We start from the raw sequence: 72,089 nt of genomic DNA, 5'->3' as shown, positions 1-72,089 counted from the left end.
TAGAATGAACTTTTGTATATTCCGCAGTATTGATCTTTCCCTTATCCATTTCTATGTGAAAGTATTGTATGGATCCATAAGTTTTCTTATGTTGAACAATTCCAATTAAATTAATCATTAAGGTTCTCTTGTGGTTAATTTATTTGAGTTTTCTGGATACAAATTCATGCTTCATGTGATTTGTTAATGTCCAAAGAAATCATTCTTTTCTCGTAAAAGTAAGGTCGCTCTTGTTGTTCTTTCGGGAATGACATTTTATGGGGGAGAGTTCTTAATTGAACTTGTGCTTAATTGCCAAATCTTTGTGGGGAGTGTGGTTGTGGAATATTGTAGGAGTTATCTTATATCTTTATAAACTCCTTGATGAATACACTAAGTTTCGAATATGTGAAATCATCGAAACAAAGTTGATATGTTCTCTTTTAGTCATGAAGTGTATCTATGAGAATTTCATTATGATCCCATTAATTTTCGTACCTTTGCCAATTTATATTGACAAAAGAGGGAGGATTGTTTTGTAGTCCACACTACATACATATGGTTTACAGATCATTATGTAAGGGGGAGTGGTTTTCATTGTGAGATGAAGTATTGACTAAGGGAGAGTGATACATATCACCGTAGTATTATTGTCAAAGTTGTGACATAATTGAAATTTGGTGTTGTGTAATAATACCATGACACTGTATAACAATAATTGAGAACGTATGTGAAAAGACGATGGTACCCAAATACACCACAATCTTTAAATTATCCACCTATAAGTCCTCTTACCGAAAGTGATTGTATATGTACAGAGTCGATACAATACGAAAAATCATTATTTACACTTTGTGTGATTGTCTATGGATACGAGATCGAGACAATACAACAATCAAAGTGTGATTACTTGATAATAGGTGCGGACTTAACCAAACTCTATAGGATCATTATCAAGTACTACGAAGTTAACGTTTGTGTATTTTACTTTTAATTATAATAAACAATTATAATTACGGAAATAGAAAAGTAAAAGACACACCAAGGTTTTGTTAACAAGGAAACTGCAAATGCAGAAAAACCCCGCGACCAAGTCCAGAATTGAATACTCTCAGAATTAAGTCACTATACAAATCTAAATCAAAACTTCGTATAGTTGAGACCAAGAAACTAAACCTAGTTCACTTAGTTTCTTTTGTATCCATGCGCTTCCAACATTCAATAAGTGCACGCACTGGAACAATTCATCTGGATTGTATTCCAAACAGTAAAGGAACAACAAATCTGTTTGGTAACAACTCTCTTGATTCTTTCAGATGAAGATATCTCAAGTCATATGCAAAGGCTCTTCCGTTTAAACTAATAAACTCCTTTGCCTGGATAGATCAATCTATCCAACAACTACCGAAGTAGCAGAGTTTAGATTTTCAATCAATCAATATAGAACCCAACAAGGAACTATAAAGCGATGCCGATCTCACACAACTAATCAATCGAATAAATCCGATACTAGTTGGATCCCAGCCGATCAAGGTTTGTGTTATACAAAGATATGAAAAACCAATCAGAAATCTTTTTCGTCTTCAAATCTTCTTTAATCTTTAGTTAAACCTGCACAACACCACTTGAATATCTTGTGATCAATCACGCACAGAACCGAGTCTGTTAACAATGGATTATCACAAGATGTCTTTAAATATACAAACAGTTCTAAAGATCTCGTCGACAGTTCGATCTAGTTTGATTGAATCTTATATCAGAAAAGAAGATTCTCAAGAATAAACAAACTAGGTGCAATCAAAGTTTAACAACCGTTAATAAATCAAATCAATCGAAAACTAATAAACTGCAATTATCTAGTTTCCCACCAACGGTACTCGTAGAGCTTCTTGATCCCAAAAAATTCTTTAAACGAGCGGTCGTAAGAGATTTCTCCTAATTAGGGTACTTTCCTCTTCGGATAGACGGCTCCACCATAAACAACAAAAAGATGAAGTTAGCCTGGCTCTTAGGATAGTTTGCTAGAAATGCAAACTTAGGTATTTATAGACCAAGGATGTCTGGACACCAACGAATTTCCAAAATCGAATATTCTCAAGATATGCAATAAATGCCCAAAATCTGTTTTCATAATTCTTGGAAATGCTTTGTACAATATTTTCCGAAATCTCGCAATAGAAAATCTCCAATCAGTAAATGCACATTACTAATTTTTATTCTCTAGAGATATGCGTTTAATTGTTGGTAATTAAAGTATATAAAACTAACAACCTTAATTAAAAGATTCTTAATTTATTTTAGACCGGGATCTCCTTGAGTAATTAAGGAATAACTTTGAACAATAAAAGATAAGAGTTATTGTTCGTGTTCAAAGTATGTTGATATCTTTTCTTTGTAAATCCTCTTTCATATTTACAATCTTGGAATTGATTATACCACACTTCCAAACAAGTTTAGAATTGGTTCATCTGTATTCCAAGACAACTATGTGATTGATCAATTATCAAATAACAATCATGGGTTCAATCGGTTCTACCAATCACAAGGATCGGTTCTACCTTAATATGAATTACTTATGATCGAACACACAAGTCACCAGGACCGGTTACATCAATTACCAGGATCGGTTACGTCAATTACCATGACCGGTTACCATATACACATGGTATTGGTTGTGATCGATTACACAAGTCACTAGGATCGGTTACACCAATTATCGGGATCGGTTACACCAATTACCAGGATCGTTACACCAATTACTAGGACCGGTTACACCAATTACAAGGATCGATTACACAATTCTTTTGTGATCGGTCGCACCAATTACTAGGATCGGTCACACCAATTATAAATATCGAGCATACCATCTCAGGTGATTAATTAGAATCGGTTACACTAATTAATAAAAACCAGTCATACCAAATCATAAGTCAGTCACTGTGATTGGTTGTACCAAGATACATAACAAGTTATGATCGGTTCTACTAACTCACACATATTGGTAATCCAAAGATATGCAATGAATAACAATACCAATAAGCCTAGCGATTTCGTTTTCGATTCATAAACAAGTTCATGAATGTACTTCCTTTAAACAAATGTAAACATTGTTTCCTAGGACGAAATCTTCACCTTTACCCATACACATAATCACAATAGGATTCATACGATTATGTCGATGTCATATATACGAAGTTCAAAAGATAAGCGTTATACTTCGTATTCTAATTCCTTAACACTATGATCATGTGATCATGTCTCACTACTAGAGTATAATTATTCGCAGCTTCACAGTTATGTTTTCAATATAGCACCTTGAAAGATACGTTAGGAATGAAACAGTTCAAGTCAATATTACTAACCTCAAGAGGAAGGATGATGTCGTCGTTATAGCATGTTACTTCGGTCTTCGAATAATACTTGTATGTCTCATAATCCTAGACTTTCTACTCTAACCTATACGAAGTTTTCTTTAGTACATAATCAAGCGACTCTTAGATGAGTTTTGATTCACTAAAATATGACAACTAAACTTGAAATACCAACGCTTGGTGGGTTCAACTGAGCTATGCTCTAACAATCTCCCCCTTTGTCAATTTTAGTGACAAAACTCTTAATACATATGGATAAACAAATTCTAAGAATTCATTAAACATACACTTGGTTCCAAGTTTCAACAACACAATAACCTGCATATATTCAATTAATAAATATCGTTGGTTACATTTGAATAACAAAGTGAATACTCCCCCTAAAGGTAAGATAGGTAGATTTTCAATCCGAACATTTATTCCCCTTTTATAGTCCAAATAACTACAATAGCAATACGATATGTTGCTCCCCCTTAGTCAATGCTTTACTCTTTCGTTAAATATAATGTTTAAGCACAATTTTCCTTTCCTTAGTGATTAAAAATCACTTGTTTACTCCATATATTTCTCCCCCTTTTTGTCAGAAAATGACAAAGTTTCGAGCAAATAAAGGTCAAACCGAAAGGATCTTACAAATCTAAAAGACTTGTACAACTTATAAGAGTTAAGCACGAAGATTTCACATACCACTTTTGATAACCAATATCAAAACTGAAACTACAAGTTGAAAATGCGGGTGTCTAACAACCACACCCAACAATTCATTTGGCAATCTGAGAGGACTTTTTTTAATATACTTTCAAGAGAATCAACTAGACATTCAGACTCAATCTATAGGAAAGTATATCAACTAGCTATATCTCTATTTCAACACAATCAGAGTTAAACAGAAACAAGTCTGTAAACCTAATTTTAGTGTGAAGCTCTTGAACCAAAATATTTTGTGTTAATCACGACCCATTCAATATCCACCGTGTATAAACCTCTTTAAGATATAATCACTAAAGGAGTATTTCATCACAATTTCCACTTGAAACAGGGTTAGTCCGGGATGGTCTAATAATGTGAAAATAACAAAATAAATTGTTCAAGATCAATCAAGTCTTATCCAACAAACAAGGTCAGATTTAACAACTATGATTGATTAACGTACAACCTGTATTATTTCAATTATATAAATAAAATATAATGCGGAAAAGAAATAACACAGACACCAGAAATTTTGTTAACGAGGAAGGCGCAAAAGCAGAAAAACCCCGGGACCTAGTCCAGAATAAACACACACTGATTATAAGCTGTTACACCAAATTCCTACTACCTATTTGGACTAGATGTAATACCTGCTTCAGCACTAATAAAACTCATAGCACAACACTGATTGTCTTTAGGAATTCTTCTAGTAAATCTTCTAGCAGAGCCCAAGGATCTCTTTAGAAGATACAATAACACGGTTGATATTTTTCGATCTTTTGTTTTCACAAAAAAAAAACACCGATTTGATTTCCTTTTAGATGTAAATCAAGGTTTTGGAAATCTTGTGTTTGTTTCGAACAACTACCAAATAAAAGTAGAGATACCGAAACAAACTTGTAGATTAGGGTTTTACTTACAATCAGTATGCGTACACATAAGGAGTCTGTGAACCTGATTTTTGTAAGTGAACTTGGGCGATTCCAAAGATCAATTTCCAAGTTAAGAAAACCCTAATAATTCTACAACAAGAACAACTAGAATAAATCTAGAGATATTTTGTTTAAAGCTTCTAAAGGATTTTTACGAGATACCTTAGTCGAAGTTTTCTTTCTAGCTTCCGATTTCGACTAACAAGTGTTGGTATACGATCGGAAACTGAAATCTATCAAAACCTAGGGTTTATGATCAACAACTCTTGAATGGTTTTATATCAGAAGAGAAAACCTTAGAATAGACAAGTAGTGAAAAACCTAGATTACAATTTGTATAATCAATCACGAAGATTAAACCTAACTTGGCTATGTGATCCCCAATACAAAGACTTTTATATCACTCTTGTTCACGAAGAACAAAAGACATGGAAAACAACCTTATGATCTTACACCAATTTTCCAAAGGGGATAAAAAAACGTGTAGCCTCACGAACCCTTTATTTATAGTGAAAGGTAGCTTGAAAGCTAAGCAAAGCTATTTTTCCTTTTCAAGACTCTCCTAATTTTGGGAGTATTTCCTAAGTTACAACTGTTGCCAAAATAATTAAATAAATAATTAATTTAGCAAATATTGTATTTATGTGAATAAATCACAAAATAAATTAGGAAAGAATCACAAACACTTTAATATAGTAAATAAAGATGTTTGGAGTAATAGCTAACTTGCCTAGATAAGGAAACATCACCAACTTGACTAAAAAGACTTCTAGTCACATAATTGGGCTCAAGTCTGTGAACCGTTACAAACAGTCCATGGATAGTTTCCTACTGACGAACTGTAACAGTTTCAGCAACACTTAAAACTGTTACTTTAATAAATTACTCATAACTTCATCGTTATAACTCGGAATTGAGTGATTCTTGGCTCATTGAATTCGTAAGATCATTCACTATAACTTTAGAACCTTTCCAGGGATAAAGGTTATTGACACAAGAGTCGTGGAACAAATAACCTCGAGTATATATACATAAATGTACATTAACCGTCATAGGAATTGTTCCATAGAGTGAGCATTTATTTCGATAGATTGGAAAGGTAGATTGAACAAGAATCCAAATGAAATCAATCACCACATACCTTTGTTGATGAAGTCCTTGTTGATGTATTCTTGTAATCTTCAGTCTTCATCCTTCAAGAATAGCTCTTCTTAGACCTAATCTAGTCTGAAACTATCTTTAGTATACTAAATCAAGAAGGCAACTAAAATTGACAACTAACTTGACATACCAACGCTAGTGGATTCAACCTATAAATGCTCTAAAAATCTCCCCTTTGCAAATTTTAGTGACAAAACCATTTTACATATGGATTGTACTTGTTAAAAGCATTACAGCTCCAAAATCCGACAATGCTTGATTTACTTGGTTCTTCAACTATGCGTGTGCTCATCTTGTACTTGTTGAAGATCCATCATAGTATTATTACACAACATCAAAGTTCAATTGTATCACAACTTTGACAATAATACTACGGTGATATGTATCACTCCCCCTTAGCCAATATTTCATCTCACAATGAAAACCACTCCCCCTTACATAATGATTCGTAAACCATATGTATATGTAGTGTGAACTACAAAATAATTCTACCCCTTTTTGTCAATATAAATTGGCAAATGTACGAAAACTAGTGGGATCCTAATTAAATTTTTATAGAGAAACTTCTTGACCAAAATAAAACTTATCAACTTTACTTTAGATGATATCACAGAGGAAACTTAGTGACTCCATCAAGGAGTTTATTAAGATACAAGTTAACCCTTACATGTTCCACAACCGCTTCTCCCCACAAAGATTTGGCAATTAAGCACAAGTTCAAAATGAACTCTCCCCCATATAATGTCATTCTCTAAATAACAACAATATGACCTTACTCTAGAGAGACCTAAGGACCAATCAATGAAAGTTTCTCATGAGATCGTGTTACCAAAAAAAAAATTTATCTCATGGTAAACAATACACAATATATAATCATGAAGATCAAGTATTGTGATCATCTTTTCTAAGATACAAACTTGTATAAACAAGAATTGATATGCTTAGAAGGAAGAATAACTTTTTCCACAAGGATTTACACCAAGAATGGTTACCATAAGTGTATGAAAAAGTTTCTTTGTCAATAAAAACCAACATCCAATAGCTTTGATTATTGCTTCTAACCTGTTATATTTAAGAATTCAAGTTGTGTAATTAAGAATTATACACGTGGTATTTAGCCATATTCATCTTAACCATAACTAGTTCAAATGACTCAAATGAAACTAGTTAAAGAGTTGTTCAATTGATATATTCTCATAGAATTATACAAGAACACAATTGAAGCAAAATCGGTTTGATTCACTTGAATCAATCATGAACATATAGCCACGGTTTGCAAAGATTGCATTCCATATAATTTAAATGTTTAAGTTCATGAACTGAACGATTTAGTAAAGTAACCGGCTTAAGTATGCATACTTAAGCAACCAGATTTGAGATGGTTTAGTTTCCAAACTCAGCAGAAATTTTCGGTTCGAAAACTTCCGCCAGTATGCGTACAGGTACGCATACTTAAGATGACTAGTTAAGAGCTTGTTAATTCCCAAACTCAGCAGAATTTTTCGGTTGGAAAACTTCCACCAGTATGCGTACGGGTACACATATGTTATAGCACTGCTCGGTCGAACTCGCAAGCGTTGCTATCTCAAGATTGTTGTCAAGTTTGGTTGCCAAAACTATAAGTCTTGATTTCTAGTATACTCATAGCTAAGTCTCAGACTAGGATAGAAAGTGTAGTTGAGTTCTAGACTCCATGGCGATCATCGTACAAAGACGAAGAACTACTCAAGGAACTGGTGAAACTTCATCGACTAAAAGGTATGTTTAAACTTGAACTTATCTATCACTCAAAAGTTTATCTACTTTATTTCCTATCTTGAGACAAAAGTCATATTGCTATATAGACTATGATTATAAACATTTGCTATTTCGAGCCGAGTTTATCTCGCCTATCTATTTCTCGAAATATGTGTTGGTAAGCTTTCTGTTTTCACCCAGAAATATTTTCAGGCACTAAAACATGATGATTCTGGTGATGATGAGGAAAACAGGGTTAAAAACATGAAATGAGCATGAAGAAAAGAGAAACAGGTTTTACGTGGTTCGGCATGGTTTTCCTACATCATGGGTGAATCCCCTTGGGGAGTGATATTTTATTGATATCAGAATTACAATAGAATTTTTATATTTTTTTGCACCCCCCATCAGAATTACATTTCCCTCTATTTATATAATTGTGAATCGAGGTCTCCCCCTAACGATGAATATTTAATGCTTTGTTACCAAGGTAACTTAGATTGCAAACCCTTATTTGAAAGACTATATAAAGGAGAACTCTAGCAACTGGGAAACCTAATCCCCACACCTTCTGTGTGATACTAGTTGTATTAGCTAGAGTCGATTCTCCTTTAACCTTAGGTTTCTATCGAGACCATGTAGGCTAATGACTTGAAGACTTCATTGGGATTGTGAAGCCAGACCCAACTATTTTCTATGTAGTTACATGATCCAATCTTGCTGTTTTCTATCGTGATTGAGTACAATCGTAAAATTTGGCTTGAGATTTATATCTCCGATAGGCAAGATTAAAAAGAAGTCAGAAACATCTTCGTCTCATCGTTTGTGATTCCTTAATATATTTTTTCACTAGTCGATTAAGATTATTGTGAGGTGATTGATAATTCTAGGCTGTTCTTCGGGAATATAAGTCCGGGTTCTCAATTGGTTCCTGTTCATCTTGATTTATCAAAAGACAGAACAAAAACTTGTAGGTATTTCTGTGGGATACAGATTTATCTATTACCGTATACTTTTCTGTGTGATACAGATTTGTTTATTAAAGTCTTCGACTTTGGGTCGTAGCAACTCTTAGTTGTGGGTGAGATCAGCTAAGGGAATCAAGTGCATTGTATCCTGCTGGGATCAGAGACGTAAGGAGTGCAACTGTACCTTGGATCAGTGTGAGATTGATTGGGGTTCAACTATAGTCCAGACCGAAGTTAGTTTGCAGTAAGCTAGTGTCTGTAGCGGATTAATATAGTGTGTGTTCAATCTGGACTAGGTCCCGGGGTTTTTCTGCATTTGCGGTTTCCTCGTTAACAAAACTTATGGTGTCTGTGTTATTTCTTTTCCGCATTATATTTGGTCATATAATTGAAATATCACAGGTTGTGCGTTGAATCGATCAATTGGGAAATCCAACCTTTGGTTGTTGATTGATCCTTGAACATTGGTCTTTGGTACCGTTCAAGTGATTTCTCTTGTATTCAATTAGACTCGCAGATTTCTATTTGCTTGAGTGAGTACTGAATCGAGAAAGTGAGGTATAACTCTTTGATATACTTTCATTAAGATTGAGTCTGACTGTCTAGTTGATTCTTTTAAAAGTATATTGGAGTTTGTCCATATATATTTCTAAGCGAAATATTGGGTGTGGTTGTTAGACCCCCGCTTTTTCAATTGGTATCAGAGCAGGCAAACACGTTTAAAGACCTTATAAGTCTGTGTTTGTAGCGATCTGACTCTATGGACAGTAATTCTATCTCCACAAACGTGCCACCAGTCTTCAATGGCTCAAACTACTTATGGTGGAAAATCGCTATGTGTGCTTTACTTCAAGTCTCGTAATTTTCAAACATGGGTACGTGTTGTTAATGGATATGATCCTCCGGTTAATACAGAAGGAGGTGTATCTATACCTAAGTATATTGGTAGATATAGTCCGGAAGAAATCCTTACTGCAAAGCAAAATTCTGACGGCTTAAATACTATCATACATGCCATTACCCCAGATCTTCAACACCACGTGTCTACGTGCACAAAGTCTAAAGAAGCTTGGGATATCTTAGAAACAGTATTTGAAGGGAATACCAGTGAGAAAGAAGCTAGGCTTCAAAACCTAAATTCATAGTGGGAAAACCTTCGTGTGGCAGATGAAGAAACATTTGATGAGTTTAATCACAAATTGTCTGAAATTGTTAATGCATCTTTTGCATTGGGTAAGAATATTCCTGAAAAGGACATCGTGATGAAAATTATCAGATCGCTGCCATCTAAATACAATTCTAAGAAGCATGCCATCGTTGAAGGAAATAATCTCGCAACGCTTTCCAGAAATACTCTGGTTGGGAAGTTAAAGATCTTTGATCATGAGCATACGTCCAAGTCTAGTAAGAATGTTGCTTTCAAAGCACTAAAGAACACTAAATTACCTGATAAAAGTAAAAGTGTTTGCATCTCTGAAGATGATCTTTCTGAGGCTGATTCATCAGATGAATATCTTGACAAATCAGTCTCGTTAATCACAAGACAGTTTAGGGATCTTCTTCTAAAGAGAAGTAAACGGTTCTCCAGAGATAAATCCAGGTCATCGAATAAACCCCACAATCGTGTTCTTCCTAAAAATAGGGATAATAATGAAAATGATGACGAGGATATGCCTCAGTGCTTTAAGTATAATGGTTTTGGTCATTTTGCAAATGGGTGTCCAAATCGAAAGAAATACACTGGGAACAAAGGTCTTGCTGCAACTCTTGATGAAATGTCTGACAACTATGATTCTAATGAAGACGAAAAATCAAGTGTTGCACTTCTTTGTGAAAATATTGATTTTGATAATTGTAGCAATACATACATCAATCTTGATATTCTTTCATAAGAAAACTCAGCCAATTTGGAAGATAAAATTGACCCTCCTATTGGAAACTCTTTGTGTAATGTTTCAGGTTCCACTATGTGTCTAGCAGCTTGCACATCTTAGATGCCTGAATTATATGAAAGATTGATGTGCTCATATTTGTCACTCAAAGGTCATGAACTATCAAAGTTTTACAAGTATAAACACAAATTGAGGCATGTCAACAAACTTCAACGAAGAGCAAATCGATTAGCAAACAAGCTCAAACTTGCTCAAAAGATCGCTGAGGTATGTAAGATTTTATCTTCGTCTAAGAAGTTAGTTTCCAAGGACAAAATAAGACCATGGGAAAGAAATTTGTGGTCTAATAACTATAAGAAACATGGTTCTATGCATTCCAATCAAAATGGATATGATGGAAAAATTATTGTTCATCCCAGCACAACTTAAATTGTGTTGGTAAGTGCATCTTGTCTCTTCTGCCTGATTAAGAAGAGACAAGATCTTGCACACCTCAGGCTTTAAGAAAAGAAAATTCTTTAGTTGTTTTGATATTTTTCTTTTGTTTAAACAAAGTCTGGAATTCACGTTTCTTTTCACATATAATTGATTTTGGAAAGAACTTCCCTGTTTAGTGTTCCTTTTATAGGGTTGAGAGTTGTATGTTCACAAACCTGTGTGTATAAAGATTTTGCAACCCTACATATCTTTTTCCTTCCCTAAAAACTTATTTTATCTTAAGACTGCTTGTTGAGTTAAATTTTTTATTTCCTCTCACAAACCCGTACACTCATGGATACTCCAAGCATCATGTCTTCTGATGGAAACGATGTTAATATGATTGTTAAGCCATCAATCATGAAGGAAAAAGATAAATCTCCGATATCTCCGACCTTGAAAATAAAAGGAAGGAATGTGAGGAAACCAAGAGATTTTCCTTCAAATTCTCCAAAGTTTTTTGATGTTCTTGAAGTGTTGAGGGAGACACGAAAGGAGATTCAACAGATAAAGGCTTTTGTGCTTAAGACATATGAGATTCAAAAGGACCTAGTTCGGCATCAATCAAGAAGGTTTATTGATATTAACTCCTATCTTCATGAACCTTATGTCCCAATGGCTGTTGACGACAAGGAGTTTGGGGATGATAAATAATTCTTCAAAGGTATTAACATCTAGTAAATCTTCTGATGAGAATTTTATTTCTTGTGTTTTTTAAGAAGAATAACTAGAGTTTGGAATATCCATTATTGTGATTACACATAGCTATGTCCAACGTTTTCATCTTCATTGTTTTTAGGTTTATTTGTTTAAATTCTAAAGTTGTTTGGAAGATGCTTTTTGCAGTATTAATCTTTATGGTTTTATATATTGCAATGTGTTATGGGATATGTTTGTTTGCATCCCTGAACTATGATTGTCCCATACTTTGTCAAAAGTTAAGTCTTTCACATGTCGATATGCAAGTATTGATAAAAGAATGAATGAACTTTTGACATTACAAAAGTTAAGCCTATTGTATGTCATTATGCAAATATTTATGGAAGATAGGATGAACTTTTGTTTACGAGGATTATGTCTATTGTATATCATTGTGCTAATAGTGATGGAAAATAGAATGAGTCATTGTCTATTCCGCAGTATTGATCTTTCCTGATCCATATTTTTATGTATATATTGTGCGGCTCCATAAGTTCTCTTATGTTGAGCATTTCCGAGTAAATTAATCATGGGTTTTCTTGTGGTTAATTTAATTGAGTATTTTAGATTTAAATTCATATTCGTATGTGATTTGTTATGTCCAAATAAATCCTTCCTTTCTTGTGAAAGTAAGGTCGCTCTTGTTGTTATTTCGGGAATGATATTTTATGGGGGAGAGTTCTTAATTGAACTTGTGCTTAATTTCCAAATCTTTGAGGGGAGTACGGCTGTGGAATATTATAGGGGTTATCTTGTATCTTTATAAACTCCTTGATGAATGCGTTTAGCTTCTGCTATATGATGGCATCTAAAAATTTGATATGTGCTTTCTTTTGGTCATGAAATGTCTCTATGGAAATTTCATTAGGATCCCACTAGTTTTCGTACCTTTGCCAATTTCATTGACAAAAAGGGGGAGAATTAATGTTTAGTTCACACTACAAATACATATGGTTTTCAGATCATTATGTAAGGGGGAGTGGTTTTCATGTGAGATGGAGTATTGACTAAGGGGGAGTGATACATATCACCATAGTATTGTTGTCAAAGTTGTGATACAATTGAACTTTGATACTATGTAAATACTATGACACTGTGTAACAATGATTGAGAACTCTTGTTTTCTTTCTCATTGTTATAGCTACGGATTTTCAACAACGATGATGTTAAACTTACAACCTTTCGAATCATTGGAGTACTTGGAAGTGACGAAGATTTTGAGTAACGTTTAAGAACCAAGGATATCATGCATGTCGAAGAAAAGCTACAAAAGTTTATTTATTTATTTTGTATTCCATATGTATTGATAGTTTTGTCACCAAAATTGACAAGGGGGAGATTGTTAGAGCACTGCTCGGTCGAACACGCAAGCGTTGCTATCTCAAGCTTGTTGTCAAGTTTAGTTGCTAAAACTATAAGTATTGATTTCTAGTCTACTCATATCTAAGTTTCGAACTAGGATATAAAGTGTAGTTGAGCTCTAGACTCCATGGAGATCATCATACAAAGACGGAGAACTACTCAAGGAACTGGTGGAACTTCATCGACTAAAAGATGTGTGGAGATTTGAACTTATCTATCACTCAAAAGTCTATCTACTCTATATCCTATCTTGAGACAAAAGTCGTATTGCTATATAGACTATGATTATACACATTTGCTATTTTGAGCCGAGTTTATCTCGCCTATCTATTTCTCAAAATATGTGTTGGTAAGCTTTCACTTTGGCCAAGTTCATCTTTACTAGTGACGAAAGTCATATTAGTTTCAATTTCTTGAAAATCGCTTTGACGAAAAATAGCTTGTGAACAACAACTATATAACATCCTATAAGAATTTTTCAATGACTTAAATGAGAGTTTAGAATATAACCTTGAAAGGATATAAACATTGTGTGATAACTCATATGTGTGTAAGTCCTTATTCCTTGAACCAAAGTATGTGTACTTTGCTGCTCATGAAAACCGGAACTCAAGTCCGCGTACCAGTATGCGCACTGTCGGAAGTTCACATCCCGTGAATTTCTGCTGGAGTTTGTGAACTAAAAACAAACTTATTACGGGTACTTAAGTCCGCGTACCAGTTCGCGCACTTAAGTGGGTTATTTTCTAAAAACGATTATTCGTGAACTTAAACGTTTATAAACTAAGGAATGCATACTTGCAAACCGTGGCTATAAAGTTCATGAATTGATTCCAGTGAATCAAATCATTTTTGCTTCAATTGTGTCTTATATACTTCTATGATATCTAAGCAATTGAACAACTATCTAACTAGTTCTCTTGAGTCATTTGAACTAGTTATGGTTAAGATGAATATGGTTGATATGAAAGTGCTCACATGGATAACCATTTTGTTAAATACTGTTGAACCAACTAAGTGTACATGTTTGAGTACGATTACACGAACCTAAATAAACGTGCATTTCATTTGTGTGTAACAAGCTAAGCTCGATCTAACGGTTGAAATATATTAGCTGGAATCTAATCAGGTTTTCATCTAATGGTGAATATTGAATGCTTTGTTACCAAGGTAACTTAGATTGCAAACCCTGATTTGAAAGACTATATAAAGGAGAACTCTAGCAACTGGGAAACCTAATCCCTACACCTTCCATGTGATACTAGTTGTATTAGCTAGAGTCGATTCTTCTTTAACCTTAGGTTTCTATCGAGACCCTGAAGGTTAACGACTTGAAGACTTCATTGGGATTGTGAAGCCAGACCCAACTATTTTCTCTGTAGTTGCATGATCTGATCTTGTTGTTTCTATCGTATTAAGTACAATTGTAAGTTTGGCTTGAGATTGATTTCTCCAATAGGCAAGATATAAAAGAAGTCACAAACATCTTCGTCTCATCTTTTGTGATTCCACAATATCTTCTTTCACTAGTCGATTAAGATTATTATGAGGTGATTGATAATTATAGGATGTTCTTCGGGAATATAAGTCCGGGTTATCAATTAGTTCCTGTTCACCTTGATTTATCAAAAGATGGAACAAAAACTTGTCGGTATTTCTGTGGAGACATATTTATCTATTATCGTAGACTTTTCTGTGTGATACAAATTTGTTTATTAAAGTCTTCGACTTTGGGTCGTAGCAACTCTTAGCTTTGGGTGAGATCAACTAAGGGAATCAAGTGTGTAGTATCCTGTTGGGATCAGAGACGTAAGTAGCGCAACTGTACCTTGGATAAGTGTGAGATTGATTGGGGTTCAACTACAGTCCTGAACGAAGTTAGTTTGTAGTAGGCTAGTGTGTGTAGCGGCTTAATACAGTGTGTGTTCAATCTGGACTGGGTCCCGGGGTTTTTCTGCATTTGCGGTTTCCTCGTTAAAAAAACTTCTGGTGTATGTTCTTTACCTCATTGTATTTGGTTATATAATTGAAATATCACAAGTTGTGCGTTGAATTGATCAATTAGGAAATCCAACCTTTGGTTGTTGATTGAAATTGATTAATCCTTGAACATTGGTCTTTGGTACCGTTCAAGTGATTTCTCTTGTATTCAATTAGACTCGCATATTTCTATTTTCTTGAGTAAGTATTGAATCGATAAAGTGAGGTATAACTCTTTGATATAATTTCATTATGATTGAATCTGACTGTCTAGTTGATTCTCTTAAAAGTATATTGGAGTTTTTCCATACAGATTGCTAAGCGAAATATTGGGTGTGGTTGTTTTGTTTTTTTTGAATCACATTTTATTAATTTGCAAAAAGAAGGGTTTTGAAAGATTACAAGAAAGAAATTAATATAAAAAACAGCCAACTACATAGGCTTTTTACAGGACAAACTTAACAGATTCTATAATATTCCACATTTGGTTGCTCTACTCTTGCTAGAAAATTATGTCTTCCAATAATAGACTTGTCTTTGCCCTGCTGCCAATCTAGCACCTTTCTTTGCTGTTGTTTCTGCTGCAAAGTTTTTTTCCCTATAGCTGTGTAAGAATATGATAGATTGAATGTGTCTTATTGCCTTCTGCCATCTCATTTTCATAAACCAGGGCATCTGATTGTTTTCAAATTCAGTTATGACTGTTTTGGAATCTGAATTTAAGTATTACATTATGCACCTCCCATTCAACTTCCAGCTCCACTGCACTTATGACTACATACACTTCTGTTAAGTAATTTGTAGCAATACCAATTCCACCAGTTATAACTCTCAATACTTGACTCAAATGATCTCTAATCACTACACCGAGACCATCAAGGCCTGGGTTCCCAATTGAAGCACCATCACAACAGAACATGATAAACCCAAGACAAGGTAGACTCCAGAAACAGGTTTTAATGTTTTGAAATTTGATTTTTCTTGGTTCAAGTTTAAAGTACAGGATTACCTGATTATCAATGTCAGAATTCCACTTAATGCTTTTCATTCTGGGGCTCCCTTCATAAATTGTTTTTTTGATTCTTTCCTTAAAGCTTGGAATATTTGGCTTTATCTGTTCAAACCACAACTTGTTTTTCTGGAACCATGGGTGTGGTTGTTAGACCCCCGCTTTTTCAGTATACTTAACCTGTCTCCTTCACCAATTTCGCATACACATATATGCATACTCTTAGTTCCCGGTTTATGGATTTATACACTAATGTAAGAACACACTATATATGCTTATATCCACAGATGGTTACATAATTTCAACTCTTCATTTCAATCATTGAAACATTCTTCTATAATGATAATAGCCGTTTTCACACACTATTATCATCAAAGCCATTTTCAAGATATTGAAATAATCATATTATGACTTTCATCATAAGTAAAGATGAACTTGGATAAATCAAAAAGCTTACACATATAAGAAAATACCTAACATAATATGTGTGCCCCAATTCTTTTGCAATCCTCACCGCATTTAAGGGCTTCTTGGTGAGGATGCACTTCCAATACAATCAGGTTGTGTTGAGATGAACAAAATCTTGCTCACCACGGGTATTCACAACAAAATTATGCGTGGACTCTAGGAATTTAACAACTTCCTTGAAACCTTTAATAATTGTTCCATACCTTTTTAAGATGTTATCCCTTGTCGAACTCTTTTCTGGGAGATCTTTCTTTATAGTACTCGTTGTTTTATTGATCTTCTTTGGTACCCATTTCTGAGTAGCTTTTGGAGCAACGTATTTATTTTTCTCCCCAATATAATTATGAAATTTTTTAGAGGGAATACTAGAAGAACTGATATTATGAGACTCAGTTTTTCTCCAGTTTGGAACATCAGATCTTGTCATCTTAACAGAATCAGATCTGGTTGTATCTCGTCTAAGATATCTGCAATTCCTTTGCAAGTGACCTGGTTTTCCACAATAAAAGAAATGTTTAGTATAATGGAAAAATTTATGTTTAGTGTTACTTGAATATGTATGTGCTTGCTTTGGAGCTTGACAGAATTTCCTCTTTTCGTCATTGGCAGTTGGTATAGATACTTTACTTTTGTCAACCTTGGAAGGTTTTGGTTGAGAAGAAACTTTAGTTCTGACAAATTTTACCTCTTTGTAAATACCAGGAGCGTCTATTCCTTCATAGCCCAATCCTCGTGTATCAAGATGAATTCTACATGCTCTCAATATTGAGATTAATTTATCTGAGCTGCTATTTCTAAATAAACTTTCTTTTAAGCTCGAGTTTTCTTCTTCCAACCTTTTGACCTTTTCAAGCGCAATTACTAGATCATTCTTGGATGATTCATATTGAAATTTGAGATCTTATCGTTCCGAATCAAATAACAAGTTGATTTCAATGTTCTTCAAGTTATCTAGCTTTGCTTGAAGAGTAATTTCCCGATCTCGACCTCCGGCAATTTCTTCTTTAAGTTTTCGTATTTCGTTGAGATAATCTCTTGCACCACTATAATCTTGCAAGTCTTTATTCTGACAACGAAGTCTGTCATATTTAAATTTCTCACTGAGTATGGTTCTTTCAGCTTTCGAGAGTTTTTGATGACATTCCTTAAGAAGATTATTAGCAACTGGATCTTTATGGAACACTTCTTCGACGGAATCAGAATCAGTATCCGAAAGAATTTTTTTCAGAATCTAATGCAACCTCGCCTGCGTACTCTTGGTGATCATTATATTCGGGTCCATCATCAAGAGTAGGCAAAGCTGCTGCATATGCCGATTGTCTACGGCTCCAGCTAGGACATACTGAAGAAAGGTGCCCGAAACCACCACGACAGTTAAAGGTGCCCGAAACCACCACGACAGTTAAATCATTGTACATCATCATTAGGAAATGTTGCACCTTTAGAAAAACTCTTTTTCCTGTCTCTCAAGATTTTTCTAAATTTTCGTGGAGTAACATCCTTAGTATCTGGTGAACCATATTTATCCTTAGAGGATTCAGAATTGTTTGCATCTTTAATGGAAATCACCTCTTTTCTAGATGTGTGTTCATTATCAAAGATCTTTGACTTTCCAACAAGAATATTTCTGGAGAGTGTAGAAAGATCGTTTGCTTCTTCAATGGCATGTTTCTTACACTCGTATCTTGATGGTAGAGACCTGAGAATTTTGCACACAATAACTTTCTCCGGAATAGTTCTTCCTAATGAATATGAGGAGTTAACTATTTGAGAAAGTATTTGGTTAAACTCATCAAAGGTTTCATCATCAGACATGCGAAGGTTTTCCCAGTCAGAAGCTAGATTTTGAAGCCTTGCTTCTTTCTCTGCGGTATTCCCTTCGAATACGGTTTCAAAGATATACCAAGCATCTTTAGACTTTGTGCAAGCAGTCACATGATCCTGGAGATCTGGAGTAATGGCATGGATGATAGCATTTTATCCTTCAGAATTTTTCTTTGCAGCAAGAATCTCAAGATCATCATAATCATTAATATCCTTTGCAACAGTTACACAGTCTACTGTAACTGATGGAGGATTATAGCCATTAACAATACAAACCGATGATTGAAAATCTCGCGCTTGAATAAAAGCACGCATAGAAATTTTCCACCATGAAAAGACGAGGGTACCCAAATATACCTCAATCTAAAAAAAATCTACCTATAAGTCCTTTCTCCGAAAGTGATTGTCTATGGACTGAGTCGAGACAATACAACTAATCCGTTCACACTTGGTGTGATCGTCTATGGATATGAGATCGAGATAATACAACAACGAAGTATGTTTACTTGATAAGAGGTTTGGACTTAACCAAACAAAATAGGATTACTATCAAGTAAATAGGAATTAATGTTTGTGTACTTTACTTTTAGTTATAATTAAAACAATTATAATTGCGGAAATAGAAAAGTAAAAGACACAACAAGATTTTGTTAACGAGGAAACCGCAAGTGCAGAAAAACCTCGGGACCTTGTCCAGAATTGAATACTCTCAGGATTAAGCCGTTATACAAAATCAAACCAACTTCGTATAGTTGAGACCAAGCAACTAATCCTATAGTTCGCCTAGTTCCATCTGTATTCCCACGCCTCCAACTTGTAATAAGTCACATACTTGGAACAATTCTTTTGGTTCGTGTTCCAAACAGTAAAAGAACAACAAATCTGTTTGGTACCAACTCTTTTCAACCAAGTGATGTGAGTTCGACAAAAGGCTCTTATGTTTATCCCAATAAACTCCTTTGTCAGGTCCTTATATCTATCTACTAACAATTACCGAAGTAATCGTCTAGATTTTGCAATCAATACCTTGAATCAAAAAGAAACGTATTGATGCCGCTATCTACTCAACCAATCAATCCAATCTACCACAAGGATAAACTGGTTATAGTTGGATCCTCTTTAACCGAAAAAGTATTGTGCACACCAAAGATTATGAACTCAAATAAGAAATCTTCAAATTCTTCTTTGTCTTCAAATCTTCTTAGATCATCAATAAACACCTGCACACAATCAACTTGAATCTCTTGTGATCAATCACACAAAGAATGGAGTCTGTTAACAATGGATTATCACAAGACGTCTTTAGAACCACAAACAATCTAAAGATCCCCATCGAAACTTCGATCTAGTTTGAGTGAATCTTATATCAGAAGAGAAGATTCTCAAGCATAAACAAACTAGGTGCAATCAAAGTTCAACAAACGTTAGTCAATCAAATCAATCAACAACTAGTAATAAACCGCAATTATCTAGTTTCCCACCAACTTTACTAATAGAGCTTCTCAATCCCAAAGAAGTCTTTAAACTGAGCGGTCGTAAGACATTTCGCCTAATTAGGTTACTTTTCTCTCCGAATAGGCGGCTCCACCAGTAACAACACAACTAGGTAGTTTTGGTGGCTCTGAGAATTAGTTTGTTAGAAATGCAAACTTTTATATTTATAGACCAAGGAAGTTTGGACACCAAGAAATTTCCAAAATCGAAAATATTCTCAAGATATGCAATATATTCCAGATTCGGTTTCCATAACTCATGGAAATGCTCTGTCCAAACATTGACCGAAAATCTCTTAAAAAATCTCCAATTAGTAAATGCACATTACCAATTTTCATTTTACAAAAGTAAAATTAAAAACCTTAATTAAAAGATTCTCAACTTATTTTTCGATCCGGGATTTTCCTTTAGCTATTAAGAAATATCTTTGAACAATAAAAGATAAGTGTTACTGCACATGTTCAAAGTATGTCGACATCTTTACTTTCTAAGTCCTCTTTCATACTTACAATCTTGAAACCGATTTTCCACACTTCCAAACGAGTTTAAAATTGGTTCATCTGACTTTCAAGAACTATGTGATTGATTAAGAACACTCAATCACAAATCATGGGTTTCACGGTTCTACCAAAACAAGTTTCGTTCCTACCTCCATGTGAGTATTGTGCATAGTCACACTAGCTTTCCAAAAATTCGGTTAACTAGGTACTAGGATCCGTTTCCCACATACTTAAGGTAACTACTTGTATTTCCTGCACATGTCCATAGGATCGGTTCCCCTTTCACTAAAAACTTGTTGCACATGTTCATAGGATCGGTTCCCCCATCTACTAAAAACGTGTTGTACCTCTTACAAGGATCGATTCCCCTTTTGTGATCGGTTGCACCTCTTCATAGGATCGGTTCCCCTTTGCCTAGAGTTGGTCATACCAATAACACTAAATCGATCATACCATGTCAGGTGATTACTTAAGATCGGTTTCACTAATAAAAGTCATACCAATACAAATGTCAGGCCTTGTGAATAGTTTTACCAAGAACATAAACAAGTCATGAGCGGTTATACTAATCACACATATTGGTAGTTCAAAAGATATGCAATGAATAACAATACCAATAAGCCTAGCGATTTCCCTTTTGATTCACGAAACAAGTTCATGAATTTACTTCCTTTAAACTAATGTAAAACATTGTTTCGTAGGAGGAAATCTTCACCTCATACCCATACATAATCACAGTAGCATTCAAGAAATTATGTCGATGTCTTATATATGAAGTTCAAAAGATAAGCATTATACTTCGTATTGTATTCCTTAATACTATGTCTAACTAGAGTGTAATCATTCATGCTTCGCAGTTATGTTTTCAATATGCACGACTTGAAAAATACGTTAGGGAATGAAACAGTTCAAGTCAATTATCAATAACCTCAATTGTAAGGATGATGTTGTCATTGTATCTCCTTACTTCTTCACTTGTTCAAGTCTTCGCAATACTTGTATTGTCTCATATCTTAATACTTTCAAGCTAACCTATACGAAGTTGACTCTAGTACATAATTAAGAGACTCTTTAAATGAGTTTTGGTTCACTAAAATATGACAACCAAACTTGACATACCAACGCTTAGTGGGTTCAACCAAGTGTACTGTTCTAGTACGATTAACTAACAGAATATTGAACTGAATCGGAAAAACGGAACGGAAAATAATAAAAATTAGTCGTAGCATCCTCAGATGACTTACATTAACTTCATAAACATGAAAAATGGTAATGTTCTTACATTCTTAAAGAAGGAAAGAGAAATATAACCCTAATCGGGTTTGACTAATCCTAGCGTGACACATGTCACTTAGCTGTTAGTCACTTATTAATACTAACTACACCCACTGAGTTAATCAGGGCATCCCATAGATCATGGCTTGTCATATGCATGAATATGACAAATACCCTCCCCATCACCAAATCATTGTCCTCAAGGATTGAACTTTGGAAAGTGTCTCCTTATGTCGCCAACATCCTCCCAAGTGGCATCCTCAGCTGTAGCATTGGTCCATTGAATGAGGAGTTGAGGGACAGAGATACCATTTCTGACAACAGTTCTAGAATCCAGTGCTGCAGCAGGAATGACTAACACTTGACCTTCACTGTTGATGACTGGCAGTGTGGATGAGATAGTGTGTCTGGCACCAATCTACTTCTTGAGCTGAGAGACATGGAAAACGGGATGGATTCTGGCTTCTGCAGGTAATAGCAACTTGTAGGCTACACAGCCAATTTTTTGGAGGATGGTGAAAGGCCCATAGTACTTGGCTGCAAGCTTTAAATTCCTTCTAAATGCTAAGAAAGCTTGTCTGTAAGGTTATAGCTTTAAGTAGACTCTATCCCCCACTTCAAAACTTCTATCCACTCTAGTCTTGTCTGCACAGAACATCATTCTCTCTTGGGACTTGTGGAATGAGTCTTTTAGTAACTCAAACACAACATCTCTTTGTTTTAAGTACTCTTCCACAAAATCAACAGAGGTGGTGGAGGTAGAAGGAAAAGCTAGGTGAGGTGGATTATAACCATAAAGTGCAGTAAAGGGACTTACTTTGAGGCTTGTGTGGTAATTGGTATTGTACCACCATTCAGCAAGAGGCAACCATTGGTGCCATTTCGTTAGTTGATGTCCACACATGCATCTGAGGTAGCTCTCCAAGCATGAATTCACTCTTTCAGTCTGGCCATCAGTTTGGGGATGGTATGCAGTGTTGAGGTGTAATTGTGTACCCAGTGCCTTAAAAAATCTTTCCAAAAGTGACTGGTGAAGATTTTGTCTCTGTCAGACACATTAGATGCATGCAGTCCATGAAGTTTGTAAAATTGAGCTATAAATTCTCTAGCCACAGAGAAAGCAGTATATGGATGATGCAGCCCAATAAAATGTGCATACTTAGTTAATCTGTCTACCACCACCAAGATAACAGATTTTCTTCACTCATTGGAAGTCCTTCTATAAAGTCCATAGAGATGTGCTGCCAGGCATGATCAGGAATTGGCAATGGTTGCAACGATCCAGCTGGAAAAGTGTGGTCACTTTTATTTCTTTGACAAACATCACAAGGTGACACATATTGTAGGATCTCTCTCTTCATGGCAGGCCAAAAGAATGTGGCTTTTGCTCTCATATAGGTGTCCTGGATACCAGAATGTCCACTGCAGTTGAGTGAATGCAGTCCAAAATTTTGTCCTTAATATCTGAATTGGAGCCAACATAGAGTCTTGATTTGTATCTCAGAACCCCATCAGTGTAAGAATAGTGTGGAAGAGTAGATGATTGAAGTGTAAGCTGTGCAATGAGTGCTTGTACCTTTGCATCATTAGAGTAGCTATTAATGATTTCTGGAGACCAAGTGGGTTGTGAAAGTGAGGTTACTTGACAAGCACCAACATCATGAGGTCTTTTAGAAAGTGCATCAACAACAGTCTTGTCAGAGCCCTTTTTGTATCTTATTTCATAATCAAATCCCAGAAGTTTCATCAACCATTTTTGCTGTAAGATAGTAGAGATATTCTGTTCCAAAAAATATTTGATGCTCTGGTGGTTAGTTTGTATAATGAAGTGGTTACCTTGTAAATAATGTCTCCATATGGTGACAGCTTGAACAATAGAGAGCAGCTCTTTTTCATAAGTGGATAATGCAGTTACTCTTGGTCCAAGAGGTTTACTGTAGAAGGACAGTAGTTTGCCCTCTTGCATAAGCACAACACCAATACCAGCATCACAAGCATCAGTTTCAAGCACAAATTGTTTGTTGAAGTTGGGCAGAGCTAGCACAGGAGTTTTTGACATGACTTCCTTGATTTTCTGAAAAGTTGTTGTAGCTGTTGGAGACCAAAGGAATGCATTTTTCTTGAGTAGGTCAGTGAGTGGTATTCTTATGAGGCCATAATCTTTCACAAATTTTCTGTAATAGCATGTGAGGCCCAAAAAGCCTCTGAGTTATTTGAGTGTGTGAGGAAGTGGCCGACTGAAAATAGCAGATATCTTTTCAGGATCAGCTTTAACTCCATCAGCAGTAATGATATGTCCTAAATATTCCACCTCAGTTTGTCCAAAGCAGCACTTAGAAAGTTTTGCAAATAGCTGGTGTTGTCTCAAGATATCCAATGTAATATGCAAGTGCAAGAGATGCTCCTCTAGGGATGAACTATAAACAAGGATATCATCAAAGAAGACCAGGATGAATTTCCTTAAATATTCCTTAAATACATCATTCATTAGGGCCTGGAAGGTAGCAGGAGCATTGGTGAGCCAAAATGGCATCACTTTGAATTCAAAGTGGCCATGGTGAGTTCTAAATGCAGTCTTATAGATGTCAGCAGAAGTGACTCTGATTTGATGATAGCTAGCTCTTAAATATATTTTATAGAAAAATTTCTTACCCTGTAATCCATCAAGCAATTTTTCTGTAATTGGGATGGGAAATTTATCCTTGACTGTGATGTTGTTAAGCTTTTTATAGTCTACATAGAACCTCCATGTGTTGTCTTTCTTTTTGACTAGAAGTATAGGAGCTGCAAAAGGACTATGACTTGTTTGAATAATACCAGAATGAAGCATATCCTGAACTAGTTGTTCCACCATTGACTTCTGAATGTAGGTACACTTATAAGATCTCATGTTAACTGGTTCAGAATTTGGTTTGAGGGGAATTGAGTGGTATAGGCTTCTCTGAGGTGGAAGTGTTTTTGGCTCAGAGAAAACATCAGAATTTTATTGGATCAGGTCTGAAATGGGAGGAGGAGGACTTGGAGGTGTGGTGGAAGTGGAAATGGAAATGGTGAATAGTTGGCCAATGAGTCCATGAGTGTGTTTTTTGAAAAACCTCTTTGCTGCATTGCCACTCATCATGCTGATGGAAGCTTTGTCTTGAGATCTAGTAAGTGTAATTTTCTTCCCATTGTGTTTGAAAGAGATGCTCAGCTTTGAGAAATTAAAAATCACATCACCCAATTGCTTGAGACAGTCAGCTCTTAGTACCAAATCATAGCCACCAAGTGGTAAACGTCTCAAACTCCCAGAAAATTTGTGATTATGAATAGACCAAGTTAAGTTGGAGCAGATGTCATTACTGACAGTTCGATCACCATTAGCCACAGTGACTAACATGCTAGAAGTTGGCACAGTGGAGCAGTTGAGATGCTTGGCTACTTCACTATCAATAAAACTATGGGTGATACATGTATCTATGAGCACTAATATAGCTTTCTTTTTAATAAAACCAGGAATTCTAATTGTTTCTCCAGAATTATTACCTGTTTTCATGAAGTGATATTTCCATGTCACTCTCCACAGGTGAGTCCACATCATCAGTATTAGTTGCTTCTTCAGTTTATAAGGAACTGTCTTCAGTCTGAGCTCCAATCATTAAACAAAAATGTTGCTTCTTACATACATGTCCTTTTCTGTACACTTCATCACAATTGTAACATAGTCCTTTGGATTTTCTAGCTTGCACCTTCTCAGGGGTGAGCCTTTTAATTGGAAAAGATGTGTTTGGTTTTGGTAGTGGGTTTGAAGTGTAATGAGGTGGTTGGTTGGAAGGAGGATATGTAAGATTTAGTTGTGGAGCAAAATGTTTAGTGGTTGAAAAAGAATTTGTATAGGGTCTTGGGGTAGGTTTGACAAATTTTTGTTGCAGAGCCAAAGTTTTCTCTTACATTCTAGCTAGAGAGAAAGTAGTTAATAGTTTGGTTGGACCAAACATGAGCACCGATTCTCGTAATTATTCCTTTAACCCACCAATAAAGCTGCTAATGAAATATTCCTCAGTAAAGATGTTATGCTTGCTTAACAGTAAGGCTTTCAAATGTTCAAATTCCTCAAAATAGGCATCCACAATTGTAAGTTGAGACAATTTATTAAACAAACCCACAATATTTTCATGTGCAAGATTCTCAAATCGAAGACAAACATTATCACTTAAATCATGCCATGTGATATGTGGTTAATTCAATCGAAAATTCTCAAACCATTTACTTGCCTTTCCATCAAAGTGCATCGCAACCATTCTAGCTTTGTTAAACTCAGCAATGTCATGCATCTGGAAGTAATACTCACATTTATGAAGCCAGCCTTTTGGGTTATCTCCATCGAAACGTGGGAAATCCATCTTCGGAAGACGATGGTGGTGATTATAATCGCGGCCTCCGGAGTGAGATTGGATTTGATTTCCACCATTTTCGTTAGGTCCTGGAGCTCCATTGTGGTCACCTTGGTGGAAATTTCTTGTTGAAAAGATATTCTCCATCTGAGATTTCATCATAGTCTGTAAATTCAGTATCTGTGAATCAAAATTAGCTTTCAGCTTGCTTCCGAATTCATCTTTGGTCAGCATCTAATCGAGTTGAAGTTGAATTTTATCGATCTGAAGCTGTTGTCTATTAGTTGTATCAGTTATCTCTTTACAAGTTTGAGCAACCATGGTGAGAAAAAAAAAATTGAGCTCGAATCCGATGCGTGGGATAGGAAAGAACAGTTCTGAATACCAGTTGTACTGTTCTAGTACGATTAACTAACAGAATATTGAACTGAATCGGAAAAACGGAACGGAAAACAATAAAAATCTGCCGTAGCAACCTCAGGTGACTTTCATTAACTTCATAAACATGAAAAATGGTAATGTTCTTACATTCTTAAAGAAGGCAAGAGAAAGATAACCCTAATCAGGTTTGACTAATCACTACACCAAAACATCTGATTTGGGATGTATACACGCGTTGGAATGAATTTCACCAACGCGTATATTCGTTGGAAATATGGCGTAGCAAATTTGTGGGCAACGCATATATCCGTTGGTCAAATTAATTTGTGCAACGCATAAAAACGTTGGTCACCCGGTTTACCAACGTTTTCTGAGCAACAGATTTTCTAATTTGTGCAACGCTTATAATAATTTAGGCAACGTATTACTCTAATTTGAGCAACACTTATATACGTTGCAAACCAATTTACGGGTAGAAAAAAATCCGACGATAATTCCGGTGGATTTCTGCACCTTTATATACCATTGTAGATCAAATAGAACACTCAATTTTTCATATGAACATATGGTGAACCAATAGTATCCTTACAATAGTCTCTCTTCCAACATGGGTTACATACGCATAACTTATACTTTCTACAAGAGATCAGAAATAGACATAGTAAATGCTTTATAGAACTTGTACAACTAAAGGAGACGACTAATACATTGTAGGACTTCAATATAATCTCGGAGTAGAGAGCTAAATTATGACTGATTTAACATACCAATTTTCTGAACTTGTTCGGTATTTTATCCGATGCAGGATTTAGCCAGCCCAAATTTCTATTGCAGTGGCACCTGAAAATAAGAGTACATATTGTCAACATATATAAAATACTCAAAACTGCTCAAGATCACTCCATAAGTTTACTTCTTTTTTCAAATTGTCCCCAAGATAAAGTACAGAGTAAACTAAAAAGTAAGAGTTAACCATTGACCCATCTGTGCTACAAACTAAAAACCTTGGAAAAAAGAGACTATGAACCAAACCCCTATTGACATGGACATCATCGGCAGACATAAATTTCTGACTACTTCTAGGATCTGTCAGTCCCCTTGGACATGATCATTTGTACCCATTAACTCATCGTTGGCATGGTTGCCAACTTCCAACACAATAGGACACATGTTAAGAGTCTTCACCACCCTCCTAATTTCATAATCGAAAATGCTCAAGTTAAAACCAGTTATTAGGCACACCTAAACATTTCAAGCTTCCAATTCTAAGTTAAGTTCAGACAAAATCCAAATAATGTACAAATGCACAAAAAAAAAGGAAAAAAAAAAAGAAGAAAGAAAGAAAGACGTAAGATGTATATTGTACATTTAAATAAGGTTAGTCGACATCTCCAACCTAATATTAACAGTAGTGAGGACGTCACGCTAACATAAGCTTCTAATAGTCATAGTAGTTGCATATATAGACATGAATTTAAGAACAATTCGTCAAGGTGCCCAATTCTTCTTATGTGCTATTTCACTTGGTTATCCAAATGATAGATACTTATAGTGCAAACTATGTTACAGTCAAATACATACAACTTTTGTCTATCAGACACACTACAGAGTACCTATTGGCTAAATGTAAAGATGTCTACAAAGGACTTTTAAGAAAGTTAAATGAACGAAAAGGATGGCTCACAAAAGGACAAAGATAGAACAATTTACTTAAACAGGCTGCTAGTCATATAAGGAATCTAAATAACCTTATCCACCTGGACCAATACTTTACAAGGTACAAATCTACGATGACTATGTCCGGACAGAAAAGAGAACAAAAGAAGAAGAAGAGGAGCAAACGTCAATTGCAGAAACAGTAACACGTGACGACAGTGAACAAAGGAATACTAAGTTACTTATCTAGCGAATATATGATTCTACGAACAAGACCATAACACACAATAGTAGCAAATGAATCTGTAATGATAGCTAAATGATTCAAGTGAAGGTGAAACATGCACCCAAACATGGACAAACCAAGAAATGACCGACTAAGCTGACGAAAGCCCCAAAGGATTTAATAAATCATATCAATAGAGCATAAGAAATCAGGTCTTTTACCAACAAAGAACAGGTATACAATTATAGACAGATACTGCAAAACACTGGCAAACTAATAATCATGAATGATAATATAAATTACTTGAGAGAGACCAGAAAATATTCACATTTACCTTTTCCAACATAGTTCAAGCTATAGGATCAAGAGTCATAATAAATGATATAAATTACTGATGAACGTAACATTTAGGCCTTCACGTGTTTAAGGGGTCTAAAATTATTACTTAATTAAATAAATTCAGTTAAAATTAAAAGCTTTGTTATGTTTTTCTCTAGCTAACATCCCGAATCAAAAGAAATCAAAAGCTACAAGCGAGTAAGCAACTATGTTCATGATAGAGAATGTATATATATATATATATATACCCACTAAGTTTATAAATCCACATCTACGACCTTCAAATACCTGGAATTGTTGTCCTTTTTTTTAGCTAACTATATTAGCCTCGTCTGATTACCGAATTTCTGACAACTGAATTCCAAAACATTTGAATCGTTAGAATTTTAGATTGGCCTAACTCTATACATCATCACTACACGGGACATACTACAAAGAAAAATTGGTACGGTATGAGATCTCTATTGCTTAATGCGCACACTCCGTATGATGGCCTGCTTGACTACAAGAAATAGCTCACTTACTTTCGGGGGATGCACATTTCTCTTCTTTGGATGGTGATGTAGTCTCTACTGCAGATAAGAAGGACGTTTAAGCACGTCAGATATAGCACAAAAGAAAGCGACTTGAGACAAATTCAGCGGTTAATATCTCAGGCTAGAAAAACCGTTTTGCATTTTAAGGTGATACGAAAAGAAAAAAAAACAGACAAACTTACTTGTGTCCTTCTGAAGCTGGTAGTTCACGGGTGAAAATCTCAGGACTGAGATTTTCGCTACCTTATGCATGTCCTTAGGGACTTGATAATTCAGCGGCGCCAGACCATCCGCTGCTTTTATCAGCATTTTTACAGGAAGGAAAATGCAAAGGGGGTGAGTTAGCTACAGCCAGAAAGCAATATGATCCTATAAAATGACACATTAAATCAATAAAATTATTATTGTTGCATCCAGAATTACCCCCCCTTGGCCTCTCCCACCAAGTTCAACAAACTTAAGATATCCAACGATTTAGGTCTCCGATGGTACTCAATAGACCCATAAGTTCCTTCAGCATCGTCATCTCCATTGGAATGTTGTTGCCGTTTCTTTTGCTCGAAATACTGTCTTTGCCTGAAATTTTAAGAAATGTCTCAACATTCAAATCTACAGCATAAGACACTTATACAAGTCTTTCAAGAAAACCTTTCACATGAACCAACCACAACCGAATCTTAACTAAGAAAAATCCAGTGCAAACTAGCTTCATGAATCATGATTGCAACAAATAATCCAACAGAAACGAAAAAACAAATTCACAAATGTTCCAATCACCTTTTATGTGTTGATTTTCTTGACTGAAATTTGACCATTCCATTGCCAAACAAACATGATAAAAAAATCAAAATTAGAATCACATAATGAATCATCAGTAATCTTAGATAAATAAATGTAAAGTAACTCACCCAATTTCTTACTTAAGCAAGTTAACCGAAAACCCAATCTACAATCAAGCATAGAATTCTAAAATTAGTAGTACAGTAGAGGGGAAAAAAAGTAGTAATCAAAACCCTTGTTAAAATCAACTTCAAAGAACACTCGAATCAAATCAGAAGTTAAAAAAAAAAAAAAAAACAAACAAACAAACAAATCCAGAGCAGGGAATAGTCGGCTTTATATTATATCATTTGGTTTTCTATTAAGCTTCAGTAGTTGTGAAGCACATGTGGGTACAACTAAATCAATACATAAAATTTAAACAACAACACCAACAAAATTTCTAATACCTGAATAGGATCTGCAATCGATAACCTCAACGTGAGAGTCTAAAACAAAGATTGAAAGCTAAGAACTGGAATTATCTCCACTTGTTGATTATGAAATAATTAGGAAGAAGAATTGTAAATCTACTGCTTTAAAAGAAAAAAATAAGAAAATAAACAGAATCTGACTAAGGTAACAGATCTATGACTATTTCACCATTACAAAAAGAAACTTCAAGTTAAAACCAAGCACACCTTACAGAATTATTTAAGAGTACAAAAGAAACAATTTCTAGGGTTTATTAAATTTGATGTACTGAAAGATTGAGTTTAGTTTCTGATTGAGTTTAGGGTTTAGAAGAGACCGGTTTTGATTTCAGAAAACTTGGTTTGATTTTACAGATCTCGTCCTAGCTTTTGAATTGAAGAAAAAATAAGAGGAGGAGAACTCGATGAGACGATGAGAGATAAGAAAATAAGAAAATGAAAATAAAAAAGAAAGGGATAATAACAAGGGTACAATAGACAGTTAAGCCCTGGACCATTTAGATGAAGTACAAGCGTGTCCTGTTTTTCATTTTTCCTGACGATAATTAAAATTTAGTGCAAATACTCTATGGTAACTAACGGATTAAGGTCTCCAACGTCAATATAAGTCGCACACCTAAAAAAACAAGGCGTTGGGAAATACTAGATATGGTGTAGTGAATCCTAGCATGACACATGCCACTTAGATGTTAGTCACTTATTAATACTAACTACACCCGCTGAGTTAATCAGGGCAGCCCATAGATCATGGCTTGTCATATGCATGAATATGACACCGAGCTATGCTCTAACACACCATAAATAGATCTTGCCATCGAAGGCTGGCGGTACGTTTATAGAGATATCCATATCAGATCGCTACAAACACAGATTTAGGCTAATCCCTATGGTCTTCTAATCTAGCAGCTATATTGGCAATCCACGTCAGCTAGGGCAACCTCCTAAGTCCTATGGGATGGCTAATCTAGCATCTAGATTAGCAGTCCACGTCATCTGGGACCATTATCTAGCGTTGTTTGGTTCAGCGCTTTAAATTTCAGCCGTCAGATCAACTTTTGTGATTTTTGTGATCCGTGTGATTTTTGTGATTTTCGCGAGCGCTTAACTGTTCAGCGCTAAGGTCACTTTTTGAGTGCTGAACCATTCAGCGCTTTAAATTTCAGCCGTCAGATCAACTTTTGTGATTTTTGTGATCCGTGTGATTTTGTGAGCGTTGAATCAATCAGCGCTAAGGTCACTTTTTGAGCGTTGTTTGGTTCAGCTCTTCAATCTCGCTGCTAGTTGAACTGCGAGCAAATGCTAGGAGAGAGAACTAGCAAGTGCAATTGTTAACTTTTAAACCACACTTTTTCTTTGATTTGCAACACTTTTTGTCCAATCTAGAAGCTCAATCTAGCCCATAGGGGTTAGCCTTATAAGGTCTTTAATGTGTTTGCCTGCTTTGATACCAATTGAAAATGCGGGGGGTCTAACAACCACACCCAACAATTCGTTCGGCAATATGAGAAGACTTTCTTTAATATACTTTCAAGAAAATCAACTAGACATTCATACTCAATCTATATGAAAGTATATCAAATAGTTATATCTCTATTTCAACACAATCAGAGTTAAACAGAAACAAGTCCGTAAACCTGATTTTAGTGTGAAACTCTTGAACCAAAATCTTTTGTATTAATCACAACCTATTCAATATCCACCGTGTATAAACCTCTTTAAGATACAATCACTAAAGGAATATTTCAACACAGTGTCCGCTTGAAACGGGGTTAGTCCAGACTGGTCTACCAATGTGAAAATAACAAAATCAATTGTTCAAGATCAATCAAGTCTTATCCAACAAACAAGGTGAGATTTAACAACTATGATTGATTAACGTACAACCTGTGTTATTTAAATTATATAAATAAAATATAACTCGGAAAAGAAATAACACAGACACCAGAAATTTTGTTAACGAGGAAACCGCAAAGGAAGAAAAACCCCGGGACCTAGTCCATAATAAGCACACACTGATTATAAGTTGTTACACCAAATTCCTACTACCTATTCGGACTAGATGTACTACCTGCTTCACCGCTAATAGAATTCCTAGCACAACACCGATTGTCGTTAGGAATTATTCTCGTAAATCTTCTAGCAGAACCCAAGGATCTCTTTAGAAGATACAATAACACAGTTGATATTTTCCGATCTTTTGTTTTCACAAAAAAACACCGATTTGATTTCCCTTTAGATGTAAATCAAGGTTTTGGAAATCTTGTGTTTGTTTCGAACAACTACCAAATAAAAGTAGAGATACCAAAACAAACTTGTAGATTAGGGTTTTACTTACAATCAGTATGCGTACACACAAGGAATCCGTGAACCTGATTTTCGTAAGTGAACTTGGGCGATTCCAAAGATCAATTTCCAAGTTACGAAAACCCTAATAATTCTACAACAAGAAAACTAGAATAAATGTAGAGATATCTTGTTTAAAACTTCTTAAGTATTTTCACGAGATACCTTAATCGAAGTTTTCTCCTAGCTTCCGATTTCGACTAACAAGTGTTGGTATACGATCGGAAACTGAAATCTATCAAAACCTAGGGTTTATGATCAACAACTCTTGAATGGTTTTATATCAGAAGGGAAAACCTTAGAATAGACAAGAGGTGAAAAAACTAGATTACAAGTTGAATAATCAATCACGAAGATTAAAACCCAACTTGGCTTTGTGATCCCCAATACAAAGACTTTTATCTCACTCTTGTTCACGAAGAACAGAAGACATGGAAAACAACCTTATGATCTTACACCAATTTTACAAAGGGGATAAAAAAACGTGTAGCCCCACGAACCCTTTATTTATAGTGAAAGGTAGTTTGAAAGCTAAGCAAAGCTATTTTCCTTTTTCAAGACTCTCCTAATTTTGGGAGTCTTTCCTAAGTTACAACTCTTTCCAAAATAATTAAATAAATAATTAATTTAGCAAATCTTGTATTTATGTGCAAATCACATACTAAAAAATATTTCTAGTCACGTACTTGGGCTCAAGTCCGTGAACCGTTACAAACAGTCCATGGATAGTTTCCTACTAACAAACTGTAACAGTTTCAGCAACACTTAAAACTGTTACTTTAATAAATCACTCATAACTTCATCGTTATAACTTGGAATTGAGTGATTCTTGGCTCATTGAATTCGTAAGCTCATTCACTATAACATGAGAACCTTTCCAGGGATAAAGGTTATTGACACAAGATTCGTGTCTCAAATAACCTCGAGTATGTATACATAAATGTACATTAACCGTCATAGGAATTGTTCCATAGAGTGAGAATTTGTTTCGATAGATTAGAAAGGTTGAGTTGAACAAGAATCCAAATGAAATCAATCACCATATACCTTTGTTTATGAAGTCCTTGTTGATATCTTTTTGTAATCTTCAGTCTTCATCCTTCAAGAATAGCTCTTCTTAGACCTAATTCTAGTCTGAAACTATCTTTTTATACTAAATCAAGAATGTATTTTGGAAACTAAAATTGACAACTAACCTGACATACCAATGCTAGTGGGTTCAAACGAGCAATGCTCTAACACAAGTGATTTGATTTTAACATGTTATCAAGGAAACAATTGCTCGAAGCAATATTCCCTAATAGTTTAACAAATTTACTAAGAAACTTAGTTCCCTTGTTATACTGATTGTACACATACAATCGCGTATTTCGATAATACCAAAATGAAGATCAGAATTAATTTTATTTTTCTCATCAAGTTCTAACTATTCAGACAATAACTTAGACCTTTCACTTTAGACAAGACAAGTACTAGGTTAGTTAACTAATATTTCTTATCAAGGCATTCGATTAGACTTAAATAACTGAATCCGTCAATTTGATAAGTCTAACTGAGATTAGAATTAATTTAGTATCTCTTATATGAAATCGAATTGGAGTAAACAAATGATCTCGTATTTCGTTAAGCCATAAAAAATACATACAAACCAAATAAATTGACTTGCACAATTATTTCTCTTAACCGGAAGCAATTGAAACAAACATAGACATTATAGTAACGCAATTGAATCGAAATTTCGTTAAGCAAAAACACTTGTTACCAAAAAGATATCAAATAACAAGCCAAATAAATTGACACAGTTTTTCTTAACCGGAAACAATTAAATCACACAGACACACATCCATACACACATAATGAAATATATATCAATTGTACCGAAAATTTTATTAAGAAAAAGCAAAATATATGCAATATAAGCAGGCTTTTTCTAAACAGGAAAACGATTAACTAACAAATTCGTTACCTCAGATTCCGCATCCTCTTCGTCCCGGAAAGATATATCATTAAGCGCAAGTTCAAGTTAGAACTCTCCCACAGTATGTTGTCATCCTCTCGCAAGAAAAAAAGAAAAACAACAAGAGCAACCTTTACCAGAGAAAGGTTGAATCGGTTTTAACTAATGCGTGCCAATAGAAAAAGTTGAAAACCCGAAACACATATGTTTATGCTAAACACAACTCATGTAAACACAAATTGATTCAACACATTGTGACTTTTTACATATGAGTCTCAAGCGGAACACCTTATGATCCTTTGATAAAGCCTACCAACATGGGCAAGAACTTAATCCCGCTATATCAAAAAGTCACACAAACCATAAGGGTTCACATCATATGAGATCGATTATTAAGGTTATGAAAACCGAAATCAGACATCACATAAACATATAGCAATAATATATACATTCAAGCACATGCTATGTAATCGAAAACTATCACATGAAAAATTATAAAATAATAATTTTATTCATAAATAATTGATAATTTTATTCAGAAATAGACCTTATACAATAATTGAAATAAATCAAAAACTGATGTCTATTTTTCTTTCTTGAGCAAGAATCTAAACTTATTCGTCTTTGTTATCCACAGTCTCCATGATTTCATCAAGATTTTCTTCAAATACCAGATTGGTAGAGTGAAATCTAATCATTTGAAGATCATGAAAATCTCTATAAAAGATGCCCAACATAAAACATGAAAGATAATTTCCTTGTGAGCAGTTGAGGATAACTCTTTCAAGAGTTCCTTTCTTACAATTAGTTCAGGAACTCCTTCACAGAGATTAGTAGCCCTAACTTTCATAATAGAGGGCATAATCTGATATGAGCACAAATCAGAGCAGAGTTCAAATCTTCCCTTATTAGAGGTATCCAAAAAATTTTCCACTTCCTGAATACAGTATTTTCCAAGAGTTAAAAGATCTTGGAATCTACAAGAGTATATCAGATTTGATATATCAATCTTTAGGTCTTTCATGATTCTACTAAGAAAAACATGAAAGGTCCGAATAAAAGTTGGATTCTTATAAGATATTTGACTTCTTATAAAAAGAAACCTTTTATTCGAATTTATTGTAGATTTTTCAAAAATATTTATTAAGAGGAAACAAATAGAATTACCTAATTTGTTCAAACAAATCTCTAAAACACAAGATAGTGTTTAGGAGAGAAGAGATTTGTTCTTATAACAGTACATTATTTTTGATTTTTTTTCCTCTCCCATTTGAGATATGGAGCATCATTATATTCAGAAATCGTTTCCGAGATTGTTCCTTTTAAGGAATGGAAGGAAGATCTTATTCCCTTAAAGTTATTTCTTTTATGTCCCTTTTTAAATAACTTTAAAGCATTTAAGGAAGACCACGAATTAGCATAGTAGTTCTTTTATCTGTTTGTTGTGAGACAGGGAACACAGTTCTTTGTATAAAAAGAAACTTTTCCTAGTTCTTTTGACACAAATCGAAGAGCATTTTGCATTCTACGAATCTTGCATTTTCTCTAAAGATGATCTTTACTACCACAAAAATAACAATGTTTAATATTACAAGAGTTATAATTTTTTTTGTTACCTTTGTATGGATAGTTTTCCGATGATCCTTCCCTTTTCTGTACTCTTCTTAGTTTTGATCTCTTCTCTTTTCCATCATCCTTCTCCTTTATTACCTGGTTTGACTGATCATCAATTGTTGGTTTGTCCCTCTTAGTTTCTTCACAGCTACACTGAGTAATTTTTACTAATGAGGCCTCTGTTTGAGATTTGACAAACTTTATCTCTTTGTTAAGAACTAAGGTATTATAAACTTCATAACCCAAACCACAGATATCCCCATGAATTCTCCTTGTTTCCAATAATGAGGATAGATTATTCGAGCTTTCATTAAGTTTTCTCAGCATAGAGATTTTTCTTTTAATGATTCATTTTTATCAAGAGCAGAATTAAGAGTTTCCTCCAAATACCTTATGTGGGAAAGAAAGGTATTTTATTTTTCTTTGAAGCACAACTGTTGAGAGTTTAATTCTGCTTTAGAATCATTAAGTTCTTCTTCTAAAATGCACACCCTTTTTAGGGATTTATCCAAATTCTTCTCACAGGTTTCTGCATGAAGACGCTCAGTGCTCATTTTTTCTTCGAGGCTTAAAACTTGTTGTGAGAATTTTTCTTTTAGCAAGTTATGTTCTTCATCGAGATTTTCAAACTTTAAAGTTAAATATCTTTCTCTTTCAAGTGATGAAAGAAGTCCACTAGAGCAAATAAGGAATTGTTTGCTTAATTCTTTCAGTTCAGATGTTTTTACACTTGATCTTTCATCAGAAATCTCAAGTATGGAACTCAAAAATATCTCGTTAGAGGTATCTTCAATTGAGTAACAAGAGTTTGAAGAACTGTCTCCTTTTGATCACATATCTTGTGATATGTTAACTGAGTCTTTAGACTTTCTTCGCAGTCGCTCAGTTTTTCCTTGACCCATGATTTATAGAATGGATCTCACTAAACACAAATTGTTAGATCTTTTCGTGTTTTCCTGCTCTGGTACCAATTGATAGGACGAGGGTACCAAAATAAACCACAATCTTTAAATTATCCACCTATAAGTCCTCTTACCGAAAGTGATTGTCTATGGACAAAGTCGAGACAATACGACGATCGGTATTCACACTTTGTGTGATTGTCTACGGATACAAAATCGAGACAATACAACAATCAAAGTGTGATTACTCGATAGTAGGTTCGGACTTAACCAAACTCTATAGGTGATGTAGATTTTATATAACCAAAAATAATGATTAAAATGAAACCTAGTTTTATCCGCAAGCGCACAGGTCAAGTGTAATATAGATAGAAAATGTGGTTCATTCCCACAGGGAGTGTGAAATACTCTACCAACTAATACCAAAACTAAGTAATCGCAATATGATGTTTTTGAGAGTTTCAGAAATTCAGAAAAAATGAAATAATAAATAACAAAGACGTAACCAAGAATGCGAGAGTCGGTAACCAGGGTTATATGATATTCACTACTACTTCCAATTAATTACTGAAATGAAACATAATTTTGAATATATGTTTATCCTCTGTTCTATTAACATCACTTATTATAAGCATATATCGCAAATATCGCTAGTATACTAAAAGCAAAGCGCATCAAAAGAATAAGCCTAAGCATGCACTATCAAATTGTATTAGCGAGAAAATTATGCGAAGCTAATTACTAGTTCACAAATATTACTCGGCTATTCTAAGCATAACCCATCAAAGAATTTAACCAAAGCATGGACTATCAAATAATGAGACAAGCATATTTGTAAAGCTATCGATTACGCATAAAGGTTCTTAAACCGGCAATGCAACAACTCGTTTTTCAATCTATGAATAAGCAATATTCAAGAATTAATTTATTAAGATCATAACGGTCTATTGCTTCATACTTCAATTCAATCAAAAATGGCATAATACCCATGTAGTTTCAATCATAAAAACCCTAGTTACAAAATAATTAGCAAGACATGGTTTTCTCAAAAACCATAAATAAGTATAAGTATAAAGAACACAAGCTAATTAAAAATGACAAATGAAAACGAAAAATTCAAACCCTAGTTTCTCTAAGCTGCGGCTCTCTAGCCGCACCTCTCCTTTTCATTTTGAAACAACATATAAATATAGCCCACAAATGAATTCACGTCATCGCCACATCACCTCCCAATAGAAGTATGCCACATGTCATGAAATACAATCCGCCCAATAATAATGTGTCGCGTGTTATAATATGACGAAACATTGTAAAGTATCAGCGAATCTCCACTTTACATAGTATATGAAACCACCAAGGAAATGAATTAATTTCATTTAAAAAACATGGTATTTTCTTGCATGTGCTGGTCCCACCTTAACTGTATTTGCACAAATGACGTCATTTGGTCTCAAACATTCCTTCCGATTCTTTATATATATATATATATATATATATATATATATATATATATATATATATATATATAGCGAGAAAATTTATGTAAGGACAAGATATGTTAATCTTTCCTTTTTCTTCATTTGCACTTCATTTGCACGTGGTCATGGAGGTGATATTCTTCCATTCTTATGCTAACAATAATAAAGTCACTCTTGACCAATCTTAGGTGGCATTAGTGTGCTGACGTCGACTCGCTTCACCATGCATTAATTGAAGAGCAAATTAAAACTTGTCTGCTCATTGTGACCTCGGCTGTGAAATAATTCTATGCTGCTGATATATATGGAGGTACCAGGCCAACATAATAAGTGCTGCTGATATATAGAATACCAGGCCAGCATAATAAGTGTTTGCTGATATATAGAAATACCAGGCCAACATAATATGTGTTGTTGATATATAGAAATACCAGGCCAACATATTTGATCATTGTGGTTGTTGATACAAGGAAATACCAGGCCAACCCCATTTCATCATTATGGTTGCTGATACATGGAAATACCAGGCCAACCACGTTTCATCATTGTGATTGCTGATATATGGAAATACCAGGCCAACCACATTTCATCATTGTGGTTGCTGATATATGGAAATACCAGGCCAACCACATTTTGCAATTTTCGTCGCAAACACCATTAAGTCTCACATTTTGTTGTTTATTCGCTGGATGATCGAATTCACTTGTACTTTCTACAAAAGCACTAAAATATTATTAGTAACTAAAATATTGTATCATAGCTAATATAAATATGGGTATAAAATGTAGCATATACATGCTTATCAACACCCCCTCACTTATATTTTTCTAGTCCTCGAGCAAAACAGAGATATTATGCAATTGATTTTTATTTTATTTTTATTTTTTATTCTAAGAAAAGTGAAAACCTGCAAAAAATATTGATAATTACCCACTCCCCCGCACTTAAAGATTACATTGTCCTTAATGTAATTGAGTCATCCAACGTAGAAATTAAGGTGGGAAATACAAAAATAAACAATAAAAATAAGAGATAGAGTAGAGGGAACAAATCTGATGGGTTGACTCCCATGAAGCGAAATGTATTTGTTTCCTTACTTTCCAATAACATGTAGTCTCAAACAAGGTGAGGTTGGTACCCCAAAGTAGACATCCAATCATATATATAGAGTCTAAAAAGTTGAGGATCATCCCAACTAATCTGGTCAGCTGAAGATATGTCCCTGTGAACACTATAAACCTCCAAAACAGTATGTAAATTAATTCTCAATCGAAAATTGTAAGTGATATTCAAATAATGCATAGATGGGATAAGCAAATCATTCCCATACGCAAAAAATTCATATTGTTTGACAGTTTTTATTGGCGGAACACGCTCTAAATCAGGTTCTAAATCATCTGAAATAATTTCCGCGGAACAAGAGCTCAATGGAGCAATAATATCACGAATCATAGACCCATTATCATCTAAAACGGTTTTATTATTAATATCATCAAGACGAAAAAATTCAGAAATTAATGGCTTAAGGGTCAAGGTCGGATCTTTCTCGACTGATGGAACTAGTCGAGACTCGGACAAAACTACAGGTTCTAATTTGGGGTTCCATTTATTAGTGTCTAGCAACGGTGCGGAGTCTAACAAGGCATTGACTTCACAAATAACACTAACATCATCAAAACCAAACCCAAAATGAGCTAAGCAAACCTCTAATGGATCTTCCAAGTGGCTCTTGCAAAAGCTTTCCGAGTACATACTTGCTTTTCGCCCACTACTGGTTTCAATTGCAGCACTTTAATCACTAAGGTACCTAAAAAAAAATAATCAAACAAACTGCGTAAAAAGAAACTAAATAAAATCTAAAAGAAAAAAGAAAAATAAATTATGTACAAAAACTAAAACTAAAATAAAAATAAATTATATACGATGATATCAACTAGAGAGTATTTTGCAACCACTCCTCGGCAGCGGCGCCAAAAACTTGATGTAGATTTTATATAACCAAAAATAATGATTAAGTGAAACCTAGTTTTATCCGAAAGCGCACAGGTCAAGTGTAATATAGATAGCAAATGCGGTTCGTTCCCACAGGGAGTGTGAAATACTCTACCAACTAATACCAAAACTAAGTAATCGCAATATGATGTTTTTGAGAGTTTCGGAAATTCAGACAAAATGAAACAATAAATAACAAAGACGTAACCAAGAATGCGAGATTCGGTAACCAGGTTTATATGATATTCACTACTACTTCCAATTAATTACTGAAATGAAACATAATCTGGAATATATGTTTATCCTCTGTTCTATTGACATCACCTATTATAATTATAGATCGCAAATATCGCTAGTATACTTAACATTGACTAACATCATCTATGCCAAACCCTAATTCTCATGCTACCCGCCAAGGCATGCCAGCCGCACCACTGTGCCAATGGTAGACCATGCCATCCACGTCACTGCGCTAAGGCATGCCGGGGATTGTCCAGATTGTTCGATGATTTCTGATGATTCGGTTCCTGTTGTTGATGCATCGAGTTCTTCTAATGAACTGGTGAGTTTGATTCGTAAGATTGAAGGTGATACTACACTTACGGATCACGAGAAAGCTAAGAAACGACAACAACTGTTGTCTGGATCATTGAAATCTTCAGATCTTGATGATGATGAGATGAAGAAGAAAAGTGGTGGTAGGAATGATATGATGAAGATTCTGGATGATAAACTTAACTGTTCCTTTTGCATGCAGTTACCTGATAGACCTGTTACTGTAAGTACTTTCTCTCATTTTGATTTTGATTTTATTTATTTTGCGCATCAAAAGAATAAGTCTAAGCATGCACTATCAAATTATATTAGCGAGAAAATTATACGAAGCTAATTACTAGTTCACAAATATTACTCGGCTATTCTAAGCATAACCCATCAAAGAATTTAACCAAAGCATGGACTATCAAATAATGAGACAAGCATATTTGTAAAGCTATCGACTACACATAAAGGTTCTTAAACCGGCAATGCAACAACTCGTTTTTCAATCTATCAATAAGCAATATTCAAGAATTAATTTATTCAAATCATAAAGGTCTATTGCTTCATACTTCAATTCAATCAAAAATGACCTAATACCCATGTACTTTCAATCATAAAAGCCTAGTTACAAAATAATTAGCAAGACATGGCTTTCTCAAGAACCATAAATAAGTATAAGTATAAAGAACACAAGATAATTAAAAATGACAAATGAAAACTTCAAACTTCAAACCCTAGTTTCACTAAGATGCGGCTCTGTAGCCGCACCTCTCCTTTTCATTTTGAAACAACACATAAATATAGACCACAGATGAATTCACGTCATCGCCACATCACCTCCCAATAGAAGTCTGCCACATGTCATGAAATACAATCCTCCCAATAATAATGTGTCGTGTGTCATAATATGACGAAACATTGTAAAGTATCAGCGAATCTCCACTTTCCATAGTATATGAAACTACCAAGGAAATGAATTAATTTCATTTAAAAAACATGGTATTTTTTTGCATGTGCTGGGCCCACCTTAACTGTATTTGCACAAATGACGTCATTTGGTCTCAAACATTCCTTCCGATTCTTTATATATATATATATATATATATATATATATATATATATATATATATATATATATATATATATAGCAAGAGAACTTATGTAAGGACAAGATATGTTAATCTTTCCTTTTTCTTCATTTGCATTTCATTTGCACGTGGTCATGGAGGTGATATTCTTCCATTCTTATGCTAACAATAATAAAGTCACTCTTGACCAATCTTAGGTGGCATTAGTGTGCTGACGTCGACTCGCTTCACCATGCATTAATTGAAGAGAAAATTAAAACTTGTCTGCCCATTGTTTCCTCGGCTGTGAAATAATTCTATGCCGCTGATATATATGGAGATACCAGGCTGAAATAATAAGTGCTGCTGATATATAGAATACCAGGCCAGCATAATAAGTGTTTGCTGATATATAGAAATACCAGGCCAACATAATATGTGCTGCTGATATATAGAAATACTAGGCCAACATATTTGATCATTGTGGTTGTTGATAATGGAAATACCAGGCCAACCCCATTTCATCATTGTGGTTGCTGATACATGGAAATACCAGGACAACCACGTTTCATCATTGTGATTGCTGCGGAAATAGCAGTCCAACCACATTTCATCATTGTGGTTGCTGATTTATGGAAATATCAGGCCAACCACATTTTGCAATTTTCGTCGCAAACACCATTAAGTCTCACATTTTGTTATTTATTCGCTGGATGATAGAATTCACTTATACTTTATACAAAATCACTAAAATATTATTAGTAACTAAAATATTGTATCATAGCTAATATAAATATGGGTATAAAATATAGCATATACATGCTTATCAATAGGATCACTATCAAGTCATACAAAGTTAACGTTTGTGTATTTTACTTTTAATTATAATAAAAATTATAATTGCGAAATAGAAAAGTAAAAGACATAGAAATATTTTGTTAACGAGGAAACCGCAAATGCAGAAAAACCACGGGACCAAGTCCACAGATGAATGCTCTCAGAATTAAGCCGTTATACAAAATCTAAACCAAAACTTCGTATAGTTGAGACCAAGTAACTAAACCTAGTTCACTTAGTTTCTTCCATATCCATGCGCTTCCGACATTCAATAAGTGCACGCACTGGAACAATTTATTTTGATCGTATTCCAAACAGTAAAGGAACAACAAATCTGTTTGGTAACAACTCTCTTGATTGTTTCATATGAAAATATCTCAAGTCATATGCAAAGGCTCTTCTGTTTAAACTAATAAACTCCTTTTCCTGGTTAGATCAATCTATCCAACAACTACCGAAGTAGCAGAGTTTAGATTTGTAATCAATCAAAATAGAACCCAACAAGGAACTATAAAGCGATGCCGATCTCAAGAAACTAATCAATCGAATAAATATGATTGATTAGTTGGATCCCAGCCGATCAAGGTTTGTGCTACACAAAGATATGAGAAACCAATCAGAAATCTTCTTCATCTTCAAATCTTCTTTAATCTCAATTAAACCTGCACAACACCACTTGAATCTCTTGTGATCAATTGCGCACAGAACAAAATCTGTTAACAATGGATTATCACAAGATGTCGTTAGATATACAAACAGTTCTAAGGATCCCGTCGACACTTCGATCTAGTTTGAGTGAATCTTATATCAGAAGAGAATATTCTCAAGAATAAACAAACTAGGTGCAATCAAATTTCAACAACCGTTAGTTAATCAAATCAATCGAAAATTAATAAACTGCAATTATCTAGTTTTCTTCCAACGGTACTCGTAGACTTCTTGATTCCACAAAAGTCTTTAAACGAGCGGTCGTAAGAGATTTCTCTTAATTAGGGTACTTTTCTCTCATGATAGACGGATCCACCAGAAACAACAAAAAGATAAAGTTTGCCTGGCTCTTAGGATAGTTTGCTAGAAATGCAAACTTAGGTATTTATAGACCAAGGATGTCTGAACACCATCTCAAGATATGCAATAAATTCCCAAATCGGTTTTCATAATTCCTTTGTCTAATATTTTCCTAAATCTCTCAATAGAAAATCTCCAATCAGTAAATGCACATTACTAATTTTTATTCTCTAGAGATATGCATTTAATTTCTGGTAATTAAAGCATATAAAACTAACAACCTCAATTAAAAAATTCTTAATTTATTTCGGACCGGGATCTCCTTGAGTAATTAAGGAATAACTTTGAACAATAAAAGATAAAAGTTATTGTTCGTGTTCAAAGTATGTAGACATCTTTTCTTTGTAAATCCTCTTTCATATTTAAAATCTTGGAATCTATTATACCACACTTCCAAACAAGTTTAGAATTGTTTCATCTGTATTCCAAGACAACTATGTGATTGATCAATTATCAAATCACAATCATGGGTTCAATCGGTTCTACCAATCACAGCGATAGATTCTACATTAATATGGATTACTTGTGATCGAACACACAAGTCACCAGGACTGGTTACATCAGTTACCAGGAATCGGTTACGTCAATTACCAGGACCGGTTACCATATACACATGGTATTGCTTATGATCGGTTACACAAGTCACCAGGATCGGTTACACCAATTACCAGGATCGGTTACACCAATTACTAGGATTGGTTACACCAATTGCGATGCTCTATTACACAATTTTTTTGTGATCGGTCACACCAATTACGAGGATAATTACAAATATCAATCATACCATCTCAGGTGATTACTTAGGATCGGTTACACTAATTAATAAAAACCAGTCACACCAAATCATAAGTTAGGCACTATGATTAGTTATACCAAGATACATAATAAGTTATGATCGGTTCTACTAACTCACACATATTTGTAATCCAAAGATATGCAATGAATAACATTACCAATAAGCCTAGCGATTTACCTTTCGATTCATAAAAAATTTCATGAATGTACTTCCTTGAAAATAATGTAAACATTGCTTCCTAGGACGAAATCTTCACCTTTACCCATACACATAATCACAATAGCATTTATACGATTACGTCGATGTCATATATACGAAGTTCAAAAGATAAGAGTTATACTTTGTTATTCTAATTCCTTAACACTATGATCACGTGTTCATGTCTCACTATTAGAGTATAATCATTCACATTGTCGCAGTTATGTTTTCAATATAGCACGACTTGAAAGATATGATAAGAATGAAACAGTTCAAGTCAATATTACTAACCTCAAGAGGAAGGATGATGTCGTCGTTGTAGCTTGTTACTTCTTTATATTCTTCAGGTCTTCGAGTAATACTTGTATGTCTCATAATCCTAGACTTTCTAGTCTAACCTATACGAAGTTGTCTCTAGTACATAATCAAGCTACACTTATATGAGTTTTGATTCACTAAAGTATGACTACCAAACTTGACATACCAACGCTTGGTGGGTTCAACCGAATAATGCTCTAACAGTCTATTTTCTTATTGTTATGGCTACGGATCTTCAACAACAATGATACTGAGTTGAACACGTTCAGAATCACTGGAGTACTTGAGTGACGAAAAATTCAAGGAATGTTGAAGAATCAAGGAAATCAAGCATGTTGGATGAGAAGCTACAAAGTTTGTTTATTTGGTAATCCATATGTATTGATAGTTTTGTCACTGAAATTGAAAACGGGGAGATTGTTAGAGCAATGCTCGGTCGAACTCACAAGCGTTTCTATCTCATGCTTGTTTTTCAAGTTTAGGTGATCAAAACTATAAGTCTTGATTTCTAGGCTACTTATAGCTATGTCTCGGATTAGGATAGAATGTGTAGTTGAGATTTAGACTTCACGGTGTTGATTGAAGACGAAGAATCTACTGAGGAGAGATTGGAGAAACTTCATCAACAAAAGGTACGTGGAGACTAAAACTTATCTATCACTCAGAACTCTATTCTATTTTATATCCTATTGAGACTAAGTCGTATAACTATATAGACTTTAAATTATACACATTTGATATTTCAAGCTGAGTTTAACTCGCTTATATCTTTCTCGAAATATGTGTTGGAAAGATTTTTTCTTTAACTACGTTCATCATTATTTTTGACGAGTTTAGTTGAAACGATTTATTTGTTGGAAATTAAACAATGAGTAAAAAGTCGATCATGTGAAAATTTCCTTGAAACATCTTACATGATTTGTGTGAGATAGTCATTTGATGTAGACTAGGTGTTAGATCATAGCTCGATTGCACCCACCAAGCGTTGGTATGTCAAGTTTGGTTTGTCATATTTTAGTGAATCAAAACTCATTTAAAGAGTTGCTTGATTATGTAATAGAGACAACTTCGTATAGGTTAGGATAGAAAGACTAGGATTATGAGACATACAAGTATTACTCGAAGAATTGAAGAATGTGAGGAAGTAACAAGCTACAAAGACGATATCATCCTTCTTCTTGAGGTTAGTAATATTTTGACTTGAACTGTTTCATTCCTAACGTATCTTTAAAGTCGTGCTATATTGAAAACATAACTGCGAAGCTGTGAATGATTATACTCTAGTAGTAAGACATGATCATATGATCATAGTGTTAAGGAATTAGGATACGAAGTATAATGCTTATCTTTTGAACTTCGTATATTATACATCGACATAATCGTATGAATGCTATTGTGATTATGTGTATGGGTAAAGGTGAAGATTTCATCCTAGGAAACAATGTTTACATTTGTTTAAAGGAAGTGCATTCATGAACTTTTTTTATGAATTGAAATGGAAATCGCTAGGCTTATTAGTATTGTTATTCATTGCATATCTTTGGATTACCAATATGTGTGAGTTAGTATAACCGATCATAATTTATTATCTATCTTGGTAAACTAATCACAGTGCCTGACTTATGTATTGGTATGACTTTTATTAGTGTAACCGATCCTAAGTAATCACCTAAGATGGTATTGTAGATGATGGATTTTCAACAAAGGTTAAAACCGTAAAATCATGATACATGTTTCTGACATGTCTTTCAGGCATGTGACGATTCATATTTTACGAAGCCATGATGATTATGCATTTCGGAAGGCCTCCACTAGCTGAGCGTTCGATACCTCGCCTTTTATTGTGCCCTCCATGTAGAATAACATAATTGGGCGGTTCTCCGTAAGATTGAGAGCAATAACGCCTTCAGGACGTCGGTGACACTCACTGTTCCCTGACTACATGAGAGAGACTCCCCTATACATAGAAGAACGATTGGGCGGTTCTCCGTAAGATTGGGAGCAATAACTCTTTCAGGACATCTGTGACACTCACTGTTCCCTGACTATGTAGAGAGACGTGTATAGACCCAGGCGGTTATCTGTAAGATTGAGAGAAATAACGTCTTCAGGACATCGGCAACAATCACCGATTCACTGACTATACACAAGAGATTAAATTCTACCGTGACATTCACCAATGAATTCGTAGAAGATAATCTATCTTATCTCATTACTCCTATTTCATGATCGAAATGGTAATAGATAAATGTATTACTCCGATTTCATGATCGAATCCACGACTGATCTCATGAAATGGTAATAGACATTACTCCGATTTCATGGTAGAACCCACGGCTGGTCTCATGAAATGGTAATATCACCACTTATTTTATTACTCCAATTTCATGGTCGAATCCACGATCCCATGGAATGGTAATACCTATTTTATTATTCCGAATTCATGGTCGAATCCACGGCTGATCCTATGGATTGATAATAAAAAACTACTCACTTTTATTACTCAATTTCATGAATCATTCTCCACTGAATTTCATAAATTAGTGATAAATACTCAACAATCGGGCATCTGGACTACCACTGAGTAAGCCCCATAAAATAGTGCAAGTGTACTCGACAATGATGCACGAACGAGCACCCAAATGCGCGAACACACATCCAAAAATATGGACAAATGAGGAATCCACACAAAACAAGAGAGAGAAAATAACAATATTAAAATAATGAAGAAGCTCCCATGGGCCGGTCCCACTGGCCGGCCGGCCGTGCCCTAGCCGTCGCCGGTCCCATGCTTCCTCCATTATTTTTCCTTATTTTTGTTGTTTTCATAAACTCATGAAGACTCCTCCATCTCAGCAACTTTCCTTGTTTGAACAAAACTCATGGTTTCTCCATATTTTGTGGTTTCCCCAATTTTGTGTAGTTTCACAAAAAATAATAATAAAAAATAGGGAAAGGTGTTGCGGGACTGGGCAACTTGGCCGGCCTGCCATGCCCTAGCTGTGGCCGGTCCCCACACCTTGCAATCCCTAAGCTTTCTTAAATTGTTATTTTTCTCATCTTGTGAAACTTTCCAAAAATCGTGGTTTCTCCATATTTTCTCAAATATTGCGCAAATCATGAAAAAGCCAAAAGTCAACATGGACGCATGATCGAATGGGCTACTCACGAAAAATAAATTAAAATATTATTATTTTAATATTCACAAAATATTGATCAAACAAGCATACTTGCTCATTCGAGAAAAATCGAGGATTTCAGTCAAAGATCGAACTCTTCTGAAAATCCGAAATATTGCTCAAACGCACATCAGAAAATGTTGAAACTCTCATGACTGATACATGAGCATTATGGAGACAAGAGCATGCTCCCTTGACCGACCAAGGGCGGCTCTAAGGCTTGCAATAAGCCGGTCCCACACGTTTTCACACTTTTGACCTAATTTGCGCAATTGCTCATATTGGGTCCAAACTCTTCACAACCAACTCAAAATTTGTGAAAATACCCATCAGTGGTCCCACAACCACCAAGGGACGGTCTCATGCCATCCATCTTGGTCGGTCCCCCACTTTTCTATAATTAGGTTTTATCACCTAATGCTCAATCGAGCACTATTTCAATAAATGATGAAACTGACATTTAATCGTCATTCCTTCACCAACCGGTCAACTCAAGACCCTGGTGTACGCTCACTTGAGAAATTAGGCATCACATGGACGTCCATAGTCCCATGTGGTCGGTCCCTCCTTCGCTCATGACCCATTTTCAGCGATTCGTCAATTAATGGGCAATCGATCAAAAATTAGGGTTTCGAACAAACGCTCCACGAAACATCATTCTGAGCAGGATCCAAACACTAATGAATTTATGTTGATCCAACAATCATCGTCTGGATTAATTATATAATATTTGGTAGTCTACCAATATTTTAATTAATATTTTATCGGGTCACGACATCCATAAATAATTTGCCAAATTGAGCAATACTTGCTCAGTCCACCAAAATTCAGTAAATTATCAACAATTTGCTAAATTGAGCAATACTTTCTCAATTGCTCGAATATTGATCCAGCTATCAATATTTAGTAATTTACCAGTATTCCGTCGAATCGAGCAATACTTGCTCAATTGCTCGAATATTGATCCAACCATCAATATTCAGTAATTCGTCGAGCAATACTTTCTCAGTTACTCGAATGTTCCACTGACCAATTCTTCATTTATGCTCAATTCAACAAAACCTAGACTCATTTTCTAAATCAGTCAACGTGAATAATTAAATGCACGTCTGTCGTGCAGACTCCACGATTTGTGAGACATCAATCACGTCACAAATGGGGGATATCACTTAGGGTTTTGGTCTTGCGGCCTACAACACGTGGATTCATCCACAACGAGAAATATGAGTAAGTCGTGTCAACGGTTGAAGGAGTTAGCAAAGTAGTGGGTGAATGATCAACTAAGTCTCTGCGGACCTGGAACTGATTTCACCACGATCTCCCACTTTCCCACTCTTTCACTCAATAAACCATCACACTTACAGGGATCATGGTGTTCATCATTCTTGCAATATAAATAAGTCTAAATCGAGGACAACCGATTATCATCAGACATCATCGATCATCATTCGTCAACAACTCGATAAAAACTTATTCACAGAACTCAACTTCAGCAGTTCACTGAAAATCGCAGAAACCTTCAACACATCCACAATCCTTGATCATCACTGATCCCACACAATTCTCAGCTTCCCTCCTACAGATCAACCCATCTCCCTCTTTGCGACAGAATTGACTCTGGAACGGCAATTGACTTGGTTTAGGCCGGAGTCTTACAGATTGATCTCTCGAATCTAAGCACTCCCTTTGCAGTGCATCTGTGTGAGGTTGAGAAGTTTGGCCGGTTCGAGGAATCTCCATCGCACGGTGATTCCCTCATTCCCTAAAAAACCAGCAAACCTTTTTTCCCCATCTACAGGTATGATCGATATTTGTAATTGGTGTGACCGATCCTAGTAATTGGTGTGACCAATCACAAAAGAGTTGTGTAATAGATCCTTTTAATTGGTGTAACCGGTCCTAGTATTTGGTGTAACCGATCCTAGTGACTTGTATAACCGATTACAAATACTATGAGAATATAGTAACCGATCCTGGTAATTGATGTAACCGATCCTGGTAACTGGTGTAACCGGTCCAGTAACCATATTAAGGTAGAACCAATCCTTGTGTTTGGTAAAACCGTAAACCCATGATTAGTGAATTGATATTTGATCAATCACATAGTTCTTGGAATGCAGATGAACCAATTCTAACTTGTTTGGAAGTGTGGTATAATCGGTTCGAAGATTGTAAATATGAAAGAGGATTTACAAAAAAAATATGTCAACATACTTTGAACATGCTCAGTAATTCTTCTCTTTTATTTTTCAAAGATATTTCTTAATAACTCAAGGAGATCCCGGACCGAAATAAATTAAGAATATTTTAGTTAAGGTTATTAGTTTTATATGCTTTTATTTACCTACAATTAAATTCATATCTCTGGAAAATAAAAGTTGGTAATGTGCAGTTACTAATTCCAAATTTTCTAGTGAGATTTCAGAAATATTGGACAAAGCATTTCTAGGAATTATGAAAACCGATTTGGGGATTTATTGCATATTTTGAGAGTATTCGGTTTTGGAAATTCCTTGGTGTCCAAACATCCTTGGTCTATAAATACCCAAGTTTGCATTTCGAGCAAACTATCCTAAGAGCCAGGAAAACTTCATCTTTTTGTTGTTTCTGGTGGAGCCGTTTAATCAGAGAGGAAAGTACCCTAATTAGGCGAAATCTCTTACGACCGCTCGTTTAAAGACTTCCATGGGATCAAGAAGCGTCTACGAGTACCGTTGGTGGGAAACTAGATAATTATAGTTTATTTTAGTTTTCAATTGATTTGATAGACTAACGGTTGTTGAACTTTGATTTCACCTAGTTTGTTTATTCTTGAGAATCTCCTCTTCTGATATAAGATTCACTCAAACTAGATCAAAGTATCGACGGGATCTTTAGAACTGTTTGTAGATCTAAAGAAGTCTTGTGATAATCCATTGTTAATAGACTCCGTTCTGTGTGTGATTGATCACAAGAGATTCAAGTGGTGTTATGTAGGTGTTTATTGAAGATTAAAGAAGATTTGAAGACAAAGAAGATTTCTAATTTGGTTTCTATTTCTTTGGTGTGCACAAACCTTGATCGGCTGGGATCCAACTAGAACCGGATTACTCGATTGATTAGTTGTGTAAGATCGGCATCATCTTATAATTTCTTTGTTGATTCTATATTGTTTGATTGTAAATCTAAACTCTGCTGCTTCGGTAGTTGTTGGAAAGATTGATATGACCAGGCAAAGGAGCTTATTGGTTAAATGGAAGAGCCTTTGCATATGACTTGAGATATCTTCATCTGAAAGAATCAAGAGAGTTATTACCAAATAGATTTTTTGTTCCTTTACTGTTTGGAATACGATCCAAAGGAATTGTTCCATTGTGTGCACTTATTGAATGTCGGAAGTGCAAGGATACTGAAGAAACTAGGTGAACTATAGGTTTAGTTGCTTGGTCTCAAATATACGAAGTTTTTTATATTTTGTATAACGGCTTAATTATGAGATTATTCAATTCTGGACTAAGTCCCGGGGTTTTTCTACATTTGCGGTTTCCTCGTTAACAAAATCTTGCTGTCTCATTTAATTTATATTTCCGCATTATAATTGTTTTATATAACTAAAGTAAATCGCACTTGTACGTTAACATGGCACTTGATATTGATCCAATCGGTTTCGGTTATTACCGTACCTTTTATCAAGTGATCACTTTGTTGTTGTGTTGTCTCGATTTCATATCCATAAACAATCACATAAAGTGTATTGGATTTCTCCATTGACTTTGATATTCATTCACGAGTTAGGCCAGTCCGGACTAACCCTATTTCAAGTGGACACTGTGTTGAAATATTCCTTGAGTGATTGTATCTCCAAGAGGTTTATACACAGTGGGTCTTGTATAGGTTGTGATCAAAATAAAAGATCATGATGTATTTAGGTACCCTCGTCTTATCAATTGGTATTTAAGAAGGCAAACACGAAAAGATCTAACAATCTGTGTTTGGTGCGATCCAACCTATAAGAATTGAATTTATGTCTGATTGAGTTAACGTTATGCAAGAGTATGAATACTCAAAAGTTGAAGATGTTACTACTTCGTTGACTCATGATCCAGGAGATCTGAAAACATCTAAGTCTATCTCTGATGGAAAAGAAGATACTGATAAAGAGTTGGTAAAACTCCTAAAGCCAATAAGATCTCTGTCTATACGGGTGTTAATATTAAAGACATAATCTAATATTCTTAAGCATGAGATCATACAAAAGGACAATCAACTAAATATTCCATCCAAAGAGAATATGGATCTCACTGTCAGATTAGAATCTCTTGGTAAATCTCTTACTCAAGATTAAGAGACACTCACATCTTATGACTCTGACTAATGATGTTGTCTTAATTTCTTCTGATAATGAGGAAACAAAAAGTCCTTGTTCAACTTTTGGAGATTGTGATAACAAAAGTTGTTTAGTCACATCTGAAACAGATCTTGATGATGGTAGTCTGCCTAACTACATCAAGTCAGAAGAGGATGAGAAACCATCTTCTACATCTACTGATGATCAAACGAAATCTTGTCCAAAGGAAACTTTGAACCGATTCCGTGAATGTGATCTTAAGGAATACAACTTTTAGTCACTTGATAGGAAACTTATACTTCTTCAAAATACAGTGGTAAAAATATTGAAAGAAGTTTCTTGTCTTAAAAAACTGAAAGATCATTCCTCAGTAGAAAGACAAAATATACTCCAATCCGATAAAATCAACTCAAAAGAATCAGGAGTATATGTTGATAATCACTTATGGAAAAAGGTTCCTCCTCACTCATGTCGAAACAGTCCCTGTTTACATGAAGAACGATTCCAGAAGAAAGAGAAGAGAAGGATAATCCATCTAACAAGGGAGTGTGAAGTTAGACTTAAAGCTCCAATGTGGAGCTCTCCATATGATCTGCAGGTGCTGAAGTTTTTTGGTCTTAAAAGCAGGAAGGTTAACTATACCAGAGTGAAGGAAATCTTTTTTCAACTTCCTCCCCAGAATCAGATAGTTTTGTATTGTGATGGAGCCTCTAGAGGCAATCCAGGGGTCTCAGGGTACGGTTTTATTGGTAGAAGACACACAAGAGAGTTATTGATTGCTTTTTCAGAGGGTTTGGGAATATCTACCAATTATGTAGCAGAGGTGTTAGCAATTCTGAATGCAGGTGAATGGGCAATAAGTGAAGGCCATTTGGAGGTTATTTTCAGGACTGATTCAACTGTTGTAATGCTATCTTTCATGAAGAATAAAGTCTCATGGTTTGCTGAGAATAGATAGAAGAAAATCTGTACAACTCTCAATTCATGGATCTTAACTCATAGCTACAGAGAAGTTAACTTCTCAGCAGACAACTTAGCTAAAAAAGGCACCAGACTTGCTAGGGGAGAAAGAATACTTTATACTACAAGACCATCTTTCCTTGGAGAATTAGAAAATCCTGAGCATGCATATTATAGATTTTTTTAATTTTGTAAAAACCAGCTATCATCTACTCCGTGAAAGATTAGATTTTTTTAGGGTTTTTTCTCTTTTGTATTTATTTTGGTGATGTTGTGTAAAACCCTTTTGTTATTAATATAATTCTTTGTTAAGCAAAAAAAAGGTCGAGTCGTTTCGATAGACAGAGGTCTGTAGATTCCTCTCAAGAGGAAAATGGTGGACAAATTGTTGTTCACCGCAACACAACTTGATTGTGTTGTGTTTTGAAATCGTGTCTCATGTGCCTGATCAAAAGAGACAATGATTTTGTACTTCTTAGGCTTTAGGAAAAGTTTTTTTTTTCTTTTCTTAGTTTTTCTTTCTTTTTGTCTATCAAACAAAAGAAAGGGTACTATTGACAATTCTACTCTTCATAGGGTTGAGAGTTGGTCGTGTACGAACCTGTTAAAAAGGTTTGAAACCCTACATTCATTTCTCCTTCTCTGAAACCTCTTTTTATCTCAAGACTACTTGTTGAGAAAATTGTGATTTCCTCTCACAAACCCATACGTTTATGGATACTCCAAGCATGATGTCTTCTGATGGAAAAGATGTTAATATGATTGTTAAGCCATCAATCACGAAGGAAAAAAAAATATCCATTATCTCCAACATTGAAAAGGAAAATAAGGAATGTGAGGAAAATAAGAGCCGTTCCTTCAAATTCTCAGAAGTTTTCTGATGTTCTTGATGTGTTGAAGGAGATGCGAAAGGAGATTCAACAAATAAAGGCTTTTGTGTATAAGACTCATGAGATTCAGAAGGCCCTGGTTTGACAACATCATCCAAGAAGGTTTATTGATATAAACTCCTATCTTAATGAACCTTATGTTCCAATGGCGGTTGATGACAAGGAGTTCGGGGACGATAAAGAATTCTTTAAAGGTCTTTTTGCCTAGTAAATCTTCTATTTTTATTGTTTTGCTTAGAAGAATAACTAGAGTTTGGAATATCCATTATTGTGATTACACATAGCTATGTCCAACGTTTTCACCTTCATGTTTTTAGATTTATTGGTTTAATTTCTAAAAGTGTTTGGAAGATGATTTTTGAAGTATTAATCTTTATGGTTTCATATATTGCAATATTGTTATGGGATATGTGTGTTTATGTCCATGAACTTGATTGTCCCATACTTTGTCAAAATTAAAGTCGTTCGTGAGTTGATATGTATGTATTGATGAAAGAATGAATTGACTTTTGACAAATAAAAAAGTTAAGCCTATTATGTCAATTTTTGATGGAAGATAGGTTAAAATCTTTTGTGTTCAAGGATTATGTCTATTGGATGTCATTGTGCAAATGGTGATGGAAAATAGAATGAGTCCTTGATTATTCCACGGTATTAGGTCGATCTCCGATCCACAATTTGTGTACATACTGTGTTGTTACATAAGGTGTCTTATGTTGAGCTCTATCGACTGAGTCATTGTTTTTGCATAGTTGTTGTTCCATGAGATACTTTATGTCGAACATGACCAATTAAATTGATTACTTTTTTGATTCGTTTGGTTGTGTATTTCGATTAGATTAATTATGGGTTTTCTTGTGATTAATCTAATTGAGTGTTTTTAAGTCTCCATAAGTTTACTTGTGTTGAGCATTTCCGATTAAGTTAATCATGGGTTCTCTTATGATTAATTTAATTGAGTATTTTGGATTCAAATTCATACTTGTATGTGATTTGTTATGTCCAAAGAAATCCTTCTTATCTTTTTGAAATCAAGGTCGCTCTTGTTGTTCTTTCGGGAATGACATATTATGGGGGAGTGTTCTTAATTAAACTTGTGCTTAATTGTCAAATCTTTGTAGGGAGTGCGGCTGTGGAATATTATAGGGGTTATCTTGTATCTTTAAACTCCTTGATGAATGCATTTAGCTTCGGCTTTATGATTGCATATAAATAAGATGATATATGCTTTCTTTTGGTCATGAAATGTCTCTTTTGGAAATTTCATTAGGATCCCGTTCTTGTACCTTTGCTAATTTTATTGACAAAAGGGGAGAATTAATATGTAGTCCACACTACAAATACATATGGTTTTCTGATCATTATGTAAGGGGGAGTGGTTTCCATGTGAGATGGAGTATTGACTAAGGGGGAGTGACATATCACCATAGTATTGTTGTTAAAGTTGTGATACAATTGAACTTTTACGTTGTGTAATGATACTATGACATTATATAACAAAGATTGAGAACTCTTGTTTTCTCGTTGTTATAGCTACGGATTTTCAACGACGATGATGCTAAACTTATAACCTTTGGGATCATTGGAGTACTTGGAAGTACGAAGATTTCAAGTAATGTTGAAGATTAGGCATGTGGAATAGGAGCTACAAAAGTTTATATATTTTTTGTATTCCATATGTCTTGATAGTTTTGTCACTAAAATTTACAAAGGGGGAGATTGTTAGAGCATTTCTCGATCGAACTCGCATGCGTTGCTATCTCAAGCATGTTTGTCAATGTTAGTGATCAAAACTATAAGTCTTGATTTCTAGTCTACTATAGCTAAGGTCTCCGACTAGGATAGAAAGTGTAGTTGAGCTCAAGAACTCCATGGTAATCATCATATAAGACGATGGACTACTCAAGGAACTGGTGGATATTCATCGACTAAAAGGTATGTGGAGACTTGAACTTATCTATCACTCAAAAGTCTATTTTTATCCTATCTTGAGACAAAAGTCGTTTTGCTATATAGACTTAGATTATACACATTTGGTTCGAGCCGAGTTTACCTCGCCTATCTATTTCTCGAAATATGTGTTGGTAAAGCTTTCTCTTTAGCCAAGTTCATCTTTACCTAGTGACAAAAGTCATGTTATGTTTCAATCACTTTGAAAATTGCTCTGACAAAAAATGGTTTGTGAATAACAACTATATAACGTCCTCTGAGAATGTTTCAATGATTAAAATGAGAGTTCAGACTATATAACCATTTGGAGGATACAAGCATTGTTGTGGAAACACATATATGTATAAGTCCTTATTGCTTGAACCAAAGTTTGCGAACTTTGTTGATCAAGTGAACTGGAGAAGTGCGTGAGCTAAGTCCGCGAACTGGCGAAGTTCTCAAACCCGAAAATTTCTGCTGGAGTTTGTGAACTCCATCCGGGAACTTAAGTCCGCGAACCCAGTCCGCGAACTTGAGTAGGTTATGTATAAAAACGATGTTTAGTGAACTTATCTTTATAAACTAAGGAATGAGATTGCAAACCGTGTCTATAGAGTTCATGAACCGATTCATGTGAATCAAATCGTTTTTTTTTTCAATTGTGAGTACATGAGATTTCCTTGTAATTGAATGTAGATGGGGAAAAAAGGTTTGCTGGTTTTCTAGGAAAGTGGAGAGTCGAGCGTGCTTTCAAGACTCCTCAACCGAGCGAACTCCTGAACCTCACACAGATGCACCGCTGCAAAGGGGGTGCTTAGATTCGGGAAATCAATCTGTATGACTCCGGCCTAAACCAAGACAATGGCCATTCCAGAGTCAATTCGGTCGAAGAGGGAGATGGTTTGATCTGTAGGAGGGAAGTTGAGACTTGCTTGGGATCAGTGATGATCAAGGATTATGGATGTGTTGAAGGTTTATGCAATTTTTGGTGAACTGCTGAAGTTGAGTTCTGTGAATAAGTTTATATCGAGTTGTTGACAGATAATGATGATAATCGATGATTGATGATATCCTGATGTCCTCGATTAGATTTATTTATATTGCAAGAATGATGTACCACTGACCCCTGTAAGTGTGACGGTTTCTAGAGTGAAAGAGTGGGAAAGTGGGAGATCGTGGTAAAGTCAGTTCCATGTCGTGCGGAGAGTTGACTGATCGTGCACCCACTACTTTGCTAACTCCTTCAACCGTTTACATGACTTACACACATTTCTCGTTGTGGATGAATCCACGTGCCGTAGACCGCCATACCAAAACCCTAAGTGATATCCCCCCATTTGTAACGTGATTGAGATTTCACGAATCGTGGAGTCTGCAAGGCAAACGTGTATTAGTTGGTCAGTTGTTGACTGATTTAGACTGTGAGTATAATTTTGTTGAATCGAGCATAAGTGGTGAATGCTCGGCGATTCATGGATTGAACATGTAGTTCTCTGAAATGTCAATGAATTACTGACTAGAGACTGAGCAATTATTGCTCAACTCGACGAATTTCCGAATATTGAGAGTTTGTCGAGCAATTGAGCAAGTATTGCTCAATTCGATGAATTTGATAATTTTGGTGTGCAACTGAGAAAGTGTTGCTCAATTCACCAAAAGACTGAATATTGATAATTTGACGAGCAATTGAGCAAGTGTTGCTCAATTCGACAAACTACTGATGAATTACCGAATATTAATGGTTGGATCAATATTCGAGCAACTGAGCAAGTATTGCTCAATTCAAAGAATTATTTACTGGTGCCGTGACCCAATAAAATGTTAATCAAAAATATTGGTTAATTACCGAATATTATTAATTTGGATGTTGATTGCTAAATCAACATAATTTTTTGTTTGAACTTGCTCAGAATGGTGATTCGTGGAGCGTTTGTTCGAAACCCTAATTTTTTGATCAATCCTTCAACAACTGGTGAATTGATGAAAATTAGTCGTGAGTGAAGAGGGACCGACCACATGGAATGATGAGCGTCCATGTGATTCCCAGTGCTCGAGTGAGCACGCACCAGGGTTCTCAGTTTGAGAGTTGGTGAAAGAACGATGATTAAATGCAGGTTTCATCATTTATTGAAATATTGCTGGATTCAGTGTTAGGTGACAAACCTAGGTATGAGAGATGAGGACCGACCAATAGAGCAGGGATCGTCTCTTGGTAGTCGCAGGACCAGTTGTTGGTCATTTGAAGGGTTCTCCAGTTGGTTGGAGAGAGTTCGGTCCCAGTATGCGCAATTGAACAAATTAGGTCAGAATTATGAAAACATGTGGGACCGGCTTTGTGAAATCCCTAAGAATGACTCTGGTCGGTCATGGAGGCATGCACGTGTTTCCGTGGTGTCCGTGTTTCCATACTGAGAGTTTCAGTATTATCTGATGCGCGTTCAGGCAACATAGTGATTTTTCAGAAGAGTTTCCTCTTGACTGAGAATTATCGATTTTTGTTGGAATGAGCATGTTTGCTCAATTCATCAATATTTTGAAAATATTAAAATAAAAGTGTTTTAATATTTAAAATTGTTGTGAGAGGCTATCCAGTCGTACGACTATGTTGGCTTTTGGTTTTCGTGATTTGAGCAATATTTGAGAAAATATGGAGAAATCATGAATTTTGCTCAAACCCAGGAGTTTCATGAATTGAGGAAAATAATAATTATGCAAGATTAGGGATTGCAAGGTGTGGGACCGACCATGTCTAGGTTGCCCGGTCCCGCACACCTTTCCCTATTTTATTATTTTTCATGAATCCTTGAAGTTATGGAGAATCCATGAGTTTTTGTTGAAACAGAGGAGTTTCGTGAGATTAGGGAATAATAATTATAAAAGGCTAAGGATTGTGAGGTGTGGGACCGGTCACGGCTTAGGCATGGCCGGCCGGTTAGGTTTCCCGGTCCCCCGCACCTCTCCTTATTTTATAATAATATTATTTCGTGAATCCACCAAGTTATGGAAAATTCACGAGTTTTGCAAAAACAAGGAAAGTTGCTAAAACCAAGGATTTTCGTGAGTTCACGAAATAAAAAAAATAAGGAAAATAACGGGAGAGGCACGGACCGACCATGGCTAGGGCATGGCCGGCCGGCCGACTAATGGGATCGGCCTTGGTCGCCTCTTATTATTTTATTAATATTCATTGTTTTCTCCTGTTTTGCGAAGGATTCCTCATTATTTCATATTTTTTGGACACTCGTTCGTGCATCCGGGTGCTCAGTCATGTATTATTGTCGAGTACACTCGCACCATTTTTGTGGGGCTTACTCAGTGATGGTCCAGATGACCGGTTGTTGGGTATTTATTACTGATATATGAAATTCAGTGGAGCATAATTCATGAAACTGAGTAATAAGATGAGTAGTTATTTTATTATCAATCCATAAAATCAGCAGCGGATTGGACTATGGATTCAGAATAATAAAATGATAATTTCTTCACCATCTCACGGAATCGCATATTTGACCATAAAATCGGAGTAATGAAATAAGTAGTGATATTACCCTTTCATGAGATCAGCCGTGGATTCGACCATGAAATCGGAGTAACATCTATTACCATTTCATGAGATCAGCCGTGGATTCGATCATGAAATCGGAGTAATACATTTATCTATTATCATTTCGATCATGAAATAGGAGTAATGAGATAAGATAGATTATCTTCTAGGAATTCAGTGGTGAATATGACCTAGAATTTAATCTCTTGCGTATAGTCAGTAAATCAACGAGTGTTGCTAATGTCCCGAAGACGTTTTGCCCTCTCAACATTTCATGTATGGAGGACCGCCTGAGTCTATACACGGGTCTCTCTACATAGTCAGGAACAGTGAGTATCACCGTCCTGAAGACGTTATTGCTCTCAATCTTACGGAGAACCGCCCAATTGTTCTTCTATGTAGAGGCAAATTCCTCTATGTAGTCAGGGAACAGTGAGTGTCACCAGTATCCTGAAGGCGTTAAGCTCTCAATCTTACGGAGAACTGCCCAATTACGTTATTCTACATAGAGGCTATGATGAAATGCCCGGTGTCGAACGCTCCGGATAGGCCTTTCGAGCAACATACGCATCATACTTCGTAAAACACGAATCGTCACATGGATCTCTGAAGCCGTGTCAGAAACATGCAGTATCATGATTTTACCGTTTTGACCTTTGTTGAAAATCCACCATCTACATTAAGTCCCCTGCTTAGTGAGGAACAGTCATGTTCCGCAGTAATCATTAAATGGTGATTTTCAGTCGACGAGATCAGTGGTTGAACTTAGTCTACAAAGGTAGTTTCAGAATCCTCGATTTACCCCAATGACGTCATGTACGAGCAAATGCACAGATGAGAACCCTGATAGTAAGATAGAGTGTCATCCCGTGAGCGTGGAGAGATGAGTCACTGCTGATTTGGTTGGTTGAAAGTCCAGTTTTGGTCAGTTCAGCGTTTACGGGCTCGACCCAAAAAAGGAAATCCTTGTTTTAGGAACAGAAGTTCGTTCGTTAGTTTAAGAAACTAACAAAATAGACCTGAGTCTAATGACATAAAATTTTGTCTATGAGCTTTCATGAAAACCAAAATTTTATTTTTTAAATATGTGAGATTTCACAAAGTGTATAAACCCTCATTTCAAAGGTGGATGCTCGTACGAGAGAAAAGTTTTTTTTTTTTTTTTAATAGACGTGCGTCTGTTAGTAATAAATTTTTGTCTATGATCTTTCATGAAAAAATTTATTTTTGAAAATATACTCTCGTTTCAAAGACGGATGCTCACGAGAGGGACCAAGAAAATACATATTTTCAAAGTTACATGGGTTCACGTTATATATTTTGTAAAATCAATGTTTTTATTTTGAACGACTATTGAAAGTAGGCAATTATTCACGGTGAAACAATATCTGTACGTGAGTTTTCGCAATTGTAGAATGACGTTTGTCCAGTTTCCGAAAAACCAGTGGATGTTCACTCAGTAAAATTTACTTGGGTTGTTCACGGTATTATGAAAATCAATTTATGATTTTTGAGCAATTGCCGAAAACAAACAATTGTATATGTGATGAAATAATGTATGTATGAGTTTGATTATTTTATAGTGTATGCACACATGTAGAAAATCAGCGAATGTTCACATGAAAGGTTATTTGAACTATTCATAGTTTCATGAAAACTCAGGTGCTGACTTTAAATAATGAATTTTGTTCGTCTAGGCAAGTTTGAAGAAGCGAGCAAGTTTTTCGAGGGTTTTACGTTATTATCACTAAGTTCGTGAAACCGTAAATAGGTAAGAGTTGAGGATTACCATTTTTGTTGCGTGTTTGTTATTGGTATATCCATGACTCCATGTCTTTCGCCTCAGATAATGGTGACTTATGGTTACAACCACTCTTCTGGCTCTTCCGGGAACGCTCCAAAAATATTAAGTCAAATATGAAGACTTCTGCGGATGCTCATGCCGAGGTGAATCGGCCTTTCAGAGACGCTGGAAGGCTGACACATTGTATGTCTCTCGATCATCGGGGAGTCGTCCCTTATTAGAGAAACACCGCCGACTTTAGCATGTGAGACTATCGACTAAAGATGAAGTTCGGCTTTGTGTTGATGGTGTAGATCCTTGATGAAGGACTTAGCGGAATGACCCGGTGGACACCAATCGACTGTGGAAGTCATGAATCCCGTCTAAGAATTGCTGCTTGCACGTTGTATGCTCTGGAAGTTGTAAGAACCTCATACGATGTCGGAATTCGATGCTTGACCCCAACTTTTGAAGCTAAGAGACTAAGTTATCACATGAGAAAAGAATAGCTCAATTTGGAGTTGCAGAGGTCAGCTAATGAATCATGCACATTTGTAATTTGTAATCCTGTACAAATTATTCAGATTTCATAGACCTAACGGTAAAGGCCATATCTTTCAACTCGTATGTCCGGTTGATGCGCCCTTTTGGTATGTTGTAGAAAAGACATAGAAGAACATCTTTCGTTGAGGAAGTATTATCCCATTCCCCACCCATTGGTACGTTTTTGTAAACCCATGTCCTGAAGTGTGTTGTATCTCATTTGTGGATGCGATGAGAACATCTTGTAGAAGACTTTGGTTTGTGCCCGTCTGTCATGTAAGCTTTGGGAAGACGTTAATGTTACCATGTTTTCAGGTCTACACATCTTGATATGAATCATTAGGGCTTGAAGAAGTACGATCCATAAAGAATGGATAGTTGATGAAGCCGTTGCGCCCGAGACTGATGCTTAGATTACAACTGGAAGTTCTCCATAAAGTCTTGTTGATGCTGAGAATAGAGTTCCTCCACATGATGATGCCGATACTATGATTGGAGTTGATACAGAGACCGAAGATGATAGTCTTTGCTCTTCCATCCAGTGAGAATGCACGAACTAATTGGTGAGTTGAGCATTCCAAAGATGAAGGTGTATTAGGATTTCAACCCAAATTCTCCTGATATGACTTTACTGTGAAGTGGATTCGTCGTGGAATCGATGTTGTTGCGCGGTAGATAGCAGCAGCAGTCTTCATTCTGGATATGATTGGTGAAGAGAGGAAGTTTTCCAGTCGTGCAGGGGCTTTTGATGTAGAGAGGTTCTGTTTGATGACGTTTCGTGGAATCACATCAGGTTGCAATGACTTGTTATGTGGATAACATTTATTGAAATATATTGAATTGATATGTCCAATAAAATCAAGTCCCCTACTCATTCACTTAGCAGAGTTGAAGGAGTCTATAGTATCCATTAATGAATGATGTTGCATCTGCTTCAGAAGTCTTATCATGGGATAGTGAAGGCTTATCGATTATAATTCAGCTATGCTTTGATCGTGTTGGTGTTGAACCAGTGTGTCACGTCGAGATATTGTCCTGAAGATAGAGGCATTATTACCGAAGGTGTACTCTTTGATTGGGAGTACAATTCGAAGGCTTCTTATATGCTTGAGCGTTGAAGTGTCGAATATCTTAGGCTTGATCGTCTCGGCCCGTGTATCTTCTGTTGATTCGGCATTCCGCTGCGATAGCGGGATTCAACACTTGTGCAAACATCAGATATTTCTGATACTCGTGGACATTCCTACACGTCTACGGAGAAATGTCCAAAGTGTTCTTTTCCATGCTTCCGTCATCTCTCAGTAGTGAATGTCTCGGTGAGATGCTCGATTCGAAGCGGTTTTAGATTCAACCACTTGGTAAAATATTTCTGGAGTGAGATTCCGCACTCATAGCGTCTTGTAATAGCAAAGATGCTATCTGAATTGAGTCCCCATGCTAGAATAACATGTGAGGAAATGAAAGACATAAACATGGAAGGAATAAGACTTGCCTGAATGCGAAACCTCTTGATGAATTTCTATGTATCTTTTGCAGGTTATTGTTTCAATCTTGCCAGAGTTCGAATTTACTCTAAGTGCTCTGATGATGGAACGTCCGCCAAATTTTCTGGATCAGAAATTTCTTTGTTGGAGAGATGTGCAACAAAAGACGTTTTGTTTGTAGTTATGTTTTCAGCATGGGTCCATGCTATCGCGTCATATCTTGGATCTTCCTGATTATGTGAAACTTGGTATATGTTCAGGTTGAACGTATTTTCACCTTGCGAGTGATGTAGACATAAGCATTTCTGAGCGTTCCTTCATGGTCTTTGATTGAGATGGGTGCATGAATAGATTCTTTTCGACTGATGCCTGTGACTCTGAGGGATTTCAGTGGAATGATGTTGATGGCGGTGTCAGCATCGATCAACGTTCTTTCGAATTCATTTCCTCCTGTGGCAAGTAGTCCCCAGTCGTACATCTCCTTGTCTGTGGATGAAGGTTCAAGGAGCATTTCCGTGATGGAAGAACTTCTGCCACAATGTAATTCGGTGTCGCGAACATGTGTTTCCTTTGTGCCTTAGACAGATAGAACAATTTCACAGATATGCTCGATCAACAATTTGACTGCTTCTTTGACTGGTTGTTTAGAGAGTGTAAAGGTTTGGGAGAGGATTCTTGTTTACTCCTTCAGTCCCCAGTTGAAGCTATTATGGATCAACCTTCTCTTTGAAGACGTGCTTCAAAATGTTGCAGTTACTTGTTGGATGACTGAGATACCTATGGAAATGGCATCAACGTGTATTTTCCATTTGTTCCTCTGTTGGATCTCTTATGACAGGAGGTAGTTTGATCGCACCATCTTGAATCCAGACTTCCAGTATCTTGGTCACTCCTTCATGAGAAGAGAGAAGTTTGAGTCTGTTTGATCATTTCTCTGTTCATTGATGCCGGGTCGAGGTTTGTGCATTTCAGGATTGGTTATCCTTTCCTTGCGCTTCTGAAGGATCCTGAGATTGGCGAAGTATGCTTTTGCTGCGGTGCTTCGGCTTTCCTTATGCTCCCTTCAGCAACAGTGTTCATGGAAGGTTGGAGGTTGTATCGTCTGTTGAAGAGACGCTGAGTATCACGAGGTTCTCAGTCTATGTCTTTCTCTTTCCAGTAAAGCATGCGCGGTAGTTGCTGATCGCTTGCCTGCTTCATGAAGTTATGAAAAAGTCTGGAATCGCAGATTCTCCGGAAAGGCTCTGTAGATTGGGATCATTCCGTTGTGTTCATGCTCTCCAAGTACCTCCATGAATTGACAGACTAGTTATCGAGCGTTCCCTGTTCCGTTGCAGTGTGGACGTTGGGGAAGTGTAGCCCTTCGGAAGAGGAATTATTTGAGTAGCAGCAGGATATGGAGGTTGATGATGGTGAACAGATGGTGTCTTGTCTTTTCCTCGATCCTCTATGAAGCGTTCCAGGTCCTCGCGAGTGATGAAGCCTCCGACTTTGAGAGATTTCAGTAGAATAGTGTTGATAGAAGTGAGATCGTCGATCAACATTCTCTCAAATTCATTTCCTTGGAGATTGATTATGGTAAGCAGTCCCCAATCGTACATCTCTTTGTATGTAGCTGGAGGCTCAGGAATGCTTGGGGGTGCCAGAAACTCAACATCATAAACTAGAGCATAAGGAGATACCGAAGCTTCAATGCGGACGATTTTGTTGTTGAGCAAGGCTTTCATACATTGGTGGTACGTCGAAGGAACGACCTTGTTGTCATGGAGCCATGGTCTTCCGAGTATTATGTGATAGTCCGGATCTTTCTCAATCACGTGGAATTTGACAGTATATTGAATCAGTCCTACCTTGAGATCCACATAAACATATCCATATGTGTGACTCTGGATTCCTTCAAAACCCTTCATCAGTATAGGATGATGGATGACCTTTCTTTGTGGAATTTTGGCCTCCTTGAGAGTCTTCATAGTTATGAGATTTGTACAAACGCCTGTATCGACGAGAGCTCTTCTGAATTCAGAATCTTTGATAGAGGCAGTTACGAACAGGGCTTGGTTGCACCTTTCTTCTGTAATGCGGTCTTCCTCAGTGACAGTGATGTTGTTGATCGAATTTTCAGAAACCATGGACATCTGCTCGACTGATAGTGGAGATACCTGCACGTCGGATGATATTTGGTTGAGTGCAGCAAACGTGATGGTTCGCTGGTCTCTAGAGAAATGGAGGATTTCACACAAATTTTCAATTATATGCGTAACTTCTTGATCCACCGGTTTCTCGTAAGTGGTGAAACTGTTGGTTTGAGGATCGTTGGGTGACGAATCAGTCCCCAGTGCTGGAATCTCTGGAGCGTAGGTGTCGCTTAACTCCGATGTCAGCTTGATGAGTAAATCGAGTATGTGGTTCATCGTGTCTTTCATCAGATCCATGTTCCTGGTGTGAATCTCTTGGACCCGTGCCAATTCGGCTAGAGTCATGGTTCTTTCACCAACCACGCCGTTGTATGTAGTGCTAGAAGGCGGAATATCACCATTTGAAAGATTTGGGATCGAGTTTGAAGTAGTTGAGTTAGTTCTGAGACCAACAATATTTGCGAAAATGTAAGATTGCAACCGAGAGACTAATCTCCCACTGTGGTCGCCAATCTGTAGATGGGGAAAAACGCTTTGCTGGTTTTCTAGGAAAGTGGAGAGGCGAGCGTGCTGTCAAGACTTCTCAACCGAGCGAACTGCTGAACCTCACACAGATACACCGCTGCAAAGGGGGTGCTTAGATTCGGGAAATCAATCTGTGTGACTCCGGCCTAAACCAAGACAATGGCCATTCCAGATTCAATTCGGTCGCAAAGAGGGAGATGGGTTGATTTGTAGGAGGGAAGCTGAGAGTTGTGTGGGATCAGTGATAATCAAGGATTGTGGGTGTGTTGAAGGTTTATGCAATATTGTTGAACCTCTGAAGTTGATTTATGTGAATAAGTTTATATCGAGTTGTTAACAGATAATGATGATAATCGATGATTGATGATATCCTGATGTCCTCGATTAGACATATTTACATTGCAAGAATGATGTACCACTGATCCCTGTAAGTGTGACGGTTTCTTGAGTGAAAGAGTGGGAAAGTGGGAGATCGTAGTAAAGTCAGTTCCATGTCGTGCGGAGACTTGACTGATCGTGCACCCACTACTTTGCTAACTCCTTCAACCGTTTACACGACTTACACACATTTCTCGTTGTGGATGAATCCACGTGTCATAGACCGCCATACCAAAACCCTAGGTGATATCCCCTCATTTGTGACGTGATTGAGATTTCATGAATCGTGGAGTCTGCAAGGAAGACGTGTATTAGTTGGTCAGTTGTTGACTGATTTAGACTGTGAGTCTAATTTTGTTGAATCGAGCATAAGTGGTGAATGCTCGGCGATTCATGGATTGAATATGTAGTTCTATGAAATGTCAATGAATTACTGAGTAGAGACTGAGCAAGTATTGCTCAACTCGACGAATTGCCGAATATTGAGAGTTTGTCGAGCAACTGAGCAAGTATTGCTCAATTCGACGAATTTGAAAATTTTGGTGTGCAACTGAGCAAGTGTTGCTCAATTCACCAAAACACTGAATATTGATAATTTGACGTGCAATTGAGCAAGTGTTGCTCAATTCGACAAACTACTGATGAATTACCGAATATTAATGGTTGGATCACTATTCGAGCAACTGAGCAAGTATTGCTCAATTCAAAGAATTATTTACTGGTGCCGTGACCCAATAAAATATTAATCAAAAATATTGGTGAATTAACGAATATTATTAATTTGGATGTTGATTACTGAATCAACATAATTTTTTTTTTGAACTTGCTCAGAATGGTGATTCGTGGAGCGTTTGTTCGAAACCCTAATTTTTTGACCAATCCTTCAACAAATGGTGAATTGCTGAAAATTAGTCATGAGTAAATAGGGACCGATCACATGGGATGATGAACGTACATGTGATGCCCAGTGATCGAGTGAGCACGCACCAGGGTTCTCAGTTTGAGAGTTGGTGAAAGAACAATGATTAAATGCAGGTTTCATCATTTATTGAAATATTGCTGGATTCAGCGTTAGGTGACAAACCTAGGTATGAGAGATGAGGACCGATCAAGAGAGCATGGGACCGTCTCTTGGTGGTCGCGGGACCAGTTGATGGTCATTTGAAGGGTTCTCCAGTTGGTTGGAGAGAGTTCGGTCACAGTATGAGCAATTGAACAAATTAGGTCAGAATTATGAAAACATGTGGGACTGGCTTTGTGAAAGCCCTAGGAATGACTCTGGTCGGTCATGGAGGCATGCACGTGTTTCTGTGGTGTCCTTGTTTCCATACTGAGAGTTTCAGTATTTTTTGATGCGCGTTCGAGCAACATAGTGAATTTTCAGAAGAGTTTCCTCTTGACTGAGAATTCTCGATTTTTGTTGGAATGAGCATGTTTGCTCAATTCATCAATATTTTGAAAATATTAAAATAAATATGTTTTAATATTTAAAATTGTCGTGAGAGGCTAGCCAGTCGTGCGACTATGTTGGCTTTTGGTTTTCGTGATTTGAGCAATATTTGAGAAAATATGGAGAAATCATGAATTTTTCTCAAACCCAGGAGTTTCATGAATTGAGGAAAATAATAATTATGCAAGATTAGGGATTGCAAGGTGTGGTACCGACCATGGCTAGGTTTCCCGGTCCCGCACACCTTTCCCTATTTTATTATTTTTCATGAATCCTTGAAGTTATGGAGAATCCATGAGTTTTTGTTGAAACAGAGGAGTTTCGTGAGATTAGGGAATAATAATTATAAAATGATAAGGATTGTGAGGTGTGGGACCGGTCACGGCTTAGGCATGACCGGCCGGTTAGGTTTCCCGGTCCCCCGCACCTCTCCTTATTTTATAATAATATTATTTCGTGAATCCACCAAGTTATGGAAAATTCACGAGTTTTGCCAAAACAAGGAAAGTTGCTAAAACCAAGGATTTTCGTGAGTTCACGAAATAAAAAAAAAATAAGGAAAATAACGGGAGAGGCACGGACCGACCATGGCTAGGGCATGGCCGGCCGGCCGACTAATGGGTTCGGCCTTGGTCGCCTCTTATTATTTTATTAATATTCATTGTTTTCTCCTGTTTTGCGAAGGATTCCTCATTATTTCATATTTTTTGGACACTCGTTCGTGCATCCGGGTGCTCAGTCATGTATTATTGTCGAGTACACTCGCACCATTTTTGTGGGGCTTACTGAGTGATGGTCCAGATGACCGGTTGTTGGGTATTTATTACTGATATATGAAATTCAGTGGAGCATAATTCATGAAACTGAGTAATAAGATGAGTAGTTATTTTATTATCAATCCATAAAATCAGCAGCGGATTAGACTATGGATTCAGAATAATAAAATGATAATTTCATCACCATCTCATGGAATCGCAGATTTGACCATAAAATCGGAGTAATGAAATAAGCGGTGATATTACATTTTCGTTAATGAAATAGGAGTAATGAGATAAGATAGATTATCTTCTAGGAATTCAGTGGTGAATATGACCTAGAATTTAATCTCTTGCGTATAGTCAGTAAATCAACGAGTGTTGCTAATGTCCCGAAGACGTTTTGCCCTCTCAACATTTCATGTACGGAGGACCGCCTGAGTCTATACACGGGTCTCTCTACCTAGTCAGGAACAGTGAGTATCACCGTCCTGGAGACGTTATTGCTCTCAATCTTACGGAGAACCTCCCAATTGTTCTTTTATGTAGAGGAAAATTCCTCTATGTAGTCAGGGAACAGTGAGTGTCACCGGTATCCTGAAGGCGTTAAGCTCTCAATCTTACGGAGTACCGCCTAATTACGTTATTCTACATTGAGCTATGATGAAATGCACGGTGTTGAACTCTCCGGAGAGGCCTTTCGAGCGACATATGCATCATACTTCGTAAAACACGAATCTTCACATGGATCTCTGAAGTCGTGTTAGAAACATGCAGTATCATGATTTTACGGTTTTGACCTTTGTTGAAAATCCACCATCTACATTGAACAACTCTCTAACAAGTTCATTTGAGTCATTTGAACTAGTTATGGTGAACAAGAATATGGTTGATATGAAAGTAATCATATAGCTAACCATTTGGTTAACTATTGTTGAACCAACTAATGTACAAGTTTGGGTACGGTTACACAAGCCCAGGAACATGCATTTCATTTGTGTATAACAAGCTATGTTTTCGATCTGACAGTTGATAAATATTAGCTTGAATCTAATCAGATTTTCATCTAACAGTGAATATTGAATGCTTTGTTACTAATCTAACATTGATTGCAGACCCTGATTTGAAAGACTATATAAGGGAGAACTCTAGCAACTGGGAAAACTAATCCCCACACATTCTATGTCATTCTAGTTGTGCTAAGCTAGAGTTGATTCTCCTTTAACCTTGGTTTCTTCTTCTAAACCAGGTTAACGACTTAAAGACTTCATTGGGATTGTGAAGCCATACCGATACTACTTTTCTTGTAGTTGTGTGATCTGATCTTGCTGTTTCTATCGTACGAGTACAATTGTAATAATTGGCTTGAGATTTCTATCTCCGGTAGGCAAGATAAAAAGTAATCACAAACATCTTCGTCTCATCGTTTGTGATTCCACAATATCTTTTTTCGCCGCGTCGATTAAGACTATTGTGAGGTGATTGGTAATACTAGGCTGTTCTTCGGGAATATAAGTCTGGTTTATCAATTAGTTCCTGTTCACCTTGATTTATCAAAAGACGAAACAAAACTCATAGGTATATTTATGGGAGACGGATTTATCTATTATCGTAGACTTTTCTGTGTGATACAGATTTGTTTATTAAAGTCTTCGACTTTGGGTCGTAGCAACTCTTAGTTGTGGGTGAGATCAGCTAAGGTAATCAAGTACGTAGTATCCTGCTGGGATTAGAGACGTAGGAGCATAACTGTACAGTTGCGTTCCTTACGCCTCTTGAACCACACCGGATTCTGCGCACTTAATTCCCTTAGCTGATCTCACCCACAACTAAGAGTTTCTATGACCCAAAGTCGAAGACTTGATAAACAATTATGTATCACACAAAAAAGTCTGTGGTAATAGATAAATCTGTCTCCCACAGATATACCTACGAGTTTTGTTTCTTGTTTTGATAAATCAGGGTGAATAAGAACCAATTGATAAGCCGGATTTATATTCCCGAAGAACAACCTAGTATTATCAATCACCTCACAATCATCTTAATCGATTAAAGAAACAAGATATTGTGGACTTACAAACGATGAGACGAACATGTTTATGACTACTATTCAATCTTTCCTATCGGAGAATAAATCTCGAGCAAATCTTAAAGAAGATAGTACTCAATCACAATAAAAAAACATCAAGATCAGAACACACAACTAAAGAGAAAATAGTTGGGTCTGGATTCACAATCCCAATGAAGTCTTCAAGTCGTTAACCTATAGGGTTTTAGGAAAACCTAAGGTTAAAGGAGAATCAACTCTAGTCGCAACTAGTATCACACATGGGGTGTGGGGATTAGGTTTCCCAGTTGCTAGATTTCTCCTTTATATAGTCTCCAAATCAGGGTTTGCAATCAATGTTACCTTGGTAACAAAGCATTCAATATTCATCGTTAGATGAAAACCTGGTTAGATTCAAGCTAATATCTTTCAACCGTTAGATCGAACTTAGCTTATTATACACAAATG

At 36.0% G+C, this 72,089-nt stretch overlaps 1 protein-coding gene and 1 long non-coding RNA gene across 4 annotated transcripts; one reads left to right on the top strand and one right to left on the bottom strand.

The window, feature by feature from the left end:
• Positions 1-27,100: 27,100 nt before the first annotated feature.
• LOC113349828 lies at positions 27,101-31,011 on the bottom strand. 3 transcript variants are annotated; one of them, XR_003360400.1, is made up of 7 exons: positions 30,559-31,011; positions 30,238-30,275; positions 30,107-30,129; positions 29,753-29,905; positions 29,512-29,625; positions 29,318-29,365; positions 27,101-27,412 (listed from the first exon to the last, which is right to left on the bottom strand). It is a non-coding gene; the product is annotated as an uncharacterized LOC113349828 (long non-coding RNA). The 3 variants fall into 3 exon arrangements; XR_003360399.1 differs by having other exon boundaries at positions 29,512-29,622; XR_003360398.1 differs by having other exon boundaries at positions 29,512-29,905.
• A 10,299-nt stretch (positions 31,012-41,310) lies between these two features.
• On the top strand, positions 41,311-54,156 carry LOC113352438. The gene is made up of 2 exons (XM_026596255.1): positions 41,311-41,646; positions 53,797-54,156. The coding sequence occupies exons 1-2, from the start codon at positions 41,311-41,313 to the stop codon at positions 54,154-54,156; spliced, it is 696 nt and encodes a 231-aa protein (XP_026452040.1).
• The last annotated feature ends 17,933 nt before the right edge of the window (positions 54,157-72,089 follow it).

The sequence above is a fragment of the Papaver somniferum genome, chromosome 2 (genome assembly GCF_003573695.1).
Source record: "Papaver somniferum cultivar HN1 chromosome 2, ASM357369v1, whole genome shotgun sequence".
NCBI classification, from domain to species: domain Eukaryota; kingdom Viridiplantae; phylum Streptophyta; class Magnoliopsida; order Ranunculales; family Papaveraceae; genus Papaver; species Papaver somniferum.
Note: the sequence above shows the minus strand (reverse complement) of the source record. Positions and strands in the feature narration are given on the sequence as shown.

Bases quoted from the DNA above. Each gene is read 5' to 3' on its own strand.
- LOC113352438 (XM_026596255.1), top strand. From the start codon at position 41,311: ATGGTAGACCATGCCATCCACGTCACTGCGCTAAGGCATGCCGGGGAT. The intron at 41,647-53,796 runs GTAAGTACTTTC...TATGATCTGCAG, and splicing joins TACCTGATAGACCTGTTACT to GTGCTGAAGTTTTTTGGTCT.